At 34.9% G+C, this 71,470-nt stretch overlaps 6 protein-coding genes across 7 annotated transcripts in view; 4 read left to right on the top strand and 2 right to left on the bottom strand.

Moving 5' to 3' along the window:
* The window catches only part of LOC112001922 (MLO-like protein 10), a 7,912-nt gene extending 1,428 nt beyond the window's left edge, over positions 1-6,484 (top strand). The window contains exons 3-15 of the mRNA XM_024034097.2: positions 1-139; positions 912-1,028; positions 1,819-1,879; positions 2,038-2,126; positions 3,703-3,777; positions 3,854-3,942; positions 4,068-4,117; positions 4,211-4,251; positions 4,330-4,503; positions 5,121-5,156; positions 5,282-5,349; positions 5,635-5,695; positions 5,841-6,484. The exon at positions 1-139 is cut by the window's left edge and continues 73 nt beyond it. Of these exons, the coding sequence (XP_023889865.1) occupies positions 1-139; positions 912-1,028; positions 1,819-1,879; positions 2,038-2,126; positions 3,703-3,777; positions 3,854-3,942; positions 4,068-4,117; positions 4,211-4,251; positions 4,330-4,503; positions 5,121-5,156; positions 5,282-5,349; positions 5,635-5,695; positions 5,841-6,224 (1,384 nt within the window). The 3' untranslated portion in view covers positions 6,225-6,484. The remainder of the gene's footprint in view (positions 140-911; positions 1,029-1,818; positions 1,880-2,037; positions 2,127-3,702; positions 3,778-3,853; positions 3,943-4,067; positions 4,118-4,210; positions 4,252-4,329; positions 4,504-5,120; positions 5,157-5,281; positions 5,350-5,634; positions 5,696-5,840) is intronic.
* A 9,228-nt stretch (positions 6,485-15,712) lies between these two features.
* LOC112032170 (probable E3 ubiquitin-protein ligase ATL44) lies at positions 15,713-16,693 on the top strand. The gene has a single exon (XM_024064932.2). The coding sequence runs from the start codon at positions 15,788-15,790 to the stop codon at positions 16,520-16,522; it is 735 nt and encodes a 244-aa protein (XP_023920700.1). The 5' UTR covers positions 15,713-15,787; the 3' UTR covers positions 16,523-16,693.
* Positions 16,694-27,069: 10,376 nt separating this feature from the next.
* Positions 27,070-31,958, bottom strand: LOC136066615 (monosaccharide-sensing protein 2-like). The gene is made up of 5 exons (XM_065771242.1): positions 31,836-31,958; positions 30,631-31,197; positions 29,538-30,484; positions 28,332-28,519; positions 27,070-27,767 (listed from the first exon to the last, which is right to left on the bottom strand). The coding sequence occupies exons 1-5, from the start codon at positions 31,912-31,914 to the stop codon at positions 27,314-27,316; spliced, it is 2,235 nt and encodes a 744-aa protein (XP_065627314.1). The 5' UTR covers positions 31,915-31,958; the 3' UTR covers positions 27,070-27,313.
* A 5,780-nt stretch (positions 31,959-37,738) lies between these two features.
* On the top strand, positions 37,739-41,205 carry LOC111991309 (transcription factor DIVARICATA-like). The gene is made up of 2 exons (XM_024023090.2): positions 37,739-38,121; positions 40,887-41,205. The coding sequence occupies exons 1-2, from the start codon at positions 37,739-37,741 to the stop codon at positions 41,203-41,205; spliced, it is 702 nt and encodes a 233-aa protein (XP_023878858.2).
* A 3,312-nt stretch (positions 41,206-44,517) lies between these two features.
* Positions 44,518-51,233, top strand: LOC112032168 (mitochondrial phosphate carrier protein 1, mitochondrial). Of its 2 annotated transcripts, XM_024064930.2 has the most exons (7): positions 44,518-45,027; positions 45,585-45,934; positions 46,073-46,116; positions 46,942-47,156; positions 47,245-47,369; positions 50,396-50,477; positions 50,735-51,233. In XM_024064930.2, exons 1-6 carry the CDS (start codon positions 44,848-44,850, stop codon positions 50,430-50,432), a joined length of 951 nt encoding a protein of 316 aa, XP_023920698.1. In that variant the 5' UTR covers positions 44,518-44,847; the 3' UTR covers positions 50,433-50,477; positions 50,735-51,233. The 2 variants fall into 2 exon arrangements, with proteins under 2 accessions (XP_023920698.1, XP_023920697.1); XM_024064929.2 differs by lacking the exon at positions 50,396-50,477.
* Positions 51,234-53,486: 2,253 nt separating this feature from the next.
* Positions 53,487-56,979, bottom strand: LOC112032174 (plant intracellular Ras-group-related LRR protein 4). The gene is made up of 4 exons (XM_024064934.2): positions 55,617-56,979; positions 54,368-55,281; positions 54,095-54,293; positions 53,487-53,818 (listed from the first exon to the last, which is right to left on the bottom strand). Exons 1-3 carry the CDS (start codon positions 56,266-56,268, stop codon positions 54,138-54,140), a joined length of 1,722 nt encoding a protein of 573 aa, XP_023920702.1. The 5' UTR covers positions 56,269-56,979; the 3' UTR covers positions 53,487-53,818; positions 54,095-54,137.
* Positions 56,980-71,470: the final 14,491 nt, after the last annotated feature.

Raw genomic sequence — 71,470 nt, 5'->3', positions numbered from 1 at the left:
AACAAAGGTTTTAGATAATATGTTGCCATGTAAAAGTGAGGAATCAACTACAAGTACTGAAGGAGATGATCGTCGTAGACTGTTATGGTTAGACCGTAGATTTTTAGCTGCTGGAAGCTACGCTCCTAGTTGCAAGGCAGTAAGTGTATTCTAAGAGAAAATCAAATGTTATATGGCCCATCCCCTTACTAATTCCTAGTATTTAGTAAGACAGCATTCAACATTTTTGGCTATTGGCTTTGGAAGCATAATACTTAAAACTATAGAACCAGTCATCATTCGATTATTTTCCTTGTATACGCCATTTACTGTTGAGCTATTTTCAAATTGGAATGTAGCAAAATAAATTATATATATATACACACATGGGGTGGGGAAGGGGTTGGGGGATGTTGGGCAAACCAAAGCAACATATCAATCCAGAAACTTTTTCATGTCTTTACCAACACATCAAACCTTCTGATAAGTTCTACAAATAATGAGTACATAGTGTGGCATGCTAAACTTAGCCTACATGCTTCTTATTAAATCATAACTGGTGTGAATTTGTGAAATGAAATGCAGTTAATTGGGAGGAAGAGAATTCTGGATGAAAACAAACATTTACCAATCAATCCTTGTATCAAATATGATTGAATTATGCATTACTAATTCTTACAATAAATGTTTTTAAATTTCTAATACCTTATTGGCAATCCTGAAGCCACTGCCTCGTGTTGTTATCACACTTGTATGCATCATTGCTGACCCAATAGACATATATTCTGTTAACATAGAAATTGCTTTTGTTTTCCTTATTCTACTTCGAGGAAATTAAGTTTCTGAACACTAAGTTCTGTTCCCAACCTAAAAAAATGCTTTTACTCATTGCATGAGTCTGGCCAACTTACTGATTGGATTTTTGCCAACAGGGTTATGCACCGCTTATATCTGTCAATGGACTGCATCAGTTGCACATCCTCATATTTTTCTTAGCATTCTTTCACGTGCTGTATAGTTTTATCACAATGATGCTTGGAAGACTAAAGGTAAAGGAGCTTTTTTTTTTTTTAAAATATACTTCCAATGTTATGACATCTATACATGAATACTTGGAACCTTAGGGCATAATATGCTGGTTCTCACCTTTTGATACCTCTCAATTCATTTGAAATCAAATTATGACTGGATAATCATGCATTTTCTTTTGGATGGAAGACGATGATAAGGCCTCTCAAAGAATGCTATAATCTTTTGATATCTTTGCTTTGGGCAGGAGGGTCTCAACCATATTGTCAAGTACAGTTCTGTTTGGCTGCATGCTTTATACTGATTATGTTAGAAATGTAGGATAAATACTCTCTTTGTTTAGGTTTAAATCTAGGTATTCTTGCTCAATTTTGTATATTTGGCTCATTTTAGCCACCGTGTTGTCCCTTTACATTTATTCCTAGTTGTGGCTACAAACCAAAAAAAAAAACACTAGATTGGTGGTTTGAACTTTAAATCTATGGAAAGAATGCCACCAAGATGGATTGATATGGTTAGGATATAAATCATCTGAATTTTTTTTTTAAATAAAACCAAATTTGAACAACATGAAGTGGACAGACCCCCTTCTTATTGTTCAAGACATGATTTCTGGCTGCATAACAGGAAACAAAGAGAGCATGGCTAAAAGGCACAAATTTGCCCAAAAGTTCTCTATGACATCTGAAATATAAAGAAACGTTTTACATGAGTGTGCCTTGATAATCAACTTATAGTGGTCATGTTAAATATTGAATAAACTGTACATTTGATTATATCTAATGGTTTCCTCAATGTTTCTTTGTGCAGATCCGTGGCTGGAAGAATTGGGAGGAGGAAACCTCATCCCATAACTATGAGTTTTCAAATGGTATGTCACTCCATGATATAGAGATAGCTTGTTCTTTATGTATTAGATTGAAAGTTGCATATCCTTAGACTTGAAAATGACATCCCAAAATTCATTTGTCAATAGGTTGGTATATGTGCCTTATTGGAAGCTAAACTTCTATGTATATTTATGTGCAGATCCTTCAAGATTCAGGCTTACTCATGAGACCTCGTTTGTTAGAGCACACACCAGTTTCTGGACAAGGATTCCTTTCTTCTTTTATGTGGTAAGAAATGTCTTACTAACTGGCACATCTTGATTTTTGTTTTGTTATTTACATTGTTATGCTATGAGGTATAAATGGCCTAATGCCATGGACTGGGACATCTCAATTGTGAGTGCAATAGTTGAAGTTATGCCAATAAGATGACTGGATGAGCTTAACTAATACTAAGATGGCTGAGTAAGAATTTAGGAAGATTAAAATTATAAATGACTAGATTTGTGAGATGTAAGGGGTTGCACTAAAGAAAGAGAGAAAGTATGGGTTTGGTGATTTGGTAATGTGCTATGAAGACTAGTCATTAGCCAATTAGAGGAAATGATGCTAAGTTGTTAGAACATATTTGATTTGATGTTAGGAACATATGTCAACATTTTATGTAATTGGCTAATCTTTTGACAAAATGCACTTTAATTGTAATTGGGTAGATCTAGGATATGTTTAATGCTTCAAAAAACAAAGTTTCAAGTTCAAGTGTTAAAATCATGCAAGTCTGTCCAAGAATCAAGTGAAAAAGTACAAGATTTTAAAGTTTAACAGTTAGCATCTATCGAGGTTTAAAAGCTGTTGAAGCCCGTGTCTCGACAGCTAGCTCGATAGATGGCTATCTATCCAGGTTTATGAAATTTAGTTTTTCAAAACTGATTTCAATCCAATCCGTGGGTATATGTTTGGACTTTCTTTTTTTACAATCCTAAACATATATAAGGATTATTTTAAGGGCTGTAAAAGGTTGCACAAGGGCACAATTCCACAAGTGTGAAGAAGAGTGATCGGAAACCTAGTTTGCCCTAGTTTTTGAAGAAGTTGCTGTGTTTTGTACACCATAGGGTTTTGTGACCAAGTAACTTCATGATATTCATCGAGTGATGAACAAAAGAACTTTGCATCTAACATCCTTCTCAAGTTGGTGATCAAGTCATGTACTGGGATCTGCGCAATTGGTTAGTCACATACTGGAAGCTGTGCATTGAAAAGGAGAGATTGTCACTTCTAAACAAGTCCAATTGGGTATTGGGGTAAGGGTTCAACTGTAGGTTGGTATAAGGTACTGAGATTCCTTTACTTGTAACCGCTTGTTTTGATAATAGTGAATTCTCGGGGTGGTGACCTTAAAATCACCTGGTGGAGTTTTTGCCGTGTAGGTTTTTTCCATTCGTAAACAAATCACTGTGTTAATTTATTTTTCGCTGCATACTTAGTTTAATTGATGATTTGTTTATGCTATCACGTATTTTGCATGTTAATTTAATTAATTAATAAACTCGACTAATTAATCAATTAATTCATCACAAGGGATCAATACATTCTTGGCCTATCATAAGTGGTTCTAGTTGAAGGAATTACAAAGAAATGCAAAACCTCTGCACCCAATACTAGAAATGGTCAGAGACAAGATATAAAATTTGTGGGAATTCACTTATACCTTAGATCTAGCCTGCAAGAGTTAGACTGGAACCGCAACAAAAGCTTGTATCTGTTTAGATTTCAGTATATTAAACCTACAATTTTTGTAATTGTGGCCATGTATATCTTTTTAAATTGACAGTGAACTTATTAAAATATTTATTGTTGGCAGGGATGCTTCTTTCGACAATTTTTTAAGTCTGTTAGTAAGTCTGACTACTTAACCTTGCGCAATGGATTCATCACTGTAAGTTTTCGTTTCAGTATTTCTGTATTTCTAGTAAAATATGTCACTATTTTATGACATTGCTACATCTATATAGGTCCACTTGGCTCCTGGAAGTAAATTTAACTTCCAAAAGTATATCAAAAGATCTTTGGAGGATGACTTCAAGGCAGTCGTTGGAGTAAGGTAATGTTCACTTTATTTAATATATATTTTTTATTTCATTATAATTGTGGTTTTCAGTGGTCACTCCCTGTAATAAATTTGGACTATATGAGTTTCATGAATTATTTTCTTGATGTTGTTGGCAGTCCTGTATTGTGGACGTCATTCGTGGTTTTTTTGCTATTAAATGTTAACGGTAACCCACTTCTTTCTTTGAAATTTCTTTTGGAGCATATTCTGCACTTTCCAGTAAAAGTTGATTAACTTTGTTGAAATATGTCCTTTTCAGGATGGCAGGCATTGTTTTGGGCGTCCATAATCCCTGTGATTGTGAGAAATATTTCTCTTTTGCAGCCAGATTTCCAAATCTTTGGAAAATGAAAATTCTAACCTTTTAATTGATTGCAGATAATCTTAGCTGTTGGAACAAAGCTTCAAGCCATTTTGACAAAGATGGCTCTTGAAATCACAGAAAGGCATGCAGTAGTCCAAGGGATTCCACTTGTGCAAGTCTCAGACAAATACTTTTGGTTTGGTCGGCCTCAGTTAATTCTTCAACTTATCCATTTTGCTTTGTTTCAGGTATTCAATAGCCACCCATATTGTAGATTCTTGACTAAAAATGCTTACCACTTGTGTAATGATTAATGAGTACCACAAAATTTGTCATGGTTAAACATTATTTTTTTATACTCGTATAGTCTTATTGAAGTTAGAAAGGAACTTTCTGCCTTGCTGAAAACTTATTTGAGGTCTTGGTTATAGTGAAAATGTTTTACTTTAAAATTATCTTTTTTGTTGTGGTTAGAATGATCTGATTAGCCTCAGGTTTACTCAAAAGAGGAAATATTTCTCTCGTTGAGTGATTAATGAATTGAGATTGTAATGATTAAATATGGTAAATAAGATCTTATGCTCCATAAATGCACATTATGCCTTTAGGCGAAGAGAGAACAAGCTGTCGCCCCAAATCTTCGTCAAGTTTTGATCCATGATTTTAGTGCTATTGAGTAATGACTATTTAACATCAGTTATAATGACTATCTAATCCCAGTTCCTGTTCTTTATATCAAATTATCAATCAAATTCTGCACAATTCAACAATTTTTATGGTCCTTTTCAATTTTGACTTCTAAATTTTCTTTCATATTTGTGACTGGTCTGATCTGTTTTTATTTTTTATTTTTTGTGACATGCAGAATGCATTCCAAATAACATATTTCTTGTGGATATGGGTAATGAAATACTTAACTTTGCTAACAGCTATTGAATTATTATTTTTTCCCCTTTAATTTCTTACTCTCATGTATGCTTCATTCCTAATATTATGGTTTTCTATGGAAAATTTCTTTCTGTGCAGTACGAGTATGGGTTGACATCTTGCTTCCATTCGAATTTCAAGCTTGCTATTATAAAACTTGCTCTAGGGTAGGCCTTTAATTCATTTTTTTCTCCCTTGCAATGGAAATATCCACTTGAAAGATAGATCTTCTTGCTTTTACCTATCTGAAAGGAGTGTTAGATTATAAATGCATTTAGCACGAAGACTGCTAACAAAAGGCTGCTAATTTCTTTTTAAAGGAAACAAGTAAATAAGTAAACAAATCTAGATTATAAATCAGTAAGATTGAACATACTAATTACCTTGAATTGATGTGGTGAATCTGTATGTTACCTTGGATTCATGGGTTGCGTTTTTTGGAACTATCACAGGGTTGCAGTCCTATGTCTCTGCAGCTACATCACACTTCCGCTTTATGCCCTTGTTACTCAGGTACCTTCACTGTTTCCATGAGATTCTAATGTAATTTTTAGAAGGCTTACATAACATTAACAACAACGTTAGGTGATATAAACTAACTCTGGCTTCAGAAAAAAACTTATTTCCAATTCATAATTGTTCATGGTGGTAACTGCAGATGGGTTCACACATGAAGAAATCAATTTTTGACGAACAAACATCCAAGGCCCTCAAGAAGTGGCACATGGCTGTGAAAAAGAAACATGGCAGGCGAGGAGGAAAGTCCCCTACTGATACTCTAGGTGGAAGCCCTTCCTCAACAGTGCACTCCTCTGGATACGCATTGCACCGCTTCAAAACTACTGGACACTCAACCCGCTCCACCTATGACGATAATGAAACCTCTGATTATGAAACTGATCCTTTGTCTCCCACCTCATCTGCGGCCAACTTGATTATAAGAGTTGATGATGAGGAGCAACCAACTTCAATAAGTGAACCTCACCATGGAGAAGAAACAAGCAATGAAGATGACTTTTCATTTGTCAAACCTGAGCACTGAAAGAAACGTGAGTAAGGTATTGACAGTTGCCATCCAGTTGCATCAATTTTGTTGTATGTATTGTGAGAAAACATTGTAGTTATTGAAATGCAGCCAGTGAAATAGAGAATCATTATTTGTATAATAATAAAAAAATAAAAATAGAGAAGCATTTTTGTAGATTTATAGGCTTGTTTATAAATTTAATAGGAGTTTAAAACAACATTTCCACTTTGTTCTGGCCAGTTAATTTTTAGATAGAATGCCCGTTTTACATTGCATGTTTTTTATTTCACATTCCAGTATTCCATGCTTGATTTAGTTTAATTTTCCTATGTTGAACATTTTCTTTTTCGTGTACATTTCTGGACGTGGCAGTCCTGCTAGTTCATGTTGAACCATAACTTGATTAAGGATGTGCATTCAAGCCACCAACCAGGAAAACTTGATGTCTCAGGTTGGTTTATAGTGGGTTGATGGGTTGGTTGATATGTAATGCAAAACTTGGGTTGGGTTGGATTCAGGTTAGCAATAAACTCAACCTACAACCAATATATATATATATATATATATGATAATACTAAATATTTTAACACACACGGAGAAATGAGAGAAGATCTTAAAGAAACTGATAGTGATGTATATTCAAAAAGACCTAACTCTTGGATACACAACACAGACTTTAAACATCTTTAACTTACATTCATTTTTTATTATGAGATTAATCTATTCTTTTTTCTTTTGAGATTACTAAATATTTTAGCACACACTTGAAAAGAGGGAAGAAGGTTTTAAAGAAACACCAAATTTTTTTAATTGATTTGACAAAATAGCCCCAAGCAATGGCCTAACAAAACCCATTCTTACTAATTAAGTTGTATTGAATTTTAAAACTGCCATGGGATGGATTGGAGTGAACATTTTCAACCTGGAGAGTTAGATTGGGTTGAAAAATTACTTAAATCCAATCCAATCCAATTTAACCAAATCCTTCTATATTATATTTTTGGCTCGCTTCCATTTTTATCTTAGTTCATTCATTAATATCTCAAAAGTACATATGAATGGAAATTTAAAAAGGGAAGGTCATTCGTTTTTACTTTTTATTTTTATTATATAAAGGACTGGTCATTCTAATCACCCCTAAAATCATTACTTGTAAGTAAAACAAAATATGGTTGGCTGATTGGTTGATTGGCTCTCTCATATTTCCAACTTAGTTCATTCATTAATATCTCAAAAATACATGTGAATGGGCTAAGAGGCTTGTAGTTTCATTGCCTTATTCTGGTGTTTCCAATAAAAACATTCAGAGTTTAAATCTCTCCATTTCTAACTATTAATTTTAGAAAGCAAAAAAAAAAAAAAAAAAAACATGAACTAAATGATTGGATTGATGATGTATGACACAATTCATTATTTAATTATTGTAATTTATTAATTTTGGTATTTCATTTGTAATTTTCGTTATTTTAGGTTTAGGGTTATTATTTCCTTGTTTTTAAAAGTGTTTTTAATGCTTTTTTGGTCAAATTTGATTCATGTTATAGTTAGGTATTAATTAAGAATTATTTTAGAATATATTTCTTGTCTGTCGAGTTTTACGGATACCTTAAATAGGCTCTTAAGTCTGTAAATGTTTATTTTATTTTATTTTATTTTACAATTATTAATCAATATAAAATTCAAACTTTTGTCTTTTTATTTTCTGGTGGATTTCAGATATTTCTCCTAGTGGATTCAAGAAACCCTTGTGGATTTAATATTATTTTCAGAAACAAACGTATTTTGTTTCTTATTTTCTAAAAGTAAACGTGTTTTGTTTCTTGACGCTTCTGTATCCTGCATTAATTGAAATCTCAAAGAATGGGTCTTATGATTTTAAGGTCATTCTAGTAACTGAGAAGAGGGCTCACTTAAAACTAGTTATCGCAAAATTAGAACTAAATAGTTGCTTCCGTGTGGTGGACTGGCTTCGCAAAATCAAAAGGAGTTAAAAGGGCTACTTGCCAGACAGTTGCACATGTGGAATAAGGATCACTTTGGTAGAAGTAGAGAAAAAGTTTTGAAAATAGGTAGGTACTCGGGCATCTTGATTCCGGCTAATTAGTACTCCCCACGCCTACTTTGTGCGAGTTTGTCATTTGATTATAATTTTTAAGTAACCTAAAAGTACCCCCTTTTTTTTTTTTGGCTTATTTTATGTACAGTTTGTAAATGCCACCCTACTTTTTGTCTTAGTTTTTTATTCAAATGTTTTTAAAAAATATAAAAAAGTTTCATTTCAAATATTTTAAGTTATAATTTTTTTGGAAATAAAATTAGTTTTTAATTTTTTATTTCACATTATGTAAATAAGCTATTAAAAATAAAAAAATTGTTAATAATTCTCATGAAACATGGTCTCATGTCTCCAATTTGTTGAGAGAATTCTTGTGAAACATGGTGTCATATCTTGTAAAACATTGTCCCAAAAAGAGTAATGTTAGGAATATGATGTTTTTTTTATAAATTTTTTCACAATTGTAAACATGGCTTGTTTATGATTACAACAATATTTTTTTTATTTGAGTTTATCATTAACATAATTTTATTATATATTACATAATTTTATTAATTGTAAAGAGATTACGAAAAATGTCGTGTCATTGGACTTACTGCATCAAAAAATAAAATGATGCGTGAGTGAATTTAGCCAAAGGGGCGGCTAAGTTCATTCCTAAAATTTTAATGAGATTTGACATCTTATTTATCTAAGAAATAGTCTTTCTCATATATTGAAGTTTGACATTGACATATTTCATATGTCAAATCAGCATGTATCCCATTTCAATTTCACCGAGTAAAAGAAAAAAAAAATCATTAAATAATGTGATAGTGGTTAATTGAGAGTGATTAACCTTGGTTTCTAACTTAATCTACGGTAGCTTATGTATGGAACTCAACAGAGTGGTTGTTTTTATAAATTGTGGTAAGTAAAAAAGGTTCGCTGTAAGTATTAATCTATTATTATCCCAAGTAGTGCTGTCTCTCACACACACAAATTTGGTTAGAGGGGTAGAGGACAATGGAAAATTATAATTAAAAAAAAAATGGATATGGTTGGAAGCACCAAAGGGAGAGAAGCAATATATGATGGTGGGGTTGATCATTGATGCGATGCGGTGCGAGAATGAACATCATTAATGTGTGTTAAAACTTACAACACATGCCGCCTGAACCTGATTGCCCCATTTGGATGAGATTGAGACCTCATGAAATCCAAAAACTCCATTTCAGATCGATCTCTCCTTATTTAAGATGAGGCCTAGGCAGTAGGCAGTACCACTCGGTTATGTTTGTCGTTTTAAACAATGACAGCTGGTCCTTTTAGGAGTCCACAATTCTTAATTATCATGATTCACGACTCTTTGTGCTTTCACTTGCAAATGTGAAATGCCAATGCCCCCCACTTCACTTCAGATGATAAAGATAACTGCACCCGCAATAAACATAATGCAAAAAGTGTAATATTCAGAAATAAGCATATGGATAACTGATTGCTGCATATATATATATATATATATATATTGAAACAGATTCTCACTATATTTTAGCCAATATTAAGTAGATATAGAATTAATTAATGGCTTTGTGAACATGATGTAATCTGATTTTTAAATTTAAAAAAAAAAAAAAATTCAAATTGAACTACAAGACTCTTCACATGATGTATTCTGATTCTGAATATAGTAAAATTGCAATGAAAATCTGAATAGAACTTATAAGACTGTACAAGTCATGTTGAGTTCGAATCATTTTTTTTTAATCACCCCCACGCTTTAGGAAAAAGGATCTCCTATTTCCAATGTATGCAACCTGCCTTTTCGTAACAAGTGAGCCTCACATTACTAGTGGGTCAACATGCTCTGAGAGATCTGTTGCATACAACAAATACAAGAGTCAAGATATATCTTCTCTTCCTCTAATGTCCTTAAGTAAGAAGATAGAAAAATTATTATCAATTTTATTAAAAAAGAAAAAATTTCAAATTGATGTGACAGTAAATGTAATTGATGGAAAATCAATTTTAATAGGTATTGTATTGTAAACATTAAGATATCTATTTGTAAGGTTATTTACCAACAACCACTCGCCACATCAGTAATTTGTAAAAATTTTTGTAAAAAAGTTTATATCTCTAGCATTTTCCTTATGTAAAATTTGTAATATCTATAGTATTACTCTTATATAAATATTTGGATAACTTAGGAAAAAAAAAAATTACCTTTATAGTCTTTGTTGCTTGTATTTCATTTTATTGAATACTGATTGGTAATTACTAGTACTCCCATATATTAAATCTCTTTAATTAGTTATTGATTTAAGTACAAAATTTTGGGGGTTTAATTTTAAGTAAAAAAAGGCTTGAAATTTAATGAAACATGTCCTTTTCAAAAATCCTTCATCTTAATGTGCTACTTTATTAAGGGGAGTAAGAATCAAGTCAATTTTTCCTGACATAAGAGAACTTCACTCAAATTAGTTGCACGTCGCAAAGAATACTATACAACAATCCTCACTGTTAATAAAGGTCATTAAATAGCTCACAGCCCATAGCCCAACCTAGAAACCCGACGGTCCACCAGGCTAATGCGCGGCCTAGCCCGTTATTATTGAGGCCCATGGGTAGCCCACTAGCCCAGTGGGTCAGGCCGTGGGCTAGTTTTTATGCCCATGAGTACCCGATGGGCTAGCCTAGTAACCCAATCCGTTGCCCTAACCCGTTGGCCTAGTCCAATAACTCATAATTCATAACAAAAATATATAGGAAGTGTATGAAGGATTGATCTTGAGATATTATAGAAGAATTTCTTAAGAGAACCCCTTCAACCACTAAGATACTCAAAGTAATTATGCTAAACTTAGTTTACTAAATATATATTTTTCTAGTAGTCTAGCAAATTTGAATTAACCATTTGACATTTTTTTTATTATTAAAGATAAAAAGAAAAAACTATTTAAAGCCTTAATAATAAAAAAATTTTAAATAGATTTCCATCAACAAAACAAAAAATTAAATAGATTTGACAGTAAAAAAATTTGTAATTAAGTACTATATTTTTTTTTAATTCTTTCCTTAAAAAAAAATAGATTGATTATTCCCTTATAAAAAATTGATTCTTTTCTTATAAAAATAATAAAATAATATGTTAATACAAGCCCATGGATAGCCCATTTAGTCCAACCCAATAGCCTAGCTCGCTAAAGACAAAATAGGCATTGCCCATAAGCAAGGTCATGGGCTGAGGTTTTCTCTTTTGACCCAGCCCGTTAACTAGTTAATATTCCATTATGCCCAATTTGTTGTGCCCATGGGCCACTGTTAATCAAACTCTTACGGGCAATTGACTCCACCTGCCAGAACCAATTAACAGGTAATTCAGAGACTTTTCACCCTTGATAGGCTAAGAATCAAGTCAATTTTATCATGGAATTGTTAAATTTATATTCTTTCATTCATTTTGAAGTTGGTAAATTGAATTTTACCATGCCATCAATAATTTACGTAATTATTAAATAGGAATAGTTAATGTTTTGTTTAAATATTTTTGAAGTGACAAAATTGAATTAATTAATTTAAAAATGATTGAAGAAGATTTTAAAAGCACTACTATAAAATTATCCAAAAACAGTTTAAAAAGATGTAATTAATCCCATAACATGGTTATTACAAGATCCGTAAACCGTGTAAAGAAAGAGGATTAAAGCGAGGAACTGGTAGTAAAAATAGGAAAAAAAAAAAAATCCTTTGAATCGAGATTAAGAAAGTTAATAACACAATAATTAAATTGTTAAAAAAAAAAAAAGGAGTAGGCAAGTGGTTGTTAATGTTGTCCCTACCTTAATTACCGGCTGTAACCCTAAAATAGAAGAGCGCGTTACAAAAAAGTGTAAAAAGAAAGCGAGTACGACTGACTTACCCACGTCTCCCACCTCTTAGGTCTATAGTCTATAGGTTTGAGGGTCTCTCAATTATTTATCTTATCTATGGGCTTATCTTCACCACGTGTCCAAGACTAGAAGTCCAAGTCTTCACAAACGCCAACATTGTTTCTGGTCTGCACTCTGCAGGTTTGTGCTTTTGTAACTGTAGGCATCTTTCTCTTTCTTCATCACTTCTCCGTAGTCTCTATGAAACTAACCTAACTATCTCCTAGACCCACCCACCCACCCACTTGCACCCACTTTCTTAATTACACACCTAGGTACTTTCTACTAATCTTTTTCTACTATATATATCTCTCTCTATATATATATATATATATTGAAACAGATTCTCACTATATTTTAGCCAATATTAAGTAGATATAGAATTAATTAATGGCTTTGTGAACATGATGTAATCTGATTTTTAAATTTAAAAAAAAAAATTCAAATTGAACTACAAGACTCTTCACATGATGTATTCTGATTTTGAATATAGTAAAACTGCAATGAAAATCTGAATAGAACTTATAAGACTGTACAAGTCATGTTGAGTTCGAATCATTTTTTTTTTAATCACCTCCACGCTTTAGGAAAAAGGATCTCCTATTTCCAATGTATGCAACCTGCCTTTTCGTAACAAGTGAGCCTCACATTACCAACATGCTCTGAGAGATCTGTTGCATACAACAAATACAAGAGTCAAGATATATCTTCTCTTCCTCTAATGTCATTAAGTAAGAAGATAGAAAAATTATTATTAATTTTATTAAAAAAGAAAAAATTTCAAATTGATGTGACAGTAAATGTAATTGATGAAAAATCAATTTTAATAGGTATTGTATCGTAAACATTAAGATATCTATTTGTAAGGTCATTTACCACCAACCACTCGCCACATCAGCAATTTGTAAAATTTTTTGTAAAAAATTTTTTGTAAAAAATTTTATATCTCTAGCATTTTCCTTATGTAAAATTTGTAATATCTATAGTATTATTCTTATATAAATATTTGGATAACTTAGGAAAAAAAAATTACCTTTATAGTGTTTGTTGCTTGTATTTCATTTTATTGAATACTGATTGGTAATTACTAGTACTCCCATATATTAAATCTCTTTAATTAGTTATTGATTTAAGTACAAAATTTTGGGGGTTTAATTTTAAGTAAAAAAAGGCTTAAAATTTAATGAAACATGTCCTTTTCAAAAATCCTTCATCTTAATGTGCTACTTTATTAAGGGGTGTAAGAATCAAGTCAATTTTTCCTGATATAAGAGAACTTCACTCAGATTAGTTGCACGTCGTAAAGCATACTATACAACAATCCTCACTGTTAATAAAGGTCATTAAATAGCTCACGGCTCATAGCCCAACCTAGAAACCCAACAGTCCACCGGGCTAATGCGCGGCCCAGCCCGTTGTTATTGAGGCCCATGGGTAGCCTACTAGCCCAGTGGGTCAGGCCGTGGGCTAGTTTTTAGCCCATGAGTACCCGGTGGGCTAGCCTAGTAGCTTAATCTGTTGCCTTAACCTGTTGGCCTAGCCCAATAACTCATAATTCATAACAAAAATATATAGGAAGCATATGAAGGATTGATCTTGAGATATTATAGAGGAATTTCTTAAGAGAACTCCTTCAACCACTAAGATATTCAAAGTAATTATGCTAAACTTAGTTTACTAAATATATATTTTTCTAGTAGTCTAGCAAATTTGAATTAACCATTTGACATTTTTTTTTATTAAAGATAAAAAGAAAAAACTATTTAAAGCCTTAATAATAAAAATTTTTAAATAGATTTCCATCAACAAAACAAAAAATTAAATAGATTTGACAGTAAAAAAATTTGTAATTAAGTATTATATTTTTTAATTCTTTCCTTTAAAAAAATATATTGATTATTCCCTTATAAAAAATTGATTCTTTCCTTATAAAAATAATAAAATAATATGTTAACATAAAGCCCATGGGTAGCCTCTTTAGCCCAACCCAATAGCCCAGCTCGCTAAAAACAAAATGGGCATCGCCCGTAGGCAGGGTCATGGGCTGAGGTTTTCTCTTTTGGCTCAGCCCATTAACTAGTTAATAGCTCATTATGCCCAGCTTGTTGTGCCCATGGGCCACTGTTAATCAAACTTTTACGGGTAATTGATTCCACCCGCCAGAACCAATTATCAGGTAATTCAGGGACTTTTCACCCCTGCCAGGCTAAGAATCAAGTCAATTTTATCATTGAATTGTTAAATTTATATTCTTTCATTCATTTTGAAGTTGGTAAATTGAATTTTACCATGCCATCAATAATTTACGTAATTATTAAATAGGAATAGTTAATGTTTTGTTTAAATATTTGAGAAGTGACAAAATTGAATTAATTAATTTAGAAATGATTGAATAAGATTTTAAAAGCACTACTATAAAATTATCCAAAAACAGTTTAAAAAGATGTAATTAATCCCATAACATGGTTATTACAAGATCCGTAAACCATGAAAAGAAAGAGGATTAAAGCGAGGAACTGGTAGTAAAAATAGGAAAAAAAAAATTCCTTTGAATCGAGATTAAGAAAGTTAATAACACAATAATTAAATTGTTAAAAAAAAAAAAGGAGTAGGCAAGTGTGGTTGTTAATGTTGTCCCCACCTTAATTACCGGCTGTAACCCTAAAATAGAAGAGCGCGTTACAAAAAAGTGTAAAAAGAAAGCGAGTACGACTGACTTACCCACGTCTCCCACCTCTTAGGTCTATAGTCTATAGGTTTGAGGGTCTCTCAATTATTTATCTTATCTATGGGCTTATCTTCACCACGTGTCCAAGACTAGAAGTCCAAGTCTTCACAAACGCCAACATTGTTTCTGGTCTGCACTCTGCAGGTTTGTGCTTTTGTAACTGTAGCTGTAGGCATCTTTCTCTTTCTTCATCACTTCTCCGTAGTCTCTATGAAACTAACCTAACTATCTCCTAGACCCACCCACCCACCCACTTGCACCCACTTTCTTAATTACACACCTAGGTACTTTCTACTAATCTTTTTCTACTATATATATCTCTCTCTCTCATTTCTTCCTTATTACTCCTCTATATTATTGTTCATAAAAAAAAATACACCTCTATANTGTCCCACCTTAATTACCGGCTGTAACCCTAAAATAGAAGAGCGCGTTACAAAAAAGTGTAAAAAGAAAGCGAGTACGACTGACTTACCCACGTCTCCCACCTCTTAGGTCTATAGTCTATAGGTTTGAGGGTCTCTCAATTATTTATCTTATCTATGGGCTTATCTTCACCACGTGTCCAAGACTAGAAGTCCAAGTCTTCACAAACGCCAACATTGTTTCTGGTCTGCACTCTGCAGGTTTGTGCTTTTGTAACTGTAGGCATCTTTCTCTTTCTTCATCACTTCTCCGTAGTCTCTATGAACTAACCTAACTATCTCCTAGACCCACCCACCCACCCACTTGCACCCACTTTCTTAATTACACACCTAGGTACTTTCTACTAATCTTTTTCTACTATATATATGTCTCTCTCTCATTTCTTCCTTATTACTCCTCTGTATTATTGTTCATAAAAAAAAAATACTCTTCTATATTATTATAAGATACATGAGTGATGACTCGGTCTATAATTAAAAGAACTCTGGTCGGAGGAAATGGAACTACAACCACAACCACAGCCACATCACAGCCAACGGTGGTGGCAGCTCCGCCTCCTGAAGCTCTGACTGTGGAGTCTGACTTCGTGGTCATACTAGCGGCGCTTCTCTGCGCCCTCATATGCGTGGTGGGTCTCATAGCGGTGGTACGGTGCGCCTGGCTCAGACGCGGCGGCACTAGTGGGAGTGGAAATAGTTCTCCACCGCGAAGTTTGGCGAACAAGGGAGTGAAAAAGAAGGTTTTGCAGTCACTGCCAAAGTACACATACGGCCACGGGGGGTCCACAAAGATGGGAGTAGTAGTGGGAGATGGAGTTGAAGGTGGAGATGGAGATGGAGGAGGAAGTGGAGGTGAGTGTGCTATATGTTTGGGTGATTTTGTAAAAGGGGAAGAGATCAGAGTGTTGCCTCAGTGTGGACACGCCTTCCATGTGGGTTGCATAGATACTTGGCTTACTTCTCACTCTTCTTGCCCATCTTGCCGCCAGATCTTGGTCCTCGTTAATGCTAATGCAGCTAGGTGTCACAAGTGCGGTCAGTTCCCAGCTAATGCTATTAATACTATTCATGACCCTCCTTCTCAGCCTCAGCCTCAGCCTCAGCCTCACCCTAATGCTGCTGCTGCTGCTGCTACTACTTCTTCTTCTTCTTCTTCTTTTATCAATCTTAATATTCCTACTTTCTTGCCTTGACTTGAACAAACAAAAATAGGCGTTTTTATTTTATTTTTTGAAGCATCTACTGGTCTACTTTCTTGCTCAGTTGTTGCTTTTACTGTGTTGTATTATATGCAGTTCAAATAATTCTACACCCATGTTTTTTAGGATTCATGACAGGATCTAAATAATATGGTATTTATTTAATTATGTTGAACTTGAAGTTAATTCAATTGCACGGAATTTGAGAGTGATAATTACCAGTCCATAACACATGGTATTTATTAATTGGGTCTCTACTGGCTGCGAAACCGTATGCTCAATTAATTTTTGTTTTTGTTTGAGCAATTGGGTGTCATAATTGATTCATAAGCTGTCCGCTACTCTTACAGCCAGGAGCAGGAGGATAGAGAGAATGTAATCGGCCTCAATTTTCTATTAAAATCAGGAGGAGGATTACAAAATACTAGTTTGTAATATTCTCAGTCTTTCGTGCTTATCCTTAATTTGTCCGGAAGAGAACAGTTTTTGAACTTATCTCATATCTGATATGATATCTGTGCTGTGCCTAATCAGTTTGCACGGTTTTGAACGGACAATGGAGGCCAGGGGGACTGGGATATATATTAAAAAAAAGATTATCATGCTTTTATTTTTTAAATTATACAATCTAACTTTTTTTTTTTTTTTTAATAATAATTATGCTACAGGCATCAAAATTATCATTAAAAAGTTCACACACATCTCGCATCCCACTTTACTTCGGCCCACCGCAACACAAACGCATAAAGGGTGTGTGAAATTTTCGGTTTCATGTAACGCTACTTATCACTTTAATTTCGTGAGAGGGACGGCCTGTACTGTACTGATATTTTTTTCACAGAGAGAGAGAGAGAATCATATCACGTGGGATCCATATATATATATATATGTTGAGTAGTTTTAAAACTATAAATTATTCTATAATTTTTTTTGCTATAACTCTAATATGACAGATTATGAATAGTTAACTATCACTCACATATAGATCCATAATTTTTTTTTTACCAATCACACTTTGTAAGAGCATTTGTAGCAGTGGTAGTATAAAGCAATAATGCTATATTTAAGCTCTACTTTCATTAAAATGGTGCTCCAGCAGTGGAGCTAAAACAAAAAAATATAGATGATTCGCTACAGTGCACATCTAAAAATAGACGTGCACTGTAGCTCACATCTAAAAAAAAAAATGTTATTTTATTTTGCGTTCACATTGGGATTAGAATTTTTTATTTATTTTTTCTTTCTTCTCCTTCCCCATTTCAACCCGATGCTCCTCTCCTCCTTCACCATTTCTTTTTCCTCCTTCCTCCACTCGTCGCCGACCGCGCCGATCGCCTCAGACCCAAGCGCCTGCCCAGCGCCAATCGCCTTAGACCCAAGCGCTGACCCAGTGCCGATCGCCTCAAACCCAAGCGCCGACCCAAGCCCCTGCCCAGCGGCGATCGCCTCAAACCCAAGCGCCGCCCAGCAGCGATCGCCTCAGACCCAAGTGCCGACCCAGCGCCGATCGCCTCAAACCCACGCTGCCAATCGCCTCTGGCCTCGTGGATCGAAGTGGCTACCCTCACCTCCACTCCACTGCTGGGTCGTGGTTGTGCTCTGGTGTGCGTTGGCTGTGGCTGATGGTAGAGTGGGTTTGTTTTGTGGTGCTGTGAGTTTTTTTTTTTTTTTTTTTCTGCTGTGGACTAGTGGTGGTGGTGTTGTTATGGGTGTGGCTGATGGTAGAGTGGGTTTGTTTTGTGGTGCTGTGTTGGCGGTGGTTGTGCCGTGTTTTGTGGTGCTGTGGGTTTTTTTTTTTTTTTTCCTGCTGTGGTGGTGGTGGTGGTGTTAGTGCTAGTGGTGGTGGTGGCGGTGATGGTGGTGGTGCCGTGAGGGGCTGTGGGTTGAAGAGAGGGCAGTGAGGGAGAAGACAGAGAGAAGATGAATAGTGAAAAAATAATAAATAGCTGATTGTGGATATATATTTATTGTGTTATATATTATTTATTGTGTTGAAAGCTAAAATAGATCCACTGCTGCAGCACGTGTGTAGTTAAAATAGATAAAGTGGTTTGTTGTGTGCCAAATAGTTATAATTATTGCTCCACTGCTGTGGATGCTCTAACGTTACAGTTGTAACAAAAAATTGTAAAAAATTATGTAATTCTAGACTTTTCCATATATGTTAGGATGGAGAGGACCCATTCTATAAAATGGTATACAATGGCCTGCATGTTGGCTATAGAAGCCTATATTTTTTGTTTTATTTTGTTTCTTGGTTTTTGTAAAATTTAGTTTCAAATAGAAAATACTGCGACTATAACTTTTCTTACAACTTACTCATGTGGTTCTTACAATTTTTATTACAATTTATTCACGTGGTAAGTTGTGAGTGGTGGAGTAAAAGTGGTGGATTCATAACTCCACCACTCACGACTTGCCATGTGAACAGTTGTAATAAAAGTTATAAGAAAGTAGTAATTCTAGCAATATTCTTTTAAGTAAGGTTCACTTTTGGTGAGAATGACGGATAATCTTTTCGAAAAAAAAAAAAATCTATTACATCCATGGTATAAATTTATACCGGCCAAATTGAAGTACAATTGTAATTTTAAATTGTAACTTAGTATGCGTTTGGATAGAGAGTTTGCATCTCCTGTTTGCGTTTTTCTTTTTATTTTATTTTATTTATTCATAACAGTGTTTTCACATGGATTTTGTCTGTCAATGGTCCCATACACTGTGCAGGACCGAAACCAACAAAATATGCAATAGTGCGTTAGGTCCTGTGTACTGTTCACGAGACTCACAAATCTTTTTTTCAGCAACTTTTTCATTAAAAATGGGTCTCACGGCACTATTTACACATTTAAAAATTATTTTGCTATAGTATTTTTATTTTCAGCAAAATAACGGTATCTAAACGCATCCTTAAAGCATGAGTGCATATTATTTTGGGCATTGTGCGAATTCACACACTGTGACACTCTTCTAATATTTTTACCTAAATAGGTAAATGTCTCTCGTTAGATAGCCTTCTCTAGGCCCAGTTTCAAATTAAAACAAAAGCATTACCCAGGGGAAAGTTTGGTATCAGGCTATTCAAAAATTCTAAATTCTAAAAAACCCCACCTCTCTTGGAAAAGAAAAAGTTAAAAATCATAAAGACCCCTTTTCTTTTGGTATGAGATTCAGTGATTCACTCACCAGTCATTTTTTAAAGTGTCCTCCATTTGTAACTGGATCCCACCACCAAGCATGAGCCTATGAAACTCCAGCCACATGAGTTCTTGTCACTAATATATAGTTCCAAAGGCAATTTATGCTCGAACCGAAGATAAAAACCTAATGGAATCATCATGAATGAGGTCTATCGTCTATTCTGTTTGATACATCATTATTAACATATATACCTTGATACTCAACCTCCCCGAGTCAGAAAAGGTTGAAGCTTTTTTTTTTTGGCTGAATAGAAAAAGGTCGAAGCTGTGTTTCGAGTTTCCGCATATTGTACTAAAAAAGACAAGCATAAGTTTTGCAAAAAAATAAAATAAAAATGATAAAGACAAAATTAAAGCAAAAGGAAAGGAGATAGTGAAGAGAGAAAAAAGGAGCTGGGTGCGATATTAACTTTATAGATCCTTTCCACATTTATCCTATCTAGATGATGTGCCTGGAGACCCTTGGAGTTGCTTTTTCCTACAGAAAGTATATCATATTCAGGTGAGGGGCCACCCACCATTAAATCCGAGGTTATCTTTCTATGAAACTATTATTATTAAAATAAAATAAAAATATCTTCGCAAAATATCTCACCTGGTCAAGTCAAAACTTGCAGTCCATATCTTCTCCTTCTTGTTGGTGGCAGCCATGATTAAAAGGGCACTACTGGTACTACTACTAGGCATATAATAGATATTTCATTCTGAACTCCAAATTATAAATTGTTCATGTCACTCTCATCAAGCACGTAAAACAGGCTGAGACTCATTCAATATATGACTCGAGTCAAGACCCATTTAATCTTGTGCTATTTTGCCACCCTCTCGCCTTAATTTATTAATATCTCCTCCTACCACTCTCAAAGAACCAGACTTATCTAGATCTCAGCCACTAATTTCCTGCAAATACCACCATTCCTTGACTAGAGAGTAGTGAGAGAAAAAGTGGCAGTCAACTTTTAACGAATGAATTGTATCTACAAGCATCAAACCTACTTTTATCTGATATAATTATGACATTAAACAATACAACTGCACCTAATCTTGCCTTTGATTTGCACATTCAAGACTGAAATTTATATTTAGTGACAAGGACCTCTGACTGGTAAAAATTCAGTACTAGATAAAAGAATGAGAAGTGATCAATACAGGTTATAAAATATATCCTCGGTTCTTTCATCACAATTCATACACAAACTCAGGAATGCAGAGGCAATACAGGCGATTTATTAATTTAAAGACAGTAAAATTGGCTGATTTTTCTTATCGATGTCCGTCTACATATGAAAGCATCTAACCATTATTACGCAACCTCTATATGGATTTAAATTGCCTCTTAAGGGCATATATCTTCGCAACCTTCCACCACACGTAATAAGTGTCAGTTTAATACAAGTATGTTTAAAATTTTCAATGTTTTGGAGAATCCGGGCTGTAATCTTTGAGCACATCACAGGCATATTAATGCCTGCCTAACCGTGTTGTGCAGAGATAGAGAACAAGCAAGGAGCAGAAAGCGACACAGAAGAGATGCTTTGTACATATGATAAAACAGACAGCTCATGGACGACATTAAGAACAATATTCAAAGAAATCCAAAGCATGGTAAGCCCATCCACTGATCAAATTGACGCTAAGAACAATATTTTTAGTTTATACACACCTGTAAAAAAATCATATTCCATCGAATTTTATTTCAAATATAATAAAATTTCATATTTTTTAACCTAAAATTAAGAAGGAAAAAAATTTAAGCTAAATTTAAAAAGGCAACCTATAAAAAGAATCAATTTAAGATCCAATTAGTGTTTAATTTTTAGGAAGAATAAATTATTTTCAACAAATTATAGACATTTGTAGAGACCATTTTTGCCGAAAGACTAATAGCTTGCTTGTAATCCTTGGCTCAGAGTCCACATCGATTAGAAACCCTCCACTTTCTCACTTATAAGCCTGAGCTGAAGTGAGGAGTGTACCATCAATATATATATAATAAGAGCAGAGACTCATGCGGAAGTGCATGTGGTTCTGCCATGTGGCGCTTTGTATAAGTACTTTTTCGTTTAGCCTTTTACCTCTTCTTTTTATCAATGATTAGTTTAACCTTTGCATGTGACGCTTTGTATGATTACTTTTTCGTTTAGCCTTTTAACTTTCTCATCTTTTCAATGATTAGTTTAAGTCATAAATGCAGAAAATTAAAAGGTTTGGCTCTACTCCTTTTCTAACTTCTTGAACTCTTCCACTTTTAATTTCATTAATTAATGAAAGGTTTTCTCCATTCAATGTTAGTTTTCATGTTCTTTTATATATTCCAATTTCACAAATATCAAAAGGCAAAAGAAAAGTAGGACTGGAGAGATAGAGAGACAAAGAGTGAGAAATTAGTGTAATATATATATGTGTGTGTGTGTGTGTGTGTGTGTGAATTGGCTTTGGTTTCAGGTGCATATGATCTATGCTTCTTAATAACACTATCAAGCTTGATACAATGCTTAACAACATTGTGTTTTCTAAAAGGTATGTGTTTTTTGTCTTTATTTATTTTTTGGAAAGTGTTTAATCTTTGTAAGTGATTAAGGTACTTAGTTAAATGTGAGATATGAAATAGTATAAGTTATATTTCTCTGCTCAATTATTGTTTTTTTTTAATCTCTTGGCATGTATATTTAGTTTTGAGAATTAGAAATTAATAAACCTTAAATCTTAGATATTTAGACTTCAAATTCATGTGTTTTTTTTTTTTTTTTTTTTTTTTAAATACTTCTAAAAAAACGAAAAGGAAATAATAAAAAATTTTATATTAGAAACGTCAAATGTAAGAACTAAATATACATATACACCTGATCAAACAAAAAAGGGCATATAGTGGCATTTTTAGAGTCTAATTAATTATGGTTTCTTATGGATATATTGTGTTACAATTTTTTTTTTCATTCATTATTTTAGTGATATATAATACATAATCAAAATTAATTTTTCAAACATTATAATGCATATGAGTATTATAAAATAATTAATAGCGAACACGCGCATCGCGCGGGACATCCACTAGTTAGTGAGAAAGTGGGGGAGGGGGGTTTCTAATTGATGTGAGACTCTAAGCTAAGGATTACAAGCAAGCTATTGATCCTTCGGCAAAAATGGTCTCTACAACATTATATTACAGTTACAAAAGTAATTATTTATTTATACGCATCATGTGAGTTTGTGACTAGTTACTAACAAAAAGTGCGCTTCATTGGTGCTTCCAAGAAGATTCCAAGCTCAATGATCAGTTCTTATTTTTTAATAGTTTTTAGTGTGTTAGGATTTAAGATTTTGTTAATTTGTTAAAAGTGGACAAAAATGTAATCATATATGTGAGGCCCGTGGACTTGATAACCACAGCCCATCGCATAGTAGGCCCAAGGCCAACGCCGAGGAGGACTGACCAGCCAAGGCTAAGTTAGACAAAACCTCTTTTGTAACCCACGCCGAGAACCTGTTCGTCCTCGGCATTCTAAGGATAACTTTTGGGAGGGGACAAGTCCAGAGCCAGCTGTCACATTCGCACTTAATGCATTCACCTAACCCCTCTGGCCGCATTAATGGGGATATAATCCCTTGGCAGGGCAACGTTGATCAGAGTGAACCACTTGAGTACTGATAAGGCCTCTGATGGGACGGACGGCCAAAAGAAAGACAAATGGATGATCAACAGATGGAATAAGGAGATAGGCAGATGAAAACTATATAAGAAAAGCAAGTAAAGTGAAACGTCAAATGTAAGAACTAAATATACATATACACCTGATCAAACAAAAAAGGGCATATAGTGGCATTTTTAGAGTCTAATTAATTATGGTTTCTTATGGATATATTGTGTTACAATTTTTTTTTTTCATTCATTATTTTAGTGATATATAATACATAATCAAAATTAATTTTTCAAACATTATAACACATATGAGTATTATAAAATAATTAATAGTGAACACGCGCATCGCGCGGGACATCCACTAGTTAGTGAGAAAGTGGGGGAGGGGGGTTTCTAATCGATGTGGGACTCTAAGCCAAGGATTACAAGCAAGCTATTGATTCTTCGGCAAAAATGGTCTCTACAACATTATATTACAGTTACAAAAGTAATTATTTATTTATACGCATCATGTGAGTTTGTGACTAGTTACTAACAAAAAGTGCGCTTTATTGGCGCTTCCAAGAAGATTCCAAGCTCAATGATCATTTCTTATTTTTTAATAGTTTTTAGTGTGTTAGGATTTAAGATTTTGTTAATTTGTTAAAAGTGGACAAAAATGTAATCATATATATTATATTAAGTTGAAGTTCAATTTTAGAATTCAAATCGAATCAAATTAATTTCTAATTGTAGTTTAATTTTGTACTATGTGTCCAATTGGATTTTTAAATGTTGGTGTTAAGTTACCTCCATTCATAATGTTTAATGTGGAAACTGAATCTACCAAGATAAACATCTTATCATCACAATTGTTAATATTTCCGTGCGTAAGCACGGACTACATGCTAGTTTTAAGTTAATATGAAATGATCTATAAAATGATTATTAGTATTTTTTTTTCTATCATTGTAAAATTATTGATTTATTATTTATGACATACTAGTCGACCATCAATCTGAGGTCAAATCTAAAAATTAGAAGCCAATCTTAATTATTTCCGGTCTCATTCCTGTTCATATATATATATGTGTGTGTGTATATAAATGATTGGATTTGAAACCTATGACATATGATCCATTATATATGATTGTTTTTAATCATTGAATTAAGACATCAATTATTCTTTTTATGTAAGCAAGATTCAGACCTATTTCTTTGTACTAGTTAAACTAACTAGAACTCCAACCTTTTCTAGCTTTTAAAACAACTTTTCACAATTTTTTTAACAACGGTTTGTTTGACATGTTTTAATTAATATATAATTAAAATAATATCACTTGCAAGCATATGTGAAAGTTAGGTTTCTCCGATCAAAATTTTATGCCTTAACAAGTTATGAAAAAGAATGTAAAAAATTTTGAGTCTCTAGGCGGGTGGGGAGGGGCAGTTTTAGGCAACCTTTGGTCAGAATGCTCTTGTTAAGTCCATACATTGTCTTTAAGAACATTAAATTAATAGCCTCAATGAGTCTCAAAATAATTTGTCTTTTTTTGGCTGAGATGTTGAAAACTTGAAACCTTTTAATATGATAATTTTCGACGTAACATGTATAAATTTTTTTGCTTCGAAACAATCTTACGCTTGTTTCGTTTAAGAGTTGTCCTACAGCAACCTTGCTACTAGCTAGGGTCATGTAATATCATTGTATATACTAGTATTATACGTAATAATTAGAGTCAATGGATTGTAAGCCCTGCTATAAAATGTTGATTTCATGTTTCGTTTGGTCTTTGAATTATGGGTTAATTTTTTTTTTTTTTAAGTAACATGGCAGTTTTGTTTCACAGATATAATTTTAAAGGTAGATTTTTTATTATTTTTGGATTGGTTTGGCTGAGTAGGTAGATTAGATTAACTTTTTTAGTGATTAATATTATCCCTTTCTTTGCAAGTTCAAATTCTTTGGGAGCTTGGGACAGAGAGGCTGAAACTCATAGAAGCAGGAGCATATGGCGAGTTTGATGGACGGCAGGTTTATTAGATTCATTTGTCAATTGTCACTACGAAGTACATCAAACATCTGGCGGTAACCCATTCTTTTAAGGAATTGAAAGGTTGATGAGCCAAGATCTTTGATTAATGGAGAGTCCAAATGCATCAGAGAAAATAAAGAATGATAAAACAGAGAATTTTAACTAAGCAAAAAAAGAAAAAAAAAAAGAAAAAGGTTCTTCAGGGGAAAATGAAAGAGAAAAAAGAAGACTATTGTAAGTTGTAAGTACACACTATTCACAGTTTAATTGAAAGTGCATCCAACCTCAAAAGGGTTGGTCTAGTACTTTCCAGGCTTCATGTAATCCATGAAATGGGTTCAATTCTCATGGCCAGCATCTCAAAGTCAATTCAAGGGATTCATTCTGTAATTACCTGATATGCGTTGAAGAGAAGACCATAGACAAATGGAGGAATAGTTCAGGTACTCAATGAAGCCTAGACACCACGTTAGAAAAAAAGGGAAAAAAAAAATTCCAATCAATTCATTCTCCTACATCCTAATACAAAGATATAAGAACCCCATTTGGAGTTGTGTTTTGAACTCCAAAGACCTATTTTAATAAATCAACCATAATAAAATTTGGCAGCTCATATTCCAGGAGAATTAAATTTAAGCTAAGTCTGAAATTCCTAGACAATCAAGTCAGTTATCAACAGCCTCAACAGTCTGCTGCTTTGCAGTTGCACCCATAGCAAAGAGCTCACATATGACTTCTAGAGGCATGCCCTTGGTTTCAGGAACCTTAAAGTAAACAAATATATATGAAATGGTGCACCCAATCACATAGATACTAAAGACACCAGAGAGGCCAATGGAGGTGAGCAAAAGAGGAGTGGTGTAAGTGATAATGATGTTTCCAATCCAATAAGTGAGGGCACAGATAGTAATGCAGAGGCCACGAACACGAGTAGGGAAGATCTCTGAGCAAAGAATGTTGGGAATGATCCCAAAAGCCATGACAAAGATGGAGGTGAAGACCACTACACCAGTAGTGGAGATTGTTGCGTTAACCACAGATCCCATGCTGACAATGCTGCTAAGCACTAGTGCAATGAGTGCCGCTATTAGGATAGGTATTGTGGACAGCAGCAGCGACCTGCAAACATGTACAATATTTGTTAGTTCCAGTGCATGATGGGAGATACATCATCGAGGACCAAAAAAAAAAAAAATGATAAAAAGAAATTTGAGCATCAGAAAAGGGTAATCTTATATAGATTCAATTTTTACAAAAAAATCTTATATTTAGATTCATTTGTCAATTGTCACTACGAAGTACATCAAACATCTGGCGGTAACCCTTTCTTTTAAGGAATTGAAAGGTTGATGAGCCAAGATCTTTGATTAATGGAGAGTCCAAATGCATCAGAGAAAATAAAGAATGATAAAACAGAGAATTTTAACTAAGCAAAAAAAGAAAAAAAAGAAAAAAAAAGGTTCTTCAGGGGAAAATGAAAGAGAAAAAAGAAGACTATTGTAAGTTGTAAGTACACACTATTCACAGTTTAATTGAAAGTGCATCCAACCTCAAAAGGGTTGGTCTAGTACTTTCCAGGCTTCATGTAATCCATGAAATGGGTTCAATTCTCATGGCCAGCATCTCAAAGTCAATTCAAGGGATTCATTCTGTAATTACCTGATATGCGTTGAAGAGAAGACCATAGACAAATGGAGGAATAGTTCAGGTACTCAATGAAGCCTAGACACCACGTTAGAAAAAAAGGGAAAAAAAAAATTCCAATCAATTCATTCTCCTACATCCTAATACAAAGATATAAGAACCCCATTTGGAGTTGTGTTTTGAACTCCAAAGGCCTATTTTAATAAATCAACCATAATAAAATTTGGCAGCTCATATTCCAGGAGAATTAAATTTAAGCTAAGTCTGAAATTCCTAGACAATGAAGTCAGTTATCAACAGCTTCAACAGTCTGCTGCTTTGCAGTTGCACCCATAGCAAAGAGCTCACATATGACTTCTAGAGGCATGCCCTTGGTTTCAGGAACCTTAAAGTAAACAAATATATATGAAATGGTGCACCCAATCACATAGATACTAAAGACACCAGAGAGGCCAATGGAGGTGAGCAAAAGAGGAGTGGTGTAAGTGATAATGATGTTTCCAATCCAATAAGTGAGGGCACAGATAGTAATGCAGAGGCCACGAACACGAGTAGGGAAGATCTCTGAGCAAAGAATGTTGGGAATGATCCCAAAAGCCATGACAAAGATGGAGGTGAAGACCACTACACCAGTAGTGGAGATTGTTGCGTTAACCACAGATCCCATGCTGACAATGCTGCTAAGCACTAGTGCAATGAGTGCCGCTATTAGGATAGGTATTGTGGACAGCAGCAGCGACCTGCAAACATGTACAATATTTGTTAGTTCCAGTGCATGATGGGAGAAGTACAAAAAATTCTTTATTGGTTTTGGAATCCTATATTGGCTAGAAGAAAAATAAAGATGCGCACCAATCCTGTCAGAGGCAGTAGTGTTCCGTTGAAAAGAAAAGTAAGAAGGTGTGTCTGTCACTACATTAGCGGTTGTTTTGTGTGTGAGAGTTAGAAGACAAAACTTTGTTTAGTGAGGGAGTTAGAGACAAAGCGTATTGGAGTTTTGGGTTAGTTTTTTTATTTGTGAGAATTTCCGAGCATGTTGTTTTGGCCTGTTGTTAAGAGTTATGATTACATGATTAAATTCATAATTTTTTTATAATTTAAACTTTTGGGACAGCTGCTAATTTAATCATATTTCTAATTAGTATGTTTCACAACTATATATTTTTTCCCAGAAATTACTGACTTGCAGAAACTACCAAAAGAACTGTCTTTTAAAAGAAAACTCAGAGAATAGTGATTTCCAAGATAAACAAAAAAAGATAATTGTGTTACAGATCAACTCAAAGCATTAAGGATTATATTACCTTCTGCCAGCGATATCCATTAGCCACATTGAAACAGCTATGCAAGGAAGCATAAAGAAAGATGTGAAAGCGCTTAGTAGGAGGGATGCAGAGGTTGATCCAATGCTCATATTCGATAAAAGAACTGCAACACCTGCTTGCTCAAGAATCTGAGGACCATAGTTGAGAAGACTATTTATGCCAGACATCTGCAAAGACAACAAAAATAAATAAAAAAGAAGTTAAAATTAGTTAAATAGAGGAAACAAAGAAGAAGAAGTAATTACAACAAATGAAGAATTAAGTACATAGTTCCTTTTGATTAAAAGCAGTTTGCTTAAAATCTACGACTCTGTGGGAAAAGGCACTACTACAACACTCATTACTTAGATTACCAATGAAGAGTTGCATCAAACTATATCACTATGTTACCTGGGATCCTCATCCTTTGTCTAAGTCATTATGAACATGATTACTGATAATTTTTGGTCTCGTGTCAAAAAGTTGAACAAGTAAGTTTTAAAGAGTTCAAAAACCATTATTACAAAGAACAAATTTAAAGGAAGAATAAGATTGTAATTATGAGGTAATAGAACAATATATCGCTGAACCGGAAGTGTTAGTTGGCTAGGATTGTCCTTGAATGAAGAGAGATAATTCAGCATTGAACTACTTTATTGCCTAAAATGAGCAAAAAAATGAAAGCTTTCTCTACTGTATTAAGTGTCTTAAGATACTAAATTTTATGGCTTCAATCAGGATTTCCCAAATAAGATTTTCCTAACTGCTTTCCATCCCGTGGAGGTTGAGGAAACCTCACAATATGATTATCAATGGCACGGTACCACAGAATAATCAAAGTCCCACATTCCTTGCCTGTCCTCTATACCTTCAAATTGAAACTGGAAACAGAACACAAATTTCAGGATGACAACTAGCTGTTTGATTAGTTGCTTTTGTTTTTCATTTTCTGTTGTATCTGCTTTAGTATCTTGTACTGTTTAAATTTCCTTTGTTGAATAAAATGTTAATTCTTCCAAAAAAGAAAAAGAAAAGAGAACTAGCTAAAGGTCATTCATGACAAGAAATGAAATAATGTTAGTTACTTTAGATGGATAATTTGGTACTGGACCAAGTCCTTAGTCCATCTTGATGCCACATATAGATTTGAATTGAGAAATAGAAGTGGCATAATGGAAGTACTACTGCAACACAATAAACTTATACCTGCTGAAGAAATTGGAGTCCCATCCCAACCAACAATGCACGCTTGACTCCTGGTTCTAGAAGATCATTCCAACTTGGTCCTTTAGTAACACTTGGCGGTGGGTGAACCATTGCTGGTTCAATTGAATGCCGACTCATTAAGGCCTGGGAACAAAGAGCTGGCTGACTAACCAAAGCAGCAGCCTGATAAATTTCACCTTCTTCAGGCATTGCACCACCAGGAACTGAAACAAGGGATCCAGGCCTTGAACCAAGGGCAGCCTCCTGATGCAAATAGATTCTCTGATATCCTCCTTCCTTTTTCCCATCTTCACCTACTTTCTCAGACCATTTCCACACAAGTTGCCAACCACCACCAATATCTGCATGACCGACTGCTTCACCAGAATATCCTTCCATGAGTCTGCTATTTCCGCTCATGTCTAACTGGCTGCCATGTGATACAGAATGTGAAATGCCTTTATCCATACCAGTTGTTTGACGTGACAGCAACGGGCTATGCAAATTGTCATCAGAATTTTCCCCAGCAGCATCTGATGTGTAGCCATCACCATCCCTTTGGCTCTCCACATCCCATTGCTCATTTTTACTCTGATGATCTCCCTCATAGAACATGCTGCCCAAGTTTGAAAATAGCATGCTACGCATGCTTCCCGTCTCAGGGAGCTTCTCGTGGACACTATCAAAGAGAGTGACAAGTGGATCCATAAGAACACTGCTTTGATTGGCCAAGCTTCCATGGTGGGATACAATGCCATGAGCACTTTGTCCATTCACAGGTTTGGCAACCCACGAGACACCCTCCTTAGGACTATAAAACCTTACTTGATCTTTCCCTGCAGTCATTTCCTTGTTATCATTTGGCTCATTAACTCGACTAATTATGTACTCTTCTATGGAAGCATCAGCCCCAACACCAAGGCCCTCAACTAGCAAAGCCAACTCACCTGCATATCAAAGTAGACCATAATTAGCATTAATATCTCAATAACAAATGAAAATCTTTGGCTAAGGAAGTATAAACCAAAAAGCCAACAACATAAAAGAAAAAGAGCATAGCTCATTAACTAATAAGCTGCTCCAATTTGTGCACCTGTAACATCTTCTTTGCCGCGTAGTCTTTGCAAAACTCGTTTAGCCTCAGTCATCCGGCCTTTACTGACAAGCCACCGTGGGGATTCAGGTAGGTAAAGTACTGTTAACCCAAAATAAAAAACGGATATAATTGAAAGAATACCAAGCATAAATCTCCAGCTTGGCAAATCCATAAGTGACATTCCAAACACCATGCAGTAGGACAAGAACATTCCACTAGAACCAGTGAACTGAGGAAGGGTATTCAATTGTCCTCTTATTTCAGGTGGGGCTGTCTCAGATATGTAAACTGGAACAATAGTAATAGCTAGACCAATTCCAAAGCCATCTATTATCCTTGCCAAAAGAAGAACATAGACATTGGGAGCCAACAACATTATCAGACCACTGACAAAATACAGAACTGATGAGATTATCAACACAGGACGTCGCCCAATCCTGTCTGATACAGGTCCGGAAATTGTAGTAATGACTGTGCCTCCGATGAGTGACATGGCCAAAATTAGACCTTCAATAGTCGGTCTGGTTTCCAATTCAAATTCCTTTTTGATGAAAAGGACAGACCCTGCAGATATTTAGCTACATTAATTTGGTTCAACCAAATACAGCCCTTCTACACTCATCCTTAGTTGGTTCATTCAGTCCTAAGACTTCAATGTATAACAAACAATATAAATATTTTGGAAGCCAAATATATAGAAGTTAATTGGTATTGATCTTCAGGATGATTTTTCATATATTGGTGGTGTTTACATAAGATTTATAATTCCATATCGTTCATGAAAAGTATAGAAGAACAAAACTTAAGATGTTTCCTTAAATACTGTACTTTAGGTTCTCTAATTAAATTCAACCATGTGGTTGCTTTTACCAATACAACACATGGTTGAATTTAATCATGCTTAAGGAAAGATACACTGTATTGTGTTAGTGAATGCAATCACATTGTTTAATTTAATTAAGGAACCTAAAAATACAACACCTAATGATTTGTATCTAAATTTTTCTCAGTTTAGAAAACAAACATAAAATCGAGCGTGAGTGACTTCTAGGATTTAAAGTACCTTAACCCAATGCTACAATGTAAATATTGAGAATTGGATTTATTAGCAAAAGATTCTGAAAAAATATATATACATATATATATATATATATGTATATATTTAAGCAGACATGCATATTTGATTTGAGAAAGATATTTACCTGCAAGTGCTGAATTATCCCATCCTTGCAAAAAATTCCCGATTGCAGCAGCAATGGCTACAAGCACAACTTCACTCATAGTTATTTATTTATTAAAAGCAATGAACAAGTACAACCCTCCCTCGTCACCTGGAAGAGAATTCAGATCAAACAAACATGCAAGAAAATAAATAATACAAAAAAGCAATACTATGAAATCAATGTACATACAAGAAGTTGAGCATATATATATATATATATATGCAGTAAGCAGTAAGGGCTGAGGCTGAGATAAATCCAGAATCACATTTGAACTGGTATATAAGAAGCGGGTAAATTCTGATCAGAACTAACACGTGGCAGACAATGTTGGAATTATTATATTAATAATGTGCCTCTTTTATTAAAAAAAAAAATTCTCAGCCAGTATGGAACATTATATTTTCACCTGAAAAATAACTTAAAATAAAAAGAAGCATTTGAAAGATAAGGAGAATGTGAAATATATATGGAATGTTTTAGGTAAAATTTGAGGAGTTAGGTGTGTGTGACTGTGAATCTACATGTCGAATGGAATTGACAGCATAGAACAGTTACAAAAGTGATGGTATTGTATTTTACCGGTTCCGGTTCCAAAGGAAGACCATGTCATATGATATGAATAATGAATATGATCATATCCACTCATTACTATTCCTAGGATATGCCATCACGCAGCACGCCAGCACCCATCATGCTTTGCTAATCTGCCCTTACTTTCTTTTCTTTTTTTCCTTTCTTCTATTTCTATTCAATTTTTATATGCCCCAAAATTAAGATTGGCATTTTCAATTTCCGTGGAAATCAAAGTTGTTTATCAACAGTTCATGACTAGCTATAATTTCAATTTGAATGAAAATATTAATGTATAAAAATATATCTATATAAACTTGAGATTGAGATTGACCATGTTTTAAAGATATATATCAATTTAGTATTTGTAATTTATTAACCATATAAATAATATATTTCATAATAAAAATTAACGACACAAGGTTAATCAATCTAATCTTTATAAGTTCATAAATGAATATCATTTTTTTAATGAACTTAAATAATATAATTGTAATTATCAATTAGTTATTAATTTAAGCATAATTTTTTAAACTATTAATAAAATTTAGTTGTGATAGAAAATAATAAGTCAAACAAGTTGTTTGTGAATAAGTTTAAGCTTATTAGACAAGAAAATAAACTAAAAGTTTAAATATGTAATCTAGTTTGGCGATAAACTCAAACTCAATTTCTTTCGAAATAAAATTAAATGAACTAATCACAAACCTTTAATATTAGACTTGACTTGACTTATTTACATTACTTTTTTTTAGAATAATTTATCTCACTATTTTGAAAGGAGTAGAAACAGTACGTAGAGCATGTTTTGTATATATTATAATGGTGATCACGTTTAGGGGCGGCCCAACAAATTTAGAGGCCTAAGACGATATATTTAAATGGAGATTTTTTGTTATCACTTAAATAATATCTAACTAGCATTTAATATTATAATTTTTTTATAACAAAAATTTATTCCTTTTATTTTGTAATATGATTTTTTTTTTTTTTTTGTTGGGGAAAATGCTAAAGCTATAATAAATTTTTCTAAAAAAAAACTTTCAAATGATGTAGAAATGAATGCAATTAGTGACACTTCAAGAAGATAATAAACAAGTATTTTTTTTTTTTGAATAGATAATAAACAAGTATTTGAATGAATGATATTAGGAATATTATTAATTTTACAACATGAGGCTTATAAAGATGTATCATTAATCACAAAAAAAAATTCAAAAATGCATTTAATAGATTATTGATGTCCACATATCATATTAATTTTCACATCAATTTGTAAAGTTTTCAAGTAAAATTAATAATATTTCTAGAATTTTCCTATTTGAATTATTTCTTGCAAGTATAGAGGCTGGCTTTCTACTCTTCCCATGTCGGACCTCATTTCGGTTTGTCCAAATACCCCACGCCGTCGTGAACATCAACCCGATATCCTCCTCCGAACACTTTTTTACGTTTCGACCATACCACAGCAAATCCAAAAACTTAGGGCAGCTATTCATGATATTATCTTTAACAAGACCCACCTCATTCCACACCTCCTTTGCACGATGACAGTGCCATAGTAAGTGTCCTGTTGTTTCCTTTGCATTTCCACACACCTCACACTTGTTGTCTTGTGCTACTTGACGACAAAACAGATTAGCTTTCGTGGGCAAGCTGTTCTTACAAGCCCGCCACATGAAATTCTAGATTTTGTTTAGATTTTGTTTGGGACCCGCAAGCACCAAATGTACTTCCAGAATTCCTTCATACACATAGCGTTAGAGCTTTCCTTAGATATTCGCCCACCCCTTTCTTGCAAAACTAATACCTCCATAAAATATTATTGTACCTTTTCAAAACTAATACCTCCATAAAATCCTATTAAAAAAAAAATCTCAAGAAATATTTAAAAAATATTTAAAAAAAAATTGATAACATCATGTATAAACATTAAAGTATAAATTTACCTACTTGAATATCATAATGTTATATAAAACAAGTTCATAATGTATATAAAAAATGTTTCCTTAAAAAATTAATCCAACCACAAAAGGAAAAAAACCATTGAAATTTTCTCTCTCTCTCTCTCTCTCTCTCTTTCTCTCTCTAAAATCCATAAGGTTATGGAATATTGGTATACTTTTGATAAACTTGGCCACATATACCCTAAAATGTATAAAAGGGTCCAAAGGCCTCCTATTAAGAAAAAAAATGTATAAAATGTAAGTTGTAGGGTGATATATTTTTTTTAAAAGAAAAAAAATATAAATGGGTTTTGCATTCTTTCTCCCAGTTTCAAGAAGGTTCCCAAAATATTTAACCAATAGAAATCCAACTTAATTGAAACCCCCTAAATTGTTTCACCAAAAGAAAACTGTTATGAATGTGTTGATTAGGTGGATTAGATCTTATCAATTGTAAAAGAAATACAAAAAAAAAAAAAAATAAATAAATAGGAATTTTGTATCTCAATCTATATTGAGTAGGCCTTACGAAACCAGATTATAAAAGAAAAGGTCATTGAAACCAAATTAAAAGAAAAAATATATTTACATATCAATAACATAAAATATTTGAGAGGAAGGGTATCTGTGGATCTGAAAGAGAGCGAAGGCTTGTAGAGTTTTTAGGATTTATTTATTTATTTTTTAAATATTATTATATCAATTAAGGAATAGTTATTACAAGTTACAACTGATTTAATAAGGAAATGTTATTTCTTATTTAAAGAATGTTTGTTATAAGAAAAACACAGCCAAACAAAATAGCTACTTTTTTGTAGGCTACCAACTATATATGTTTTCAAGCTCTCGTACAATTCATGAGCGCCTAAAGTGTGTGTGTGTATATATATATATATTTTGAGAAGAACACTTATCCATCTAATTGATTATAAGGATACCCATTATATAAAAAATAAAAATCTATTCATTTAAAATCATTCCTTAATTTTTTTTTCCCACCTAAAGAACTGACTAATATTCCTTGTTTTAAAGATTCTTCTTTTAAATTTTTTTTAAAGAATATTAGTTGTAAAGAAAACACAACCAAACGAATTAAATAGCTACTCCTTTGTAGGCTGCCAACTATAAATGTTCAAGCTCTCTTATTATACATATCAAGCACTTATCCATCTAATTGATTATATGGAAACCTCTACACGCGTGCACACACACACACACACATATCCCCTCCCTGCTCACTTACTAGCTTTAAAATTAAAGGTGACATATTTGTAAAATAAAAGCTTACGATTTAAATCCTCCCACTAAACCCATGTTTTCAGCAATTTAAAATCTCCTTATCTCTTATCATTTTTTTATTTATTTAAACAGACACACCATATTTTCCTCCTCATTTCTTATCATTTTTTTTTTAAATATTAATAGATACACTCTATTTTTTTTTTTTTTTTTGCAATCTCCTTATCTTGGGGGTGTTGTTGAACCGTTTTTACCAGTCATTAATGTTTGCTGTCGTATGATAATTATCTCATGCATCTGACTTACGTCATGGGCTCACATGTTCATGCATCCAACTATATAAGATATATTCTTATTAATCTATTATATAGGTTATAGGAAGTGATAACTATTAAGAAACTAATTATATAGCATCAAATAAATCTTTTGCTACCCTTCATCTCGATCGTATTTAATTTGGCTTCACAAAAATTCTTTCAAGTTAACTAAAGTTCTATTTAGATTCATCCATACGTGATTTATTTATCAAAATTATCAGATTAATTGTTCAATTATGCAATTTATTTGTTAATTCACAAAGACATGTTTCACCATAGTTACATAAATAACAGATCGTAAAGTAGTAAATATAAAGTAATATCACGAGACGCAAGATTTGGTTACAAAGTGAAAATCTAAAGAAAAGCCTGTTCAATGGAAAAACCATTACAATGGCACAAACGATCTCATGAAACATTCACTAATTAAGAAAAAAATAGTTAGAATGATCTACTTACAAGACCTTTGCAGGACTAGACCCTTTATTATAATCTTTGCAAACGTCTCGCTTGACTTCCTGCTTGAGTAGCCCCAGAGCTTGTAGAATCTTCCTCGGCAAACTTCCTTGTTCGCACGAACCATTACTTTGACACTCCAAGTTACCTCCTTAAGATTTGACTTAAAAGTGAACCTCACTGGAAAATAGTTTTTCTGTGGTTTCAATCAATCTCTCGTGTACCCATTTTCATTTTGGGATCACAAGTAGAGTGGCTAAATCGTGCAAAAGTCACGTAGGGGCACAAATAGTATATATATTTTTTTAAACAGCTCAAAAGAAGGTTAAAATAGAAAACATGAATATTGATTCTTGCAACCTCACTCAAGCTACGGAGTAATGAAGTCTTGAGCCTTTTATTGTTCGCTTGAGCGAGTTGCCCTTCTTGCTAGACCCAACTTTAGTTTCGCTCAAGCGAACTTCTTCACTTATTCAAGCTACTTCAGGAGAGACTTTAACTAAATTTCTACAATGACAGAATTAATTATATCAAAAACTTGAATTTCATTAAAATCGAATTCATGGAATGGGCAATCTAAAATCCTGACAAATCATCAACAATATTTATACACGAAAAATCTTTTAAAACCTTGTATTGTCACTTCAAATCCTGCTATTTCAATTTCTCAACAAGCTATAGAACGGTATTATTTTCCGGTGAAACCCTTGATTATAGGCAAATTATTCCATCACAGTATTTTTAGAAATACTAGAGTAACAACTTTTTTTCACAGATTAAGGTGGTAAGTTGTAATTGGTGATTTGGTATAGCATAACTTTCTAAATAATTCTCAATTGACATTACTACTTTCATTGTACTTCAATCATAACATACTACTTCAACTGTTGTACAATATTATAGAAGTTTTTGTACGAGTAGAAGTGTCAGTTTTTGGCAAGAAAGATGTTTTATTGATTAAATGAGGTGGTCGGTACATCTACTTTCCCAAGTAAATTCTTAGGAAACAATTGCCACCTCATTGCATATGTTTGTTTCAAAATCTTTCCATAGTATTCATCAAAAAATAAAATTTTATAACAATTGCCAACTCATTGTATAGGCGTCTTTCAAAATATTTCCATAATAGTCATAAAATAATACTAAAATATTTCCCTAATTTGGTTACATTCAGGTTCGCACGGTTGACATTATATGTATATATATATATATATATATACACGATCGAGGACTGAGTGACATGCACTAGACCATAGAGCAAGAGAGACAATTGAGGTCTTGAATTTTTCTTTCATAGCCTGTTCATTGAGGAAAAGAAAAATTACCATCTTTTCTCAGTTATTTTTGGTGAACAATGGAACCATCCTATTTTTCTAACTCTTCTCTTTGCAACCCTTCATTGTCATGTCTCTCTCGACCACCTCAACTAGAATACACCACTGAGTGGAGTTTTGAGGAGAACAAGATCTTTGAAAACGCCCTAGCGGAGTTTGATCTTGATTGTCCACAACTTTTTGAGAAAATTGCAATTAGGCTCCCTCAAAAAACTGTACCACAAATCAAGAAGCACTTGGAGGATTTGAGCAACGATATTGAAATGATTGATTCAGGTCTCATTTCAGTACCCAACTTTATTAAGACTAGCGAGACAAATGAAAAAAAATCAGCTCCTGCAGTTGAAAGGAAATCCGGAAAGAAACGAAGAAAGGGGGTTCCGTGGACTTCAGAAGAACATGAGTATGCGTTAAAAACTTTTATTTACTATATTTATGTTATGCTATTGTAAGCTTTTATTTTAATTTCCTCTTTATTAAGACACGCGGCATTTTGCCAATAACTTATAGTTCAAATGGTTGACACTTTATAGCATTTCTAACAGAGACATCTATGATATTTTTTTTTAGTGATTGGATCCACATATATATCTCATCTATCCCCATAATAGATTTTTTTTAATATATAGATACAGTAGAATTTAAATTCATAATGTCCACTCTATGATATTGCTTTTATTATCAGACTAAAATACAAATTGATTTTTGATATAAATAGAATTTAAACCTCAAATCTCTCATTAAATGACAAAAGAAATTACCAATTGAGCTAATTATAACCCAATTCATAATCGATTAAACAATAGACCTTGGCTTAGAAGGGGGGAGGAATATCATTACGTATAAGGCTATTAATCATATGAAATTATTTAAGGTGTACTATTTGATGATACTGTATGTCTGCTCTTGGCATGTACATGAGGTGTAGCTTACCCTACATTATTTTGTACTTAATCTTTTGGGTAAATTGCAAATTACACCCTTAAGATTTAGGGGTGTTTGGATTTTACACCTTAAAGTTTTAGAATTTAAATTTTATTTCCTAAAATTTGAGAATGTTTGGATTTTACATCCTAACGTTTCAAAATTTAGATTTTACCTCCTAACTTTTCGGGTTGTTTGGGTTTTACTTCCTAAAATTTAAGGGTGTTTGGATTTTACACCCCAAAATTCTGAAATTTTGGGGTGTAAAATCTAAACACTCCTAAACTTTAGGGGATAAAATACAAATTTTGAAACGTTAGGTTGTAAAATCCAAATACTCCCAAACTTCAGGGAGTAAACTTCAAGAGGTAAATTGCAAATTACACCCCTAAAGTTTAGAAGTGTAATTTGCAATTTACCCTAATCTTTTTAATATAACTTCCCGTTCACCAAAATTTAAAAAAAAAAAAAAATCAATAAGTCTTGTGGATTGACCATCTACCTATTTTACTCGAATGATATATATATATATATATATATATTTTGGGTGTTGGGGGTGCTCAGTTGAACCATATACAGATGAACACTTTCTTGTCTATTTTACTTTGAATGTGAAATTCATCATGCTACCTATGCGAGATGCACATCACAATGCATGAAACTTGTGGTGACAATATGATGGTATCTAAAGTCTACAATAATTGTATTTTAATGCATGTCTACAGACTACAATATTTGTTAAAAGCCTCTCAACATTTTCTAAATATTAGAAGCTTTTAGAAGAGTAATAAAATGTGTGTGTGTGTGTGTGTTTTTTTTTTTTTTAAGGTTTAATATTGACAAATTTCATAACTTATAATCTTGATTGAGTTTGTATTGAGTCTTCATTAGTTTAAGATCAAGTGTCCATGAAACAGCTTAAAAAAAAAAAACAAAAAAAAAAGTAATTTCCAGAGGCTTTTGGAGTCAATCAAAGGTTTTAGAATACAAATGGGTAGTTTGTGAAGGCATTCATATATTAAAAAGTTTAAAGGTTCTAGAGCTATAGTAGGTTGCTTCAGTATGTTCATTTAGCGAGTAGAATCTTGGTATATATAAAGGTTTAATATTAAATTTTAAAACTTCTTTTGATATAGTAGGCTGCCCTTATACTGGTTTTTCCTTGAGAAACATTTTCCATCATTTTTCCACTTCGCCACCATATCTCTTGTCCTGCTTTTATTACTTTATTGTTTATGATATGATGCTTGTTAATTTGTGGTAATTGATATTGCAATTGTGATCACATAATTGAATCAACTGGAAATTAATTTGTTAATACGTTACTTGTTTTGGGGTCAAAACCAGTCCTTTCATTTTTCGTTATCAAAATCTAGACAAAAAATAATAATAATAATAATAATAAAATAAAAAAAATAAAAAAAGGGAAAGTTTGAAGGTAAGTGGTACCATTGTTACTCTCTCATTATATGGCTTATATTTTTGGTAAAAAGAAGACGAGTGAACTTGGCTTATATTTTTAGTCTCACTACGATATGTGTCTTTTGTTTCTTATTCTACTTTTTGTGTTTCACTTTATACTTCACAAATTATAGAATGCAAGTATGTAACGTGTTTGATTTTTTATTTTATTTTTTCCAATTTAAACATTGGTTATTTTAGGGGGCATTTGGTTCGTTATAATATAACCATAATGTGTCATTGATGTGATGTACATTACCTTAATGTCACATTAAGGTGTTTGGTTCATTTAATTTGTTATAACATTACCGTAATCTAAGATTACAAAATAGAGGAAAACTTAGGTATAGTACTTATGAGCTATTCCTTAGGTTTCCTTTTTAAGATTCTGCCATGTAGATTTTTTTTAAGGGATAGAAGTATATTTCTTAGTTAAATAGCCACCTTACTAAATTTTAAGAGAAAAACCTAAGAAACAGCACATAAGTCACTTTTTCTTAGTTTTTTCCTACAAAATATATCTCATCATCTTCTTAGATGAAGGTAGTCTTACATTACTTATGACAAACACCTTAATGTGACATTAAGGTAATGTGCATCACATTAAGGGTATATCACGTCAAACCAAACACTTGTATAAAAGTAAGTCAAATGAATACATTAAAAATTGTGATTAGTGGAGTATAAATCGAAATACAAAAGTAAAACATAGATACATTATGTTTTCACAGGAAGGAAAAACTTTTTGGTAACTTTTTGACCCTCCTAAATCTCTATAAACAGGTTGTTCCTTAGAGGTTTAGAGAAGTTTGGTAAGGGAGATTGGAGAAGCATTTCACGGCAATGTGTGGTGACAAAGAACCCAACACAAGTTGCAAGTCATGCCCAAAAATATTTTCTCCGCCTTCAGAACTCTGGTGCCCAAGCCCAACAATCCACCTTGAAGCCCTCAAATAAAACCTCTAAAGAAGCACTCATGTCCTCAACCGCATTTGCTACTGCTACTACTGCTGTTGCTGCTGCTAATCTCCCTGCGCCCAGCTTTGCCTCTACTAGCGATCAATTTTACGCTTCATTCCATTCTTATCATTGTCGGTATTGAAGACATAAGAAGCTTCTTACTATATCATAATACTTCCTGTTACTATATCATAATACTTCCTGTTTCATTTTCTTATATTTAAGTAATAAGATGACTCTCTTGACTTCTATTTTTAAGACTTTTATGATCCACATTTAGTTTAGGATTTCATGAATAAAATTGTGGATATTAGCAATTTATTGTGGATTGGATTTTATTATTTTTATTTAGATCATATATATGTTTCATATGGTTAAGTTTCTTCTATAATTATATATATTGTTGATAAATTTGATAATTACAATGGGAGAGGGAGATTTTGAACATTGGGTGTTGGAAATTTTATGAGGTGCCAATTTTTACAAGGCTCTTGGTATAATTATTATTGTTAAGCAATGGTATTTACTTGATATGAGTCCAACATAATCAACATGTGTATCTTATCACAAGTGCAAACTAAATATAAATATTAAATTACTAGTATTATTTTTACTATAAAAGTCTATAATACGACTTAACAATAAATATGATTGATATTATATTAATGACATAATAATTATTATGTCATTAATAAAATAAAATTTTAAATAGTTTTTAAACTTATAAGTAGTTTTTAAAATTTTATTTTATATTGTTATTTTAAACCTCTTTTTATTGTTTTTAAAACTTGACATGTCAGGTTATATAGTTTATGTTAGGTTCTGAGGAATTAGGAACTAATCTATTAGAATTTCATTTTGTAATGTTGGCAAACCATGATCAAAACGTTTTAATCTTGTTTAAACTTGCTCAAAGTATATGTTTTTATGTAAAGTTGGAATCGAGTTGCAGCAGAATTTACTGTGTAAATCTGCCTGGCTTAATTGATCGAGAATGAGACTCGACTGATCGAAAGTCATGCAAATTGAATTTTTTGTGGAATTTCCAACTTAGCCCAAGTCCGTTTGACATGTAAGGTTTTATGTTTGTCTTAAATATAAAAGGGAAAACCCTAGCCACGTTTTAAGGTTGCTCTTTATGTTGTGCATGTGAATCTTCTGTAAGATCTAGAGGTATTTACTTTCACACGTACTTAGGGTTTCCAAGATTTAAGATTATATCAAGAACTTTGTGATCATTCAGTTGCAAATTCAAGAGCTTAAAGATACACAAGTGGGAGTGCTTGTACTTGTTGGGAATCTAAGAAAGAAGTAGTTCGTGGACTCGGAGCTGTCACGTGGCTGTCACGTGGTTATGGTAATAAATTTCCTATTCAAGGTAGCAATAGGATGTTAGTGGTCTAAGTCGCTATTGTGTAAATTTCAATTCTTTCATAATGAATTCAGTTTACCTTAAGGATAGATATGTTAAATCCTCCCCAGGTTTTTTACCCGTTTGGTTTTCTTAGGTCATCATATCTTTGTGTTCTTTATTTTCCACACTTTACATTGATATGATATATTTGTGTTAACCTAGATCTGATAATTTGACTAAGTAATCACTTGGCTAATTAACTAGGTTAATTTGGTTGTGTTTTAAGGGGTCTAAAAACAAACAGTTTATGTACTAAAATTTTTAACATTCCTTTAATTATTTCAAGATAAAACTAAATATCATTAATTAACACAATGAAAAGATAGTTCATCAAACGATTTGAGGGGAAAGATTGGATACCACATGTTTTGTGTAACATGACAGAATTTTAACTTATAACGTCTACTTCATGATGATTATTTTTATCATTAGGGTAAAATTTCAATTAGTTTTTGGTGTAGGCAATGTTCAAACTCTAAATCTATTATTTGATGACAATTGGCTTTACTAGCATAATAAATTTTACTAGTTGATCTAACTAAAATTCACATAATAAATACTACATCATACATTTGTCTAGAGATAATCATTGTCGAAGTTATTGATCGTATAAAAGAAAAATTATTGTTACTCCAAATAGATTAGAAATGAAAAAAGATAACTTAGGATTCAACGAAGGAGAGTTACTAGGCAATAGTGGGAGAGTTTAAGTAATAACTTAATTGCGTCAATAGCCTTTTTATTTGATTCTTTATAGTTTAGTTGTATTATTTGATTCTTTTTATGGGGAGAATGTGAATCTAATTAACTAGGTTAATTTGGTTGTGTTTTAAGGGGTCTAAAAACAAACAGTTTATGTACTAAAATTTTTAACATTCCTTTAATTATTTCAAGATAAAACTAAATATCATTAATTAACACAATGAAAAGATAGTTCATCAAACGATTTGAGGGGAAAGATTGGATACCACATGTTTTGTGTAACATGACAGAATTTTAACTTATAACGTCTACTTCATGATGATTATTTTTATCATTAGGGTAAAATTTCAATTAGTTTTTGGTGTAGGCAATGTTCAAACTCTAAATCTATTATTTGATGACAATTGGCTTTACTAGCATAATAAACTTTACTAGTTGATCTAACTAAAATTCACATAATAAATACTACATCATACATTTGTCTAGAGATAATCATTGTCGAAGTTATTGATCGTATAAAAGAAAAATTATTGTTACTCCAAATAGATTAGAAATGAAAAAAGATAACATAGGATTCAACGAAGGAGAGTTACTAGGCAATAGTGGGAGAGTTTAAGTAATAACTTAATTGCGTCAATAGCCTTTTTATTTGATTCTTTATAGTTTAGTTGTATTATTTGATTCTTTTTATGGGGAGAATGTGAATTCAAATCCTCCTCCCCATTTGTTATCAGGGAAAAAAAAGACTTTTTTTTTAAGGAAAAAAAATCATAACTTAGTTGCAATTTGCAAAAGACTCAATTTTTTTTTGGGGAAATCCTAGGATTCATGGATAAAATTATATGTTCAGTAAAAAAAAAAAAAAAAAATTAAAAGTAGTTGCTTTCCAATTTCTTTGAAAGAGGTCCTTGTATGGAAAAAAAAAGTAGAAAGGAAAATAAAATTTTAATCCAAGGTTGCTTTGAGGGAGGACCTTTTTGTTTTTATTCTAATCCTAATTATGTCTTCCAAATTAAGATCATTGATTGAAATAAAAGCCATTTCACTTAATATTAAACATTGAAATGATTTCATCATACATAATTTTCGGCCAATTCTACTTTTTTTTTTTTTTTTCTCTTCAATCCAAACAAGCTAAAGGTACAGTTTATAATAATAATGTTGTAATTATAAATACCACGACCATCCCAATTTCTCAACTTTTTTTTTTTTTTACTTCATTTGGAAAATTTATTGCATTTTAATATATACTAAAATAAGAGTTTTTTTTTTTTAAAATTTATAATAATAATAATGTAATTATAAATACCACGATGACCATCCCAATTTGATGTGACTGGGTGACATAACGATGCCGTTTTTAAAAACCTCAAAGACATCAAAAACCCTTTTACTTCCGGAGTTATTGGAAATGGGGGATCACAGCAACACAACAGCATATGCTTTTCTTATGTGTATACTGTATACTGTCCGAAGACAGAGAGGACCCTTTTCTCTGACTCTGAATGCAGAGAAATACTAGTACTGAACTGTAAGTGTGGGTAGAGAGAGAGGGAGAGAGGCACTAAATAGTAGTGATCAAGTTGAAGAAGAAGAAGAAGTTGTTGTAGAGAAGAAAAAGAAAAGATTAGGCCTTTTTTTTTTTTTGAAAAGAGAAAAGAAGGTGGGATGCGAGGGGCTGATGTTGAAGTTGAAGGAAGAAGTACAAGTATAATAAGTGTGAGTGAGAAATTAAAAGCACCGTATCCGTATGGGTATTATGGGATTTGTACTGTTGGAGGAATGCTCAGTGCCGGCACTACCCATCTCGCCATTACTCCTCTCGATGTCTTGAAAGTCAATATGCAGGTCTCTCATCTCTCTCTTTTTCATGGAATGTTTTATGCTTAAACTCCTCTATTATTTTCATATAATGTTCCACAAAAACAATCCAATTATAGAAGAGATCCTGTGATCGGACCCTATGATATATGTATTGTGTACGCCTTTGGCTTGATTTCATTTTCTATCTCTCTAAAAATGGAGATGCCCTCGTGTCCGTCTGGCATTGCTGTAGAAAGCAAAGCTTTAACTGTAGAGCTGTTTTAGTAAATGAAAAAGCTCTTTAGCGTCTTGAGTGTTTGGGAAATTACATTTGATAGTGTTTGTAAGCCCTGGATTTACAAAGTGAATTGTAGAGTTTTTTAAACTAAAACTCTAAATTTCTTTAGTGAAATTACCAAATGTTTGGCAATTTCAAATAATACAACTTTAACCCCCTTAAAGCACTATTCGAACCCTCCCAAAGCAAAACCAGAATGGCCCCTTGTCCTATGAACTATGTTGATTTCATTCTCTCTAGAAATTATCACATCATTTGGTACATTCCTAGGAGGCTTAATTAATGGATTAAGCCAAATCTGTAGGTGCACCCAGTCAGGTATAACAGCATTTCCTCATGCTTCACTACTTTGTTGAGGGAACAAGGCCCTTCTGCCTTTTGGAGAGGTTGGGCTGGCAAGTTCTTTGGATATGGTGTTCAAGGAGGCTGTAGATTTGGTCTATATGAATACTTCAAGAGGCTTTACTCCGATATCTTCCTTGACCACAATAGAAGTTTCATTTTCTTCCTTAGCAGTGCATCTGCTGAAGTGTTTGCCAATATAGCTCTCTGCCCATTTGAAGCAATTAAAGTCCGGGTTCAAGCACAGCCTCATTTTGCCAAGGGTTTGGCTGATGGCTTTCCAAAGTTGTATGCATCTGAAGGCATCCATGGGTAAGTATTTTGAAAATTATATTTTCGTTTTTTCTTTTCTCTTAGACCACAAAGTTTTGGGACTAAGCCTTTCTTATTGATAACGATGATAGATGTTCCTACGTTAATTTTTTTTTTTTTTTTTTTTTTTTCCTGCAGATTTTATAGGGGACTTATACCACTTTGGGGTCGAAACCTTCCATGTAATTTCATGATTTCCTAAAGTTTTGTTTTCTTATTTTGCTAAACGTCTGCATTACTAATTTAAATGAATCATATGCTGAATTAAACCATGAACCTGCTAGACATAGGTTTTGAGGATAATTTGCAAATCTTTATTTCCTTTTACTTTTGAGTTTGTATGAGCTTTCATAAATTTGAATGATATTAAGAAATAAAAACCAGGTATTAAAGTCACTCATATTTTGGTTTTTGTGGGGAAATTGCGGTGTTTTTGGTTTTGTTTTCAGGAAGATGTTTTGGGTGTGTGTAATTTCAAGAAATAAGAGATTTGGTCCCATCAATTTTGACCAGAAGAAGGTTTTTTTTTTTTTTGGCCATTTAAATTGATTCATCAACAATTTACAGTTTTTTGTTCTTTTTCTATTTAAGCAGTAAACATATTAGGTGACTAATTCTCAAATTCGTCAATTATGGTGAAAATAATATTTCATTTCATATGATAGGAATGAATTTTATCTAGAGGTGGAGCAAGTTGGTGTTCTTTTTTGCATTTTTAATTGATTTTTTTTTTTTGGTTTATTTTAATAGCATTTCTTTTCTTTTCCTTGTCCTTTTTTATAGCAACCAAAATAAATAAATAAAATCAAACAAACAAGATAAGATAAAATAAGATTGTGTTTACTATTAGTCTATTACTAAAAGTGTGTGTGTGTGTGTGTGTGTGTGTGTGTATTAAAAGCATCATATTCAGTACTCTAGTAAAGTTTTTGAAAGTGTGAATTTATATTTATAATTTGTTCATGTTCCTCTTAAATGTGTAAACTTCTGAATTTTTCCTTGGGCAGTTTCCATGGTTATGTTCTCAACATTTGAGCATTCAGTTGATTTTCTGTATCGTAAAGTTGTTCAAAAAAGAAAGGAGGACTGCTCAAAAGGTCAGCAGCTTGGAGTGACTTGTTTGGCTGGCTATGCTGCTGGATCTGTTGGCAGCTTAATTTCTAATCCTGCTGACAACATTGTTTCTTCTCTTTATAACAAAAAAGCTGACAGCCTTATACTGGTATCATCACCTGCTTATCCTTGTAGTTGTGATACTTTGTTGACGTAGTAGGGAAGTAGATGTTTAATTTGCAATTTCACATGAGCAGGTAGTGAAGAAAATTGGGCTTGTCAATTTGTTTACAAGAAGTCTTCCCATCAGGATAATGCTGGTTGGACCTGCTATCACTTTGCAATGGTTATTCTATGACACCATCAAAGTTCTAAGTGGATTGTAAGTGCATTTTGTCCCCTTTCCCCTCCCAAAAAAAAAAAAAAAGAACCCAATATGATTATCTGCTTTTTTATTTTCTTGGAATGATTTATGTTGCTAATGTCATATGTTGATTCTTGCATGAGTTCATGTATATTTTAGGCCTTAGTGTCTGATAGTTCTATAGGTCTGCTAGTCATGACTTGAGTCACGAGTGCCTTTGAGGTATGAATTTATGTCTGATAGATGATTGTGGCATTTGGGTCAAGTGTTGGCACTTTTTTTCCCAACACTCATGATCATGGTGTGAGCTAGTGTTTTGTATTTTAGGTGCTTGTCACAATGACAGAAATTCAAAGTACAAGATTTCTAGTGTTTTTTAATTAAGGTGCCTGTTAAAGAAACTGTGATATGCCAAACAGGACAGCATAGATAGGTGATGTCTTTGGTTAGGAGAGAAAAGCATAGATGCAGTCTAAAAGTAAGGCGTGCTGGATGCAGTCAAGTCTTCGATATATTTCTTATAAGAAGTGTAGTTGTGTTCAATAGCGTATTGACACAGGGTGAGATGGCTGTAATAAAGGGGATTTTGAATGGTTGCATTTTACTGAAAAATGTTGAACAATGTTAGAATGGTAGAAAAAGTTAATTGAGCTAGTTTGAGTTCTTTCAAATACCGTGATACTCCTAGTTATCAAGATTAAAGTGCCCTGCTTTGAAAAATGTAACTGAATAGAATAGGATTGGATGGAGAAGCAAGTTTGGGATGTTAATTGGAGATTGCTAATGAATGCTTGGATAGTCACATTAAGAGCCAAGTCACAGGAGTGATTTGTAAATTCGTTACTGAAATGCTTATGATCATGTTAATTGGGATACTCTAATCTTTTTGTTGGATAGAATGAGCTTTGGCAATACGTCAGATTCATTTTTGAGTTTCTATAATTTAGTTTTCAGTAATAGTTAATGACACACCAACGGGTTTTTCAACAGATTGAGGGGCTTAAGATAAGTTGATCATCTCTCACCCTTGCTATCTATGCTGGTTATAGAGGTTCCGAATTGAATGCTAAGGAGAATAGAGTAAGGAGGTTTCATTATTGACTTTAAGTAGGGAATGGGACATATTATCACCTGATGGTGTCCCATTTTGTTACATGATGCTGATGTGGTGCAACTTCTTTTTATTAGAATGTTTCTTATTTGCTTTGAAGCTATTACTGATTTGAAAGTGAATTTGAGCAAGAATGAAATTGTTCCAATCGGTGGCATATGGGAAATGGCTGAGATACTTGGTTGAATGGTTGGTGCTTTACCAATAAATTACTTAGCGGTGCCATTGAGCTCATCTTTGAAGGCTAAACTGTGTAGAACACAATATTGGAAAAGATAAAGCATTGATTATTTGGATGGAAACGCTTTTATTTGTCAAAAGGGGGAAGTTGCACCTTTTAAAGAGTACCATTTCCAGCTTAACTACTTATTAATTGTCTCTGTTCCCAATCCCTACTTCTGTGGCCAATTGATTGGAGAGACTGCAAAGGAATTTTTTGTGGAGTGGTGAGAGTGATGAGTTCAAATTTCACCTTGTGAATTGGAGTACATTGTGCACACTATGCGTAATGGGAGATTGGGGGTTTGCAAGTTAAACACATTTAAGATGGTTATAGTGATTTGGAGAGGAAAATACTCATTTGTGGAGGAGTGGTTTTGCTGAAATATGGGGAGGACTGGTGTTGATGGTCAGCAAAAGGAGTAAGAGGTGCACTTAGTTGTAGTTAATGGAGTATGAGAGTGGGTTGGATAGAATTTTGGAGTTTGTAAAATACGATGCTGGGGATGCCAATTGTGTGAGATTTTGGCATGATAAGTGGTGTGGAGAAAACTCTCTAAAAGAGCCATACATGGAGTTGTATACAATTTCCATAGATAAGGAGGCCTTAGTTCATTTTGGTTTAGAAAGTCAGTAAAATAGGACTTGCTCTTGAAATATCATATTTATTCATGATTTCAATGATAGGGAATTAGAGGGGATGATTTCTTTCTATGAAATTTTACATTCCAACATCCCAATCCTTGGTCGCGAGTTGGATGTTGAATGGCAATTGAAAATTTGATGTTCCTTCTTATTCTGAGGTTTTGAGAGGCTCCAGTAATCTAACATTCCCTTGGAAATGTATATAGTGTGTAAAGGTCCCAAAAATGGTGTTGCTTTTTTTGTTTGGACAGCAGCAATGGGGGGAGATATTAATCTGTGATAATCTCTTGAGTATCCCTATGGTAGAATGCTGTTACATGTGTAAGCGTAATGGGAAGATTGTGGATCACTTGTTGCAACATTGTGTCGTTGCTTATAACCTATGGAGCTTCATCCTCTCTTTTTTTTTGGCTCTTTGTGTGTGTGTGTGTGTGTGCACGTGTGTGTATTCAGGGTACTAGAGTGGGTAAAACAGTACTCATTATGAAATTGAATTATGAGTAAGGACACATGGATAAATAGAGAAGGGATTATTTCTAATCGTAATGTGTAAAATCATCTTTAGGGTAATGCCATATGTTTGTTCCTATAAGTGGATGGAGGAATTGGCTTGGTAAACATTCTTTTGTGATTTGGAATCTAGCTCCATTGTGCCTATTGTGGGCTATATGGAGGGAGAGGAATCGGCATACGTTTGAAGATGGGGAAACCTTAGTCGTCTATCTTAAATCATCCCTTGTGAAAACTCTTTGAGTGGTCTGGTGTCTTGGATCATAGATAATTTTGATGTATATTTTATTTATTGATTCTCTTCATTTTATATTGTAATTCTTTTTTGTTGTAATTCCTTAGGGCTTTCTCATGTTTTCACCTAGGGTGCATAAGTAGTTCCTTTTCTTTAATAAAATTGATTACTTTTTAAAATAAAAAGTTCACTGAAACTATATGACTATTGCTTTTAACTGTGATCTGTATTTAATCATGTTTTCGTTATCTGTGTCATGTTATTCTGAGATCTGTCATGTGTGAAATCTGTTCCTCTATCCACTGATGTGCATATGCAATATAGCTTTTGGGGCTGGTGCCAGTATTCCAGTTGGAGATAATGAATTGCAAATAGGATCTCGCCACAATATGCTTCAATTATCATGGTACTGTTATTGCTTGGCATGAGTTCAGCTACAAGTTCATGAGTTCAATGTAGTTCTGGCTTGGTGCAAGTGCAACCCAGGGTTGAACTGGAGCCCTAAGGGTCTAGTTGTTCAAACATATGACTCCTTTTTCCATTTAATTCATTGTGTCATAGGGTGTGAAATAAACATTAAGAGAACATGGTTTTCATTTTTTTTAACAAAATCTTCTCACTTTATGCTGTTTGATGGAATGGTTTTGCATTGAAATTTTACAGGCCTACTAGTGGAGAAGTTGCAACGGACATCCAAGTAGAGGGAGCAGCCTAAGCTCACAGAATTGGAAGAAGTGATGACCCGAACTGTTTCTAGTAATTAAATAATTTTTTGAATCCAAGACACTATGACGAAGATCATATATTCTTACTCAAGTTGAAGATTGATCACAGGTTGACACCATAGGATTTTTGTGATGGCAGCTTTTGTTTTGCTGTCATTTTTTCTTTAGCAGGGGCAGCAAGTTTTGTAGACCAATCAACTATGTAGAAGCTATTGTGAATTCAAGTTAGAAGGGCCTTAGGAGAATGGCTGTTATGAGTTACAGCTTCTGCCTTGGCAATTTAGATACCATGACATTTTCGGCACTGTAAAATTATTGCATGGCTTGTTCATAGGTCTGTTGATGTAGGCTAAAATGCCACCCGTTTTTCAGCTATGTCATATATGCAGATCTATGTATCATAAGTATGGTGAATGAATTGAAGGTGAAATCAGAAATGTGGTCTGTACCTGCCACTATACAGAGAAGAATTACTGACAAATTGGAACAGAAGCTACAAGAACAAAGGCATTTTACTATGCTGTTACTTATCCCCCATTTCTCTCAGTCATATATGTGGTATGGGGTAAGGTAGGTGTATTACTCTATCCTTGATGAAAATATTGATTAAAATATAGGAATAGTTAATGAAAACAGAAGGTATAGAATAGAAGAGCTGTGTATGTGCATGCATACTTAAGAAATAAATTCAATGTAGCCTAGTGGAATATCCAGTCAGTAATTGAAAGTCAAAACATCTCAACATATAGGAATTCCTGTTTGGTTAGAATGTGCTGGCATTTCCAACTTAAATTTTCTTTCCAATTCCATGCCCTTGTATATGTGAGGAAAATGACTTTCCTGTAAATAATGAAAGCAATACCATAGCCTCATTGATAAAGCCTGCAAAAGGCTTTTTCAAATATTTACTGGCTAAAATTTATTGAGGAGTATTAGTGCAAAAGGCAAAGCCCCTAAAAGATAAAGGGTGTTGGTGTATTTTAGCCAAAGTGATTAATTAGTGGTCCTCAATTCATGCTTTAATCTCTATATATTACAAAAAGTACATTATCAGTTATATGACAGTTACCGAACAAATGCATCCAACCCTGCTATACTATGTTGTGGAAAAGATTGATTCCCTTTTTTATCCTCAAACTTTTCCAATCACGAAAGGCTAACTCAATACCATATATTACCTAATTAATTATTATTTAATTGGTTTTAGCCCACTAACTTTTGTCTGTGACATTCTTTAATTTTAAGATGCTAAAGATTAAACATACTAAGGAGTAAGGAAGCATTAATTAAAATAATAATAATGAACACTGGTATAATCGTAATGAGGGTCTCTAGCTTAATTTCAACAGTCACACATTCTTTTTTAGAGAATAATAATTAATAAAAGTTGCTCGAAAGATTACATCAAATAATGCAATTATTTAATTATTATATAATCATCTTGTGGTGTGGTGAAGTGTGGCCCTGAAATGAAAGATTCCAAATTGTTAAAATAAAAATAGCAACACCAGTTGATGCAGATAAAGTTGACAAATGGCAAAGATCCGAATCTAATACAATAGCAAGAAAGTATTGATTTTGAGATGATCATCAAATACAAATATTGATGGTTCACTTGTAAAGAGGTTGGTAGCTTTTCACAGGTGCCAGGGTCGCAAAAAAGTAATAATTAATATTCATTATGTAAAATACTCTTTCAATTTATATGCTCTACAAATTTTGAATGACCCTTCCTAGAAACTGTGTTTTCAACCCCCCCTTTCCCTTTGGCTGAGCTGTAAACAAGTGGAGGAGGATAGAGATGTGAATGTGATGGCGATAAACTAACCGGTAATTAACTTTTTCTTTTCTTTCTTGCATAAAAAAAATCCTGTCATTAGCTTCCACAATCCTCTAGATATCACTACAAGTCCAGAACTCCAGATAAGGTTAACTGACAAATTAGTATAATCAGACAAAATAAAAAATAAAAAATTTCCCCATGACCTAAGATATAAATTAATCGGGCAAAAAGAAAAATTATTATATCATCTGCATAAACTGTTTTAGCAGATGATGTATAATCATTTTAACCTTTGTGAATAAAATTTCTCATTCTCTAAAAAAAACGCATCACTACTGCATAATTTTATAACTTGAGCTCTCCTTAACTATCTGACATTACGATGTAATATTAAAATAATTTTTTTCTACCATGACACACCCTAAGTATGCGGTCTCTTCACAACTATAAGTTTTTGTAGGGTGAGTAGAGAGGGAAAAGAGACAGGTTTCAAGTCTTCATGAATGAGTTTCTCACCCATACACTTATATTTAGATTGAGTTAGAGTATGGTTTTTATTTCAGATTAAAAAAAAAAAATTATACTGGAAATCAGAATCTAAATTCTTCTATATAAATGAACCATTTAAGTTTAGGCTTTGGGAAAAAGACAAACCAAAAGCAAACAAAACAACAGCAGAACTTTTGAAACGTTAAAACAACAGCAGAAATATTTGAAACGTTGACTTGCAGATGGACAGAGAGCCAGATCCGCTTCAAATCACATAGGAGTTTTCTTTGCATTTTGAGCATGGTTTTGGCGAAAACTAGGCCAAGTATTTTGTGCATCCTAACCAAAAGTCAGAAGCGTATAACTTCTTCCACCAAAATCGCAGTAAAATACAATTTAATGGTTGCATTAAATAAAATAGACAAAAACAGAGCCCTTTGCATTTCTCTCTGAATCGGAAAAAAGTCTGTCTGAAGTGGTAGAAATGTTTACACTCAAATTTCATGAACAAGGGTGGGGGGGAGAAATACAGAGTTCAACATTATCTTTCCCCCATTTGCCGGCTGAATTGTACACCTCATTTGGCTCAAAGGTAACAGAAATACAAAAAAGAATACAGTGGATAAGAACATATTACAAAAAAATCTATAATTCGAGTGTTTGAGAGGGTAAAAGTCAAAGCCAATTTGAAACACCCACCAATACCACATGCGGGTCATTCCAGTGACATGTCTGCTGCATTGATCAACCCTGTAATATAAATAATAATGAAACGCATTCAGCATCAAGGAATGTCACCTGCTATTTAAAACATCAGCCCTAGTAGTTTGACATTTATTTTGATTACCTTTGCTAATTTTGGCCTACCCTTCACTTCTCTTTATAACTAAGTTGGCATAAGTATAACACTAGCATGATAGGGTAAAAGAGCCTAACCCATGGTCTTAACCTAAACTAACTCTATTTATATGGTCCATATACAAAATACAAATTGGTGTGGTGATGAAGCTAAATACAACAACTTACATAAAAACTGCATCACATTTATGGTCTGCAATGCTATAATCAATCAGGCTTTCACTTCATTTGCACCACCGCGCTTCCTTTTGTTAGACCTTGAAAAGAAGCACATCTGAGTCCAACTCTTTTTCTGCTTAACTGATTGCGATTTAACATCCCCCTTTTCCCTTTTCTCATGGAGGTCAATCATGTATTGAACAACAGCCTAGGATAAACCATGAAACCATAAATTAGCCTAAGGTACAGTTAAATAACATAAAACAATAGAAAAAGCCTTACCTGTGCACCCTTTTCAGCTATTTGTCTTGGTGGAACTTCTAGAGGATTTTCTTCCACACGGAGTACACGTAGTCGTGTGAGCATCCTAAATGAGTCAGGAAGAAACCGAATCTGGTTGTTGCTAATATCCAACTCTTCAAGCATCTCAAGGTTCCCAATAGACCTTGGTAGAGATGTCATATCTGCAAAATTGTTTCCTATGTTCATTTTGACGAGTTTGGTAGCAAAACATAGGCTCTCGGGCACAGACTCGAGCTCATTGAAACTGACATCAAGCTCCCTGAGGTCTGATAGAGATGACATTGTTGTAGGCAATTGTTTGATATTGTTGTAACGGACTGACAAAACCTCCAAGGTATTAATTTTTCCTACAGCTTCTGGAAGAGCTTTAAGCCGGTTATAATCTGCACGGAGCTCTCTGAGTGAAGTACACCGACCAATGGAATGTGGAATCTCTTCAATATTATTCGTTTCCACATTCAACTTCCTTAGGCTAACGAGCGATCCTATTAACTCAGGAAGTGAATAGAGCTGGTTTGAGCTCAAATCAAGCTCCTGAAGACGTATTAATCTGCCAAAGGTAGCAGGGAGAGATAACAACTGGTTTGCCCTCAGGTCTAGATAGATCAGGTTGAGGAGATCTCCTATAGATTCAGGGAGTTCGGAGATCCTGTTAGCATGCAAATCCAACTTTGTCAAGGATGAAAGGCCTCCAATGGTGGCTGGTAAGGCCACAATCCGATTCTCCGATAAATCCAGGGAGATCAAACTTGACAACTTCCCAACGGTGTCGGGCAGCCACTCAATTTGATCCATCAGCTTGTTCTGAAGATTGAGATCACGAGTGCCTTTCTTCGCAGAGACTTCAATTAAACTAGCCAACTTTATCAAACTCAGTTTATCTCCATCTTGACCTAAAAACAAATCCACCAATATGTTTTGTAAAGAGATAATTAATTATTCTATTAAAATTTCACATAGAAGTAGTTGAATGAGGCAACCCCAAAAAACTTCGGGACTCAGGTGTTACTGTTGTTGTATGTAATTCTATTGAAATGAAGCATTTTGAATTTAACAATTAAAAAAAAAAAAAAAAACACTCTTGCTTTCAATCGAAAACACTCTTATTAATAATAACAAAACTAAACCAAATTTGAAGATACCCATTATTTACATGTCAAACAATTGTTTAAGAAAGATAAAATGCAAAGAATGAAGGAAGGAATGAAATGAAGTGAAACAGACTTACCAGAAATGGGAGGAGGTTTTAAAGACGAATCGAATATCTGGGGTGTGGATGAAGTAGTACTGGGTCCAAACCCAATTCCAATTCCGTCAGTTTTGAATGATGATTTGGTCTTCATGACATAACTGTCATCTCTGGTGAACAATTTAGAGGTGGTCTTGATTGGTTCTCTCTCAGAGTAGTACAAAGCCGGCCTTGACGATGAGGATGAGGATGAGGATGATAAAGTAGTCGGCACCGCAGAGGAAGTGGAAAGCATTGAAGAAGTGGGAATGGTTTGAATGGTGTTGGAGTCATTGTTGGGGACGACGCATTTGGAAGCTCTCTGAATAAATTCATCGAACAGAGAGTGGGCGTTTTCAAGATCGAGCAATTTCAAGGCCTCTCGCTTCTGTTCTCTGCTTTGAAAATACACCAAGTTCTTCTGCATCTCTTGCAAGATCATGAATAGCTCTTCTGGGACGTGAGGGCTCTTGCTTTGTCTTGCAATGGCTTCCACTCTCGCTTGGTCTTCTCTCTCCACATTTATGATCAACGCCTTCGCCGCCTCCACCTCGTCGATTCCGGGTCGGGTCGGTAAAGATCTGTGAATTCTCATAATCTCTTCAACCACTTCATCCACTGATTTCACAGACGAAGACGACGTCGTTTCCATTTTCTTCTGATTCTTCTTTCAAATCCAATTCCTCAGGTTCTTTCTTCTTCTTCTTCTTCTTCTTTTTTTTCTTTTTTTTTTTTTTATAATAAAAAAAGACTTTTAAATCAAAAAAACAATCAGGTGAGAACCCAAATCTGAAATATTCCTTTTCATTTGTATTTTTTAGAAAGTAAAAAACGAGATCACCTAAGAGAGAAAGAACTAGAAGAAGAAGAAGAAGAAAGTGTATTACGTGGTTCTACAAGTTTCTAGAACAATGAATGAAAACTGAGCTAGTCAGAACGCTAACGAACCAAGTCTGTATGTATGTATTGTTGTAATAAATAGAATATATATAATAAAAAGGACAAAGTTGTGTAATGTTAATAATAATGAATGTGAGAGGTGAGGTGAGGTGAGAGTAAATTATTTATGGAAGAAGGAAAGAAAGAAAGACAAAAGAGAAGGAAGAAACAATTGAGGAGCAGGAGCTGAACCTCAAGTGGGCTGGGCGGGGTTGGTTTCGTCAAATTGGATCAGATTCAGTTGAGGAGGAGGCTTTCTTTCTTTCTTTGCGTCGTCTCACAAATCCAGCTACTATTCTCTCTCTCTCTGAATCTTCTTCTTGTTTTCTATGGGCGGATTTTTAATTCGTATGGAGTATATGACAAGTATAAATTTAATTTTTATAATAAAAAATGTAGTAATAACGTGACGAAAAAAGAAGAGATAATTGGATGGGAAATGAAAATACTAGAAATGATGAAAATAGCGTGAAATCGATAATGACTGATCGGTTATCAACAGGTGCTGCAAGATCTACTAGTCTCCATCTCATCTCATCTCTTTCTAGTGTGTGTATGACTAGTTTACCGAGCTTATCGTTTTGTCACCTGCTACTATTATTAGTAATATGATCATATTAGTATTATTAATACTACTACTACTTAACGTGGATTAATCTTCCCCAAAAGCAAAATAAAATGATTTTTGTTATTCTAATCTAGCTAGGCAATTTAATTTTTATGCATATTTTGTTATGAAATCAAAGTCCAGCAAAGGTGACTTTGGAGAGTCTCAAATTGATTGATGCTGATTTGGAATGGATGAAATCAGATGGTCCACACCCGAACAATTCAATTGAGATGCAAATACTATACTAGTATTCATATTATAGACACAAAAATTATTGTGTGAGCTGTCTACTCATCACATCAGTGATCAGTGTGTAGAAAGTAATTAAGAGTAGAGGAGAGTGGGTTATCATTTGATAATTGATCAGGGTCTTTAATTATTAATAATCAGATAATGAATGATGATGGAATGCCAGTGCCAATGGTGCAAAAGACGTCATTGGAGTTGGAGGAAAAAAAAAAAAAAAAAAGAGTGGGAGTGGCAATTAATAATAATAATAATAATAATAATAAGAAAAGTAGTAAGAAAGAAATAAGAAAAGTAGTATTTAATTAAAGGCAAGGAGAAAGAGGGTTGTAGTTAAAAAAAAAGAAAAGTGGAGGAGGAGGGGCGTCATTTTCTGAAACTCAGTTAGGGCCGGGGAAATGTGAAGTGAAATGTGGAGTGAGGCTATGGGCTCTTTGGACTGTTGAACCCGTTGGAGTTGGAGTTTGAGTTACCTTATCATTAACATGTTATCAAATTTTTGTTTATTTTTAAAAATAATTGATGGGGATACGATAGTGGAGTGGAGGGTAGAGGTACTGAGTAAATGCAGAGAATTGGCAAAGAAAGAAAGAAAGAAAGAATCTCAAGTGAGTCGCAGCAGGTGGAGGAGGGGGCAGGTGAGAGAGGGTGAAGTGTGAAGTGACAAACAAAAAATAAAAATAAAAAAGAGTGGGGACACAATGGGTCCAGGTGTCCACATAAAATTTGAAGGGTACACGTGTTGTTGGTTCACGTCTGCTGTCCGCTTCCAGCTGGCACTACTGCCATTTGCTCCTCCTCCTCCTCCTCCTCATGATCACGCTATAACCGTTTCTCCACCCCCACTTTTCCTCTTTCTCTTAAAAACAAAAGGCTTGCTTTTTTATCATGGATGGATTTATTAGGATTGACTATGGAAGTAATAAGGGCTTGTTTGGTTTGGGATTTGGTGATACTTCTTGCTGGACTCTCTCTCTCTCTCTCTCTCTCTCTCAGTCTCGGTGATATTATTTATGCTGATGAGGAGGACGGGCTCACGTGCTCTGTTATCACACCTGTCCCTCTCTCTCTCTCTCTCTGATAATCTGATATCTGATTGTGAGTGTGAGAGAGTGACGAGGACTGCTACCCTGCAGACACCCTCACATGCTATGCTAACCCGCGTGTCTTTCCAATTTCCATACTTTCCCTGTGTCCCACTCCCATTCCCATTCCAAACTCACCTGATCACACCTTCCTTTATTTACCAGCCCTCTAATAACTAATAAGTCTCTCGCAATTTGCAATACAAACAAAATCTTTTACACACACACTTCTGGTCTTATTATATATATATATATATATATATATATACATATTTGATATTCAAATCCCCAACCCGCTTTACATTAAAAACAAAATTCTTATTATGAGAATTAGTTCAGTCATATTATAATTTCGGAATTAATATGAAACAATATAATTAGTGTAATTTAACCTCAGAAAAATATAATAATAACCAACCCAAGAGTTATTTGAGTTGATCTCAGACCTACGTCTACAAGCAACATTAATTAGATATGGACTGAATCAGTAATACAAAAACTCTTATATACAGCCACCGGGCCTTTTCTCTTTCTTAATTTTAAATAGCATGCAATTTACGTTGCCTTTTGTTCTATGGCCTAATAGAAAAAGACCAACAAATTAAAGAACATATATATACACACGAGGAAAAACAAAAAAAGTCGACCAATTGTGCAAACCCACTTATGAAAGGGGTATAAAATAAGAGAAATGCTAATGAATGTTCTTAAAGCATTAGTTAATAATCTATTTAAAAAAAGTTTTTATAAAGAAAAAAAAAAAAAGAAGCAATTAATACTTTGACAGTTTTTTTCATTTCTTATATAAGTGGTGTCAAAACTTTCTTAAAATGGATTGTTAACCAATGCCCTAAGGGTACTTGTTAGCATGACCTATAAAATAATTCTATGGTGTGGACTGTGGAGCTACTAGCTCTGTTAGGACATATGTGTTTTCACTTGTTAATAACATATGTCACTTATTTATGTAAATTAGCTAATCATTTGACAAAACGCACTCTACTTGTAATTGGGTAGTTCTAGGTGTTTTTAATACTTCAAAAAACAAGGTTTCAATATCAAGTGTTGAAGTCATCAAGTCTGTTCAAGAAAAACAAGCTGAAGTGCAAAATCATTAAAACTCGACACCTGCTCGATAGCTCCTCGACACCTGCTATCTATCGAGAATTATAAAATCTGATTTTCTGATCTGATTTCTTGGGATTCGTGAATATGCTTTTGGGTCTTCTTTTCTTCAAACCCTAAACATATAAAAGAATTGTTTTAAGAGCCGTCAAATTGTACACAAGTTACAAAAGTATTAAGCAATCTCTATTCAAGCAAATTGTGATCAAAGACAAAATTCTTGACCTAGTTCATCTTCTTTGAAGAAGTTGCTGTGTATTTTGCACCAAAGGGTTTTGTAACCAACCATCTTCATGATCTTCATCATGTAGGATGAACTGAAGAACTTTGTAGCCAACCTCTCCTTCTAAGTTGGTGTTTGAAGTCACGTACTGGGATCCGCGCATTGGTTAGTCACGTACTTGGGAGCCGTACATCAAAGGTGGGAACTGTCACTACAGATCAAGTCCAATTGGGTATTGGGGTAAGGGTTCAACTGTAAGTTGGTAAGGTACTTAAGATTCCTTTACTTGTAACCGCTTGATTTGACAATAGTGAAATTTTGGGAGTAGAGACTTGAAAATCACCCGGTGGGGTTTTTGTTGTAAGGGTTTTTTCCATTCATAAACAAATCACCGTGTTATTTATTTTTCGCTGCTTATTTAGTTTATTGGTGATTTGTTTGTACTTCTACACGTTTGCATGATTAATTGATTAATTAACAACTTGGCTAAATAATTAATTGGTTTAAATCACAAGGGGTTATTCAGTTTGTGGCCTATCAAGCTCCATTCAATTCAAGCCACGTTATGACTGATGAAACTGACGAGCCCTTTGTCTCAGATGAGCTAATCAAATATCTCTGTCAATAAATCCACGTCACTGATGGAGGTAAGGAAGCCATTCAATGCAGCCAATAAAACCTCAGACAGTTACAAGACTAGCTATACAGATCGTTGAAGGCCCATCAAAGCCTATATTATTGAGCATAAAGCGTTACGAAGATAGGTATTAAAACCACAATAATAGCCACAACGACTAGGGGAGTGGAAACATATATAAACCCCTCACAAGGTACATAGACACACCGAATTTTACTCATTCTGATATCCTGTATTATTCTTTAAATGCTTTTTTATACTGACTTTGGCATCGAAAATGTTGTGGCAGGCACCACACCGATGACTACCTTAAGGGAGCCATCTTTCCATATTTGTAAGTACATCGATGAGGACTTAGCTCCATCTGGACGCACTCATAAAGACTAGCGATTTGCACTTCATTAGTTTGGCGCCGTCTCTGGGAACGATATTTTCATACTTAGGTTCGAAAGCGTAGTTTCCAATTAACTTCTACATTCAGGTGGAGTCCAACCAGGATTCTGCAGCATTAGCTCTGCAAGTCCAGGCTCTTGCAATTACCGTCGAAGAGCTCAACAGATAGAATCAAGAAATGAGGCTACAGCTTCAATAGGAGGAGAACCGGTCTAGGGCTAATCAAGAGGATGAAGGAGATACCCATAGAAGGAGTGACCGTCAAGGGCTGAATTCTTTAGATGAACAAAACTCAGATCTTCTCCGGGAGATGAGATAGGAGATGGACACGCTGAGGAACGCCATTAGAGAAAAAACAGACTAAAGCCTGGATAGAATGGTCAGGGCAACAGATTCGCCCTTCACCATGGCAGTCTTGGAATGCCCTGTGCCGTCAAAATTTCGCTTGCCTCAACTTGAGCCGTTTGACGGACTTAAGGACCCTCAGGACCACCTCAACACCATCAAGACGACATTAGGCCTTCAATAGCCTCCTGACGAAATACTGTATTGTTCCTTCCTCACCATTCTCAAATGAGTTGTAAGGGAGTGGTTCACAAAGTTACGAATATTGTCCATCGACAGCTTCAAGCAATTGAGCAATGCCTTTTTGCGCCACTTCGTCGGGGGACAACGCCCGAAGAGGCTAGCAAACCACTTACTCACCATTAGATAAGGGGAGAAAGAAACCCTGAGATCGTACATAAAGCGCTTTACTCAGGAGACTCTAGAGGTGGACGAAGCTAACAACAAGGTGCAGTTGACGACCTTTAAAGTGGGATTGAAGTCCAGAGAGTTCATGGTTTCACTCACGAAGAATCCTCTTAAGATGATGGCAGAGATGCTACTGAAGACACAGAAGTACATGAATGCTGAAGATGCTTTAGCCGCCATTAAAGACGTGGAAAGACTAACAGACAAGGGAAAGAAGGAGCACGATCATAGAGGACGAAAGAGGGAGTGCTCAGATCGTCAGACTAGTGATAAGAGTAAAAGGAAAGATGAAAAAACTCCTCGAACGGTAAAATTCACTCCTTTTGTTATGCTTGTTGACAAAATTTTGGTGCAGATTAAGGATAAGCACTACCTCAAATGGCCAAGGCCATTACATTCGTCGCCCAACGTACGTGATAAAAAGAAGTGCTGCCGGTTCCATAAGGATCACGGCCACCACACAGAGGATTGCAGGGACCTAAAGGAGCAAATAAAGGAGCTTATACAAAAAGAAAAACTGCAGAAGTATGTGAAAAAGGGGGAATCTAGTAAGTTCAGAAGCGACAACAAGAACTAGCGTGAATCTTCACCCAGGGACGAGGATCACACGTCCCAACGCTCACCAAGTGTGATCGGGGAGATAAAGACAATTACAGGTAGCCCATCCACAGGTAGGTCGTTCAAATCCCTCAAGAAAACATACCAGAGGCAAATAAACAGTGTCCACAGAATGCCCCCATTTAAGCAAAGACAGACAAACCGTGATATGTTTTTCTCGGAAGAGGATGCTAGAGAAGTGAAGTAGCCTCATGATGATCCTTTGGTTATAATGCTTACGATAGAAGGGTTTAATACCAAGAGAATCCTTGTGGACAATGGCAGCTCCACGAACATCATCTACCTCTCCGCTCTTTGGCAGTTGAAGCTAGATCCAAGAAGGCTTCGCCCATTTGATTCCCCCCTCATCAGCTTCAGTGGAGACAGGGTGTATCCCAAAGGCATAGTGACACTGATGGTTACAGTGGGGACTCACCCGAGGAAGCTAACCCATCAATTAGACTTCTAGGTGGTAGACTATCCTTTATCTTACAATGTGATCATCGGGAGACCCATGCTCAACTGTTGGAAAGCAGCCACATTTACCTACTGCTTGAAGGTAAAGTTTCCAACAGAGAACGAAGTAGGTGAGGTAAAAGGAGACCTAATACTGGCCAAGGAATACTACCAGGCTATGTTAGCTGCCAAAGAAAACCATACATGGATAATCAAGGAGGAGGAAGAAGATAAAGTGGAAGCCTTGGAAATAATGAAGCTGGTTGAAGGAGAAATAACAAGGACGACCAGAATAGGGACGACATTAAGTCCCGAGATGAGGATGAGACTTGTCCAGTTTCTTAAAGAAAACTTAGACGTCTTCGCATGGAGTCATGAGAACATGCCAGGTATATCCATGAAGGTCATCAAACATAGTCTAAACGTGGACCCTGAGAAGAAGCCAGTCCAGCAAAGACAAAGGGTTTTCACTCCAGAATGAAATCAAGCAATCATGAACGAAGTTAGCAAGCTGTTGTCAGTAGGCTTTATTTGAGAATTTTACTATCCAATTTGGCTCGCCAATGTCGCCCTAGTGAAGAAAGCAAATGGAAAATGGAGAATATGCATGGACTTCGCAGACCTGAACAAATCATGCCTAAAAGAAAATTTTCCTCTGCCAAGGATAGACCAGCTAGTGGATTCTACAACAAGGCATAAGCTACTGACGTTCATGGACGCATTCTCGGGTTACAATCAGATCAAGATGGCAGAAGAAGACCAAGAGAAGACTACTTTTATCACAAGCCAAGTACTCTATTGCTATAAGGTAATGCCCTTCGGACTGAAAAATGCAGGAGCCACCTACCAGAGGTTAGTAAACAAAATGTTCAACAAGCAGATCGGGAGAAATATGGAGGTATATGTGGATGACATGCTCGTCAAAAGTAAAGAAGAGCTTGCTCATCTAAACGACCTCAAGGAAACATTTACTACACTCAGACAGTACCAGATGAAATTAAACCCCAGCAAGTGTGCCTTTGGAGTAGTCTCGAGGAAGTTCTTAATGTTTATGGTGTCCCAAAGGGGGATAAAGGTAAACCCGGAGAAGGTGCGAGTCATACTCGACATGAAGTCACCAAAGACCGTTAAAGAAGTCCAAAAGCTCACAGGAAGGGTAGTAGCACTTAACAGGTTCGTCTCTAAAGCGACGGACAAATGCTTACCCTTTTTCAAGACGTTGAAGCAAGCCTTTGCCTGGACCGACGAATGTGAGACAGCATTTCAAGAACTCAAGCACTATCTGAGCAATCCATCTCTCCTAAGCCCGTCCAAGGAAGGGGAAAACCTGTATCTGTATCTAGCAATATCAGCCACAGCTGTGAATGTAGCCTTAATTCGTGAAGAGGACAAGACACAGCTTCCAGTTTACCACGCCAGTTAAGCTTTCCAATGGGCAGAAGCTAAGTACCCAAGGATTGAGAAGATTGCATTCGCACTGATAGTAGTTTCGCGTAAGCTGCGACCTTATTTTCATGTGAACCCCATCTTGGTAATGACAGACCAACCTATCAAAAAATCCATGAACAATCCCGAGGCAGAAGGAAGGATGGTCTAGTGGGCAATCGAGCTTAGCCAGTTCGACATCGAGCACCACCCCAAGATAGCCATTAAAGCGCAGGCTTTGGCGAACTTCATCGTCGAATTCACTTTTCCAAACAAGGACAGCCCCACCGACGAGACAGAATGATGGACGATACAAACCGATGGTTTGTCAGCCCAAAGGAGGGGAGGAGTAAGGGTCGTCATCATCACCCCAGATGGAGAAATGCTTAAATATGGAGTTCAGTTAAAATTCTCGGCCACCAATAATAAAGCCAAGTACGAAGGAATATTGACGAGACAAAGAGTCGAAAAAGCACTAGGAGCTAAAAACTTGCTCCTCCAGAGCAATTCTAAGCTAGTAAGAGGGCAAATAAGGGAGTATGAAGCAAAGAAGGAAAGAATGCAAAAATACCTTAGGCTAACGAAGCATCTGACATAAGAGTTTGATAGAGTGGAGTTCATGCAGATCCCCAAGAGCTAAAACATGATAGCAAACGAAATTGCGAAGCTATCATCGGCAGAAGAAGGATCAACGGCTATGGGCTCAGAAATGGAAGTCTAGAAACGCCCTAGCATAGAAGAAATCTCTACATTTGCAATCTAGAGCACAGGTAGTTGGATGACCCCGATCATATCATTCCTCCAAGACGGCCACCTCTTATAAGACGTCGAGAAGGCTAGAAAGTTAAGGAAGAAAACAACCAGATTCATGATCCTGAATGACAGCTTGTACAAGAGAGGCTTTTCCATGCCCTACTTGAAGTGCATAGATGAAGAGGAAGTCAAGTATATTCTGGAAGAGATTCACGAAGGGATTTGCAGAGACCATGTAGGCCCTAGATCCTTGGTAAGTAAAGCTATCAGAACAGGTTACTTCTAGCCTACTATGCAGGTAGACGCAAGGGAGCTCATCAAGAAGTGTGACAAGTGCCAGAGGTTTGGGAATGTCCAACGCCTTCCAACTGAGAGACTAACGACGATAGCCTCCCTTTGGCCATTTGCACAATGGGGAATCGACATCGTCGGCCCATTACCCTAAGGTAAAGGACAGGTAAAATTCCTACTAGTTGCTATTGATTACTTCACAAAATGGGTGGAAGTAGAGGCGTTAGCAACTATTACCAAAGTAAGGATCTTGAGCTTCGTATGGAAGAACATAATTTGCAGGTTCAGAATTCCACGGACGATCATATTAGATAATGGGCGGCAGTTCAACAGTCAAGGCTTCAGAGATTTTTGTTTAAGTCTAAGGATCAAGAACCAGTTCTCATCCCCGGGACATCCACAGGCAAACGGACAGACGGAGGTGACTAATTGAACACTACTCAAGATTATCAAAACTAGGTTGGATGATGCTAAAAGGGCCTGGCCAGAACTCCAACAAGAGAAACCCCCTTTAGACTCACTTACGGCACTGAGGCAGTAATCCTGGTCGAAGTGGGAATGAGCAGTATCAGACGAGAGATGTTCCACGAGGAAAGCAACGACGATCAGCTAAGAGTCAACCTAGATTGCCTGGACGAAATCAGAGACGGAGCCTCTAACAAAATGACAAAGTACCAGTAGAAGATGGCCGACTATTACAACCAGAGGATGAAGCTCAGACAACTTGACATAGGGGGACCTCGTCCTATGCAAAGTCACCCTGGCAACCAAAGACCCTGCCTAAGGAAAACTCGACCCATCCTGGGAAGGACCCTACCCGGTTGTCCATTATTCTAGACAAGGCAGTTATCACCTGGAGACCTTGGACGGGCAAAGACTCCCACAACCATGGAATATTGAACACTTGAAGATGTACCACCAATAGATGTAACAGACAATTGTATTCATTTTTGAAAGCAATAAAAGAACTATTCAGCCAATGACTCAATACTAGCCAACCTAGCAGCTTAAAAGCCAAAAAAATTGCTAAATAACAAGATTCTACCTTGATGGATGTAAGTTATTAACAAACCCCTTAAAAGGGTGTAAGCCAAAAAATTGGTGAAGTAACAAGATTCCGCCTAGACGGATGTAAGTTACTGATGAAGCCAAAAGATGACAAAATCCCTTAAGAGGGTGTAAGTCATAAAAAATAAAAACTGCCAAGTAACAAAATTCTGCCTAGACGGATTTAAGTTACTGATGAGTTCAAAGAACAACAAAATCCCTTAAAGGTCACAAACATAAAATTTGGCTAAGTACAAGGACCAACATTGAAAGAGTAACTACAAGAATGAGAAAAATAGGATTTACACAGAAATAGGAGTACAAGCAAGTAAGTATGTGATCACAAATATAATTAAAAGCCCAAAAATGACGGGCAGTTACCATTGTTTTCACATTAAAATTAAAAGCCCATAAACACTAGGCTAAAAATATTGTTCTTAAGTTAGAAATATTGTTCTGAAAGTAGAATCTAAAAGCCCAAAACACACTGGGCAACAAAAAAAAAATATATACATATATATATATATATATATGAAAAGAAAAGAAAAATAAATGAACATAATGTAAGGTCAGGCAGCAGCAGCATCGTCACCATTTAGAGGAGGCATAGGAGTATCCCCGAGAGTAGCATCAACAAGAGCAATTGATTGGGAAACCTTGTCCACCGCCATCTCTTGGTCGACCGCTTCCATGTCGAGATTCTCGAGGTCTACTCCAAAAGGATGTTTGACTCGGTATCGGCGGAGAAGCTCGAAGCCCATGAAGTACCAGCTGAAAAGCACAGTGTTGTACTCATTAGTTTGCTAGAAAGCCTCGATGGCCTTGGCAACAATGGTCTTCAACTTTTCCCTAGTAGCCAGGAGTTGTTCATCCTTCTCCAATGTGAGCTGCCTCTCCGCCCTGAAGTCATCTCTAAGAGACTTGACCTTTTTCTTGACAGAGTTGGCCTCGTCCATAGCAGTAATTAAATCCTTCTTCAACTTGGAATTTTCTGCCTCCAAAGCCTCCACCCTGGACATAGCTGAAGTAATTTTTGATTCCTAAGTAAGGTACTCGGAAGTGGTGTGAAGACTTTCCCCCAGCACCTGAAAAGTGAATCCAACGTTAAGGACAACACAAAAGGAAAGAAAAAGAAAAATGTAAAATCACATAAATACAATACCTGGACGAGCTTGTGGAGGTGACAACCCATAACCTCGTTGGCAGACACCCCCAAGAACACTTTCATATCCTCGACAGTAAAGGTATCTTGCGCCCGAGCTAGTGCAACCCTGGCATTGTCCTAGACATTGGAAGATCCGAAGTCAGCTTTTTCTTTTTGCTTATCTCCAGTTTGTTGCCTTTTATTCTGTTGGGGAGGAATCTCCTCAACTGAGGTGGCCGGGGAAGCAATCCTTACAAACTCGACGCTAAGAGTAGACAAAGTCGCTATAGTGACGGGAGTCCCTTTCTCCATCACTTGTACACCTCTCGTCCCAAGATTGGATAGGGGCTCATTCTTCTTAGCCCTTATCTGAGTGTACATTCCTGGTTGAATTTGGTCGTCATTCCTATAAGAGGAAAACACTTGTAAAAATAAAAAAAAAGGAAAGAGAGAGAAGGCAACAAAATCAACATGGACAAGCCTAACACTTACTCCTTTTCTCCTCAATCTCTATATTTCACAAGACGAAGGCAAACGGTTCTGGACCAAGGCAATAGAAGGCAAGAGTTCGTGGATCCACTAGATCGTCAAAACTCTCAATCATCCTCGCATACTCAACTGCCTTCTCAACGCGTCCCTTGTACCTTGTTTTAAGCTTGGACTGTCTCTTAACTACATAAGACAATGGGTAAAGGAGTTAGTGATGAGCAGCCTTGGGAGATCACCCCAAACTTCGTTAGAGGGAGTCTCCCAATCGTCCCCGGACACAAAAAAGAACCAAGACTTCCAGTATCTGAAGGACGAAGGCAGATCCTGGACGATCCTAGTCCTCCTCTCCCATGGCACTAGCTCGTAATACCCATGCTTCTTAGATGCCTTTAAACGGTACAGGTAGACAACCTCGTCCACTCTGATCATTTCTCCGTCTGTAGTAACCAGCCATATCCCTATACAGTTGATCACTATCCTCCATGAATTGGGTATAAGTTGCTCGGGAGTAATACCAAAGTGGCCTAACAGCTCCATAATAAAAAGGTAGACTGGGAATCTAAGCCCATACAGGAAGGCAGTCTCGTAGAAGCATACCTCCCCAGGGAAGAAGTGGCAAGCCCATTCCTCCTCACGAGGTAGATGAACCCTAACCCTAACCTTATCTGGAATTGAAATCTACCCCTAAACCTAGAAAGTGTATCGTCGTCCAAACCACACACCTCCTCAAGGGCATGGAAAGCCCTAATCTCTCGAGGGACAAAGACGGCAGTATCCCCCTCCACGAGTTTGTCACTGGACGATAACTCGGTCTCTAACTCACTTGACCTCACCTCAAACATTATCCCTCACTCCTCACCAAACTTTCAAACCAATCAATCGACTGATAAAGCAAAGGTAGCAAGTCAACCAATGCAACACTCAAACTACTACCCTTAAAGACAAAATTCTCAAGGTACGGGAAAACACCTAAAGATCCCCTCAAACGCGCAAAAAGGAAGGAAATTGAAGGATATGCTATCCTAACCTCAGAACTACTAACCATGGAAAACCAAAAAACGGAGAGAAAAAGTTGAATCCTAAAAACCCAAAAAACTGAAACACATAAAAAAAGAAGGAAAGAGAAATTAGAAATTTTTCATAATCTATGTCTATGCCATGAAAGAAAAACAGAGGAGGGAAGATAGGCATACCTCAAAAAGAAAATGTGGAGAACTTAGCCACTAAATGCACCAGCTCAGAGAAAATCACAAAGGAAAGTTGGGGAGGAAGAAGCGCAGAGCAATGATTGGGAGTTGGAGAGAGTGAAGGGGAAAATGAAAAGAAGAGAAGTTTAAAAAGCTAGACACAAAGAACTGAAAAACAGCGGGAAAACTGAGAGTCACGTGGAGTGGAGCATTAAATTCACCTCTCAGGCCACGCCACGTGGCCACAACACACCCAGCGCCACCACTACATAGTAAATGTAGAGGGAAATCCCAAGAGCCATGTTAAAAGAATAAAAAAAACTTTTCACCTCTTAGTGGCCATGACCACAGGGACAAGCACAGAGCCTGGGGGGGTAGCTAATAAGACCGACGAGCCCTTTGTCTTAGACAAGCTAATCAAATATCTCTGTCAATAAATCCACGTCACTGACATAGTTAAGGAATCCATTCAATGTAGCCAATAAAACCTCGGACAGTTACAGGACCAGCTGTACAGATCATTAAAGGCCCTTCAAAACCTATATTACTAAGCATAAAGCGTTACCAAGATAAGCATTAAAACTACAATAATAGCCACAACAGCTAGGGGGAGTGGAAACATATATAAACCCCTCACAAGGTACATAGACACACTAAATTTTACTCAACCTGATATCTTGTGTTATTCTCTAAAAGCTTCTTTATACTGACTTTGGTATTGGAAACGTTGTGGTAGGCATCACACCGATGCCTTGAGGGAGCTATCTTTCCATATTTGTAGGTACATCGACGAGGACTCAGCTCCATCTGAACGCACTCACAAAGACTGACGATTTGCACTTCATCAATGACTAATCCATACACTCACAATTCACAAACCTACTTTGAAGAACCAAAGGATAATCTCCAGCAAAAATATGTATTATTTGCAAGGCGATAAAAGTGATGAACATGGTCACACCTAGGCCAGGAATACATGCAGTTGCTCGCTGAACATTAAATAATTTACATCCTATATGAGTATATGTACGTGCGAACAAATTCTACATTTTGACTTTTGTGCTATCCTGTAATGAATAAACTAAGTTACTCTATTCATCACAAAACATCTAAAAAATAAAATGAGTATAGAGTAGTAATTTATTGATCTTGATGAAAAATGTACCATATGGCGGAAACACTACATTGAAATATACTATATTGCATGCATCTCTCCTTCTATATATTCTTCTGTCTTCTCTCTATATATGATCTACAAATTGCACCAATTCCAAATTACTAAAAATGGATATCACCGTCTGATCTTGACTAGCATGCATGTTGAATTACCAATTTTAGATGGCTCACTACTAATTTTAATAATTCATTAAAATATATTAAATTCGGGTTGTTACTCAATCAATTTTATACATAAAGTATATCACGGATGCCCAAGTACATAATAAATATCAAATAATTAAATGAAGTTAATCATAAATCTCTAACAACAACAAAAATAAAAGGTCTCTACTCTCTCCCCCTTTAACCTTTATATGTAATGTTTATGTACCCCACTACAATGATTAAAAACAAAATATAAAAAATACTCCAAGATTACTCTTAATAAGAACGCTACCAAAATGATCAAAGTCTTTTCTCTTTTTCTTTTTTCTTTATTTTCTTTTTGTTGTTGTTGTCATGAAATGCCGAGGGGATATATCAAGCAACTCCAGCATCACTAGTATCAAATCTCAGTGCTCAGATAAATAAGCTAACGTAGCCTCAATACACTCTTGGCCCTGTAGAAGCGGAATGATCTTAGTTGAGTTAATTTAATTATTACTTGCTAAACAGGTGAGTATACGTACGTAAGTGCAATAGCAGCAGGACACGTAATTATTCCAATAAGGTTGGAGGAACTTCAAATAGTCAGGCGTATACATACTCATATCCAAATCACATATGTATTTCAAACCCTAAACCAAAAAAAAAAAAAAAAATCACGTCTGATATGTACATGAAGTCTCTGACTCTTCTTTTGTTTCGTTAATAAATTAATTGTGATTTTTTTTTTTCCTTTTTTTGTAAATAAAAAAAGTTAATAAAATATTGGTTTCTTGCTCCTCTCACTCGTATAGTCAGACGAGCTAAGAGCACTTATTGGGCCTCAGCGTGAACTTATATTCATTTGGGGTCGAATGTTACTTGCAAGTGGAAGCTGAAATTTGGCCTGAATCACTTGGTGGGCCTAAGCGTGAACTTTGGATCATTCTTGATGTAGCCAGCCACTGGATCCAAGCCTAAACAACAACAACAACAAAATTAATTGAGAAAATCAACCATCTTACTATCTTAGAGCACATTTGCAACACTATAATAACGATTACCTAAGTATATGATTTGGTATTGTAAGGAATATAAGAAATAGTAATAAAATAATTATTCATATACATTTATTTAGTAATAATACATAAA

Source organism: Quercus suber, unplaced genomic scaffold (assembly GCF_002906115.3).
Source record: "Quercus suber isolate HL8 unplaced genomic scaffold, Cork oak 2.0 scaffold_41, whole genome shotgun sequence".
Lineage (NCBI taxonomy): Eukaryota > Viridiplantae > Streptophyta > Magnoliopsida > Fagales > Fagaceae > Quercus > Quercus suber.
The sequence above is the reverse complement of the archived record's forward strand: the minus strand, read 5'-3'. Positions and strand labels throughout refer to the sequence as shown.

Bases quoted from the DNA above. Each gene is read 5' to 3' on its own strand.
- LOC136066615 (XM_065771242.1), bottom strand. From the start codon at position 31,914: ATGAGTGAAGTTGTGCTTGTAGCCATTGCTGCTGCAATCGGGAATTTT. The intron at 30,485-30,630 runs GTGCACAAATTG...TTTGATATGCAG, and splicing joins CGGCAAAGAAGATGTTACAG to GTGAGTTGGCTTTGCTAGTT. The intron at 27,768-28,331 runs GTAATATAATCC...ACATGTTTGCAG, and splicing joins ATGGATATCGCTGGCAGAAG to GTCGCTGCTGCTGTCCACAA.
- LOC112032168 (XM_024064929.2), top strand. From the start codon at position 44,848: ATGCGAGGGGCTGATGTTGAAGTTGAAGGAAGAAGTACAAGTATAATA. The intron at 46,117-46,941 runs GTAATTTCATGA...TTCCTTGGGCAG, and splicing joins TTGGGGTCGAAACCTTCCAT to TTTCCATGGTTATGTTCTCA. The intron at 47,157-47,244 runs GTATCATCACCT...TCACATGAGCAG, and splicing joins AAGCTGACAGCCTTATACTG to GTAGTGAAGAAAATTGGGCT.
- LOC112032170 (XM_024064932.2), top strand. From the start codon at position 15,788: ATGACTCGGTCTATAATTAAAAGAACTCTGGTCGGAGGAAATGGAACT.
- LOC112032174 (XM_024064934.2), bottom strand. From the start codon at position 56,268: ATGGAAACGACGTCGTCTTCGTCTGTGAAATCAGTGGATGAAGTGGTT. The intron at 55,282-55,616 runs GTAAGTCTGTTT...ATTTGTTTTTAG, and splicing joins AAAACCTCCTCCCATTTCTG to GTCAAGATGGAGATAAACTG. The intron at 54,294-54,367 runs GTAAGGCTTTTT...GGTTTATCCTAG, and splicing joins TAGCTGAAAAGGGTGCACAG to GCTGTTGTTCAATACATGAT.
- LOC111991309 (XM_024023090.2), top strand. From the start codon at position 37,739: ATGGAACCATCCTATTTTTCTAACTCTTCTCTTTGCAACCCTTCATTG. The intron at 38,122-40,886 runs GTATGCGTTAAA...CTCTATAAACAG, and splicing joins TGGACTTCAGAAGAACATGA to GTTGTTCCTTAGAGGTTTAG.